Source organism: Aulostomus chinensis, chromosome 4 (assembly GCF_037954235.1).
Source record: "Aulostomus chinensis isolate RoL2024-O1b breed Wild chromosome 4, RoL_Achi_v1.0, whole genome shotgun sequence".
NCBI classification, from domain to species: Eukaryota; Metazoa; Chordata; class Actinopteri; order Syngnathiformes; family Aulostomidae; genus Aulostomus; species Aulostomus chinensis.
This window is the reverse complement of record NC_141323.1, coordinates 30,476,840-30,544,651: the sequence shown is the minus strand read 5'-3', so window position 1 is coordinate 30,544,651 and position 67,812 is coordinate 30,476,840. Positions and strand designations below refer to the sequence as shown.

At 43.4% G+C, this 67,812-nt stretch overlaps 33 non-coding genes and 5 pseudogenes across 33 annotated transcripts; 37 read left to right on the top strand and 1 right to left on the bottom strand.

Moving 5' to 3' along the window:
- The first annotated feature begins 11,159 nt into the window (after positions 1–11,159).
- Positions 11,160–11,241, top strand: trnas-gcu (transfer RNA serine (anticodon GCU)). The gene has a single exon. It is a non-coding gene; the product is annotated as a tRNA-Ser (tRNA).
- An 11,035-nt stretch (positions 11,242–22,276) lies between these two features.
- LOC147266419 (5S ribosomal RNA) lies at positions 22,277–22,385 on the top strand (annotated as a pseudogene).
- A 310-nt stretch (positions 22,386–22,695) lies between these two features.
- On the top strand, positions 22,696–22,814 carry LOC147266418 (5S ribosomal RNA). Its single transcript, XR_015115372.1, has one exon. It is a non-coding gene; the product is annotated as a 5S ribosomal RNA (ribosomal RNA).
- A 310-nt stretch (positions 22,815–23,124) lies between these two features.
- On the top strand, positions 23,125–23,243 carry LOC147266417 (5S ribosomal RNA). Its single transcript, XR_015114272.1, has one exon. It is a non-coding gene; the product is annotated as a 5S ribosomal RNA (ribosomal RNA).
- A 310-nt stretch (positions 23,244–23,553) lies between these two features.
- Positions 23,554–23,672, top strand: LOC147266416 (5S ribosomal RNA). Its single transcript, XR_015114054.1, has one exon. It is a non-coding gene; the product is annotated as a 5S ribosomal RNA (ribosomal RNA).
- A 309-nt stretch (positions 23,673–23,981) lies between these two features.
- LOC147266415 (5S ribosomal RNA) lies at positions 23,982–24,100 on the top strand (annotated as a pseudogene).
- Positions 24,101–24,828: 728 nt separating this feature from the next.
- Positions 24,829–24,947, top strand: LOC147266414 (5S ribosomal RNA). Its single transcript, XR_015113050.1, has one exon. It is a non-coding gene; the product is annotated as a 5S ribosomal RNA (ribosomal RNA).
- Positions 24,948–25,256: 309 nt separating this feature from the next.
- Positions 25,257–25,375, top strand: LOC147266413 (5S ribosomal RNA). Its single transcript, XR_015115394.1, has one exon. It is a non-coding gene; the product is annotated as a 5S ribosomal RNA (ribosomal RNA).
- A 309-nt stretch (positions 25,376–25,684) lies between these two features.
- On the top strand, positions 25,685–25,803 carry LOC147266412 (5S ribosomal RNA). The gene has a single exon (XR_015114271.1). It is a non-coding gene; the product is annotated as a 5S ribosomal RNA (ribosomal RNA).
- Positions 25,804–26,113: 310 nt separating this feature from the next.
- Positions 26,114–26,232, top strand: LOC147266411 (5S ribosomal RNA). The gene has a single exon (XR_015114053.1). It is a non-coding gene; the product is annotated as a 5S ribosomal RNA (ribosomal RNA).
- A 309-nt stretch (positions 26,233–26,541) lies between these two features.
- LOC147266410 (5S ribosomal RNA) lies at positions 26,542–26,660 on the top strand (annotated as a pseudogene).
- Positions 26,661–27,388: 728 nt separating this feature from the next.
- On the top strand, positions 27,389–27,507 carry LOC147266409 (5S ribosomal RNA). The gene has a single exon (XR_015113049.1). It is a non-coding gene; the product is annotated as a 5S ribosomal RNA (ribosomal RNA).
- Positions 27,508–27,816: 309 nt separating this feature from the next.
- On the top strand, positions 27,817–27,935 carry LOC147266408 (5S ribosomal RNA). Its single transcript, XR_015114806.1, has one exon. It is a non-coding gene; the product is annotated as a 5S ribosomal RNA (ribosomal RNA).
- A 309-nt stretch (positions 27,936–28,244) lies between these two features.
- LOC147266407 (5S ribosomal RNA) lies at positions 28,245–28,363 on the top strand. Its single transcript, XR_015115421.1, has one exon. It is a non-coding gene; the product is annotated as a 5S ribosomal RNA (ribosomal RNA).
- Positions 28,364–28,673: 310 nt separating this feature from the next.
- On the top strand, positions 28,674–28,792 carry LOC147266406 (5S ribosomal RNA). Its single transcript, XR_015114052.1, has one exon. It is a non-coding gene; the product is annotated as a 5S ribosomal RNA (ribosomal RNA).
- Positions 28,793–29,101: 309 nt separating this feature from the next.
- Positions 29,102–29,220, top strand: LOC147266405 (5S ribosomal RNA). The gene has a single exon (XR_015114870.1). It is a non-coding gene; the product is annotated as a 5S ribosomal RNA (ribosomal RNA).
- A 728-nt stretch (positions 29,221–29,948) lies between these two features.
- LOC147266404 (5S ribosomal RNA) lies at positions 29,949–30,067 on the top strand. Its single transcript, XR_015113047.1, has one exon. It is a non-coding gene; the product is annotated as a 5S ribosomal RNA (ribosomal RNA).
- Positions 30,068–30,376: 309 nt separating this feature from the next.
- LOC147266403 (5S ribosomal RNA) lies at positions 30,377–30,495 on the top strand. Its single transcript, XR_015113492.1, has one exon. It is a non-coding gene; the product is annotated as a 5S ribosomal RNA (ribosomal RNA).
- Positions 30,496–30,804: 309 nt separating this feature from the next.
- On the top strand, positions 30,805–30,923 carry LOC147266402 (5S ribosomal RNA). The gene has a single exon (XR_015115420.1). It is a non-coding gene; the product is annotated as a 5S ribosomal RNA (ribosomal RNA).
- Positions 30,924–31,233: 310 nt separating this feature from the next.
- On the top strand, positions 31,234–31,352 carry LOC147266401 (5S ribosomal RNA). The gene has a single exon (XR_015114051.1). It is a non-coding gene; the product is annotated as a 5S ribosomal RNA (ribosomal RNA).
- Positions 31,353–31,661: 309 nt separating this feature from the next.
- On the top strand, positions 31,662–31,780 carry LOC147266400 (5S ribosomal RNA). The gene has a single exon (XR_015114286.1). It is a non-coding gene; the product is annotated as a 5S ribosomal RNA (ribosomal RNA).
- Positions 31,781–32,508: 728 nt separating this feature from the next.
- Positions 32,509–32,627, top strand: LOC147266399 (5S ribosomal RNA). The gene has a single exon (XR_015113046.1). It is a non-coding gene; the product is annotated as a 5S ribosomal RNA (ribosomal RNA).
- A 309-nt stretch (positions 32,628–32,936) lies between these two features.
- On the top strand, positions 32,937–33,055 carry LOC147266398 (5S ribosomal RNA; annotated as a pseudogene).
- Positions 33,056–33,364: 309 nt separating this feature from the next.
- LOC147266397 (5S ribosomal RNA) lies at positions 33,365–33,483 on the top strand. The gene has a single exon (XR_015113231.1). It is a non-coding gene; the product is annotated as a 5S ribosomal RNA (ribosomal RNA).
- Positions 33,484–34,212: 729 nt separating this feature from the next.
- On the top strand, positions 34,213–34,331 carry LOC147266396 (5S ribosomal RNA; annotated as a pseudogene).
- Positions 34,332–34,641: 310 nt separating this feature from the next.
- On the top strand, positions 34,642–34,760 carry LOC147266395 (5S ribosomal RNA). The gene has a single exon (XR_015113479.1). It is a non-coding gene; the product is annotated as a 5S ribosomal RNA (ribosomal RNA).
- Positions 34,761–35,070: 310 nt separating this feature from the next.
- On the top strand, positions 35,071–35,189 carry LOC147266394 (5S ribosomal RNA). Its single transcript, XR_015114652.1, has one exon. It is a non-coding gene; the product is annotated as a 5S ribosomal RNA (ribosomal RNA).
- A 309-nt stretch (positions 35,190–35,498) lies between these two features.
- On the top strand, positions 35,499–35,617 carry LOC147266393 (5S ribosomal RNA). The gene has a single exon (XR_015114210.1). It is a non-coding gene; the product is annotated as a 5S ribosomal RNA (ribosomal RNA).
- Positions 35,618–36,344: 727 nt separating this feature from the next.
- Positions 36,345–36,463, top strand: LOC147266392 (5S ribosomal RNA). Its single transcript, XR_015115150.1, has one exon. It is a non-coding gene; the product is annotated as a 5S ribosomal RNA (ribosomal RNA).
- Positions 36,464–36,772: 309 nt separating this feature from the next.
- Positions 36,773–36,891, top strand: LOC147266391 (5S ribosomal RNA). Its single transcript, XR_015115080.1, has one exon. It is a non-coding gene; the product is annotated as a 5S ribosomal RNA (ribosomal RNA).
- Positions 36,892–37,201: 310 nt separating this feature from the next.
- On the top strand, positions 37,202–37,320 carry LOC147266390 (5S ribosomal RNA). Its single transcript, XR_015114310.1, has one exon. It is a non-coding gene; the product is annotated as a 5S ribosomal RNA (ribosomal RNA).
- A 310-nt stretch (positions 37,321–37,630) lies between these two features.
- On the top strand, positions 37,631–37,749 carry LOC147266389 (5S ribosomal RNA). Its single transcript, XR_015114050.1, has one exon. It is a non-coding gene; the product is annotated as a 5S ribosomal RNA (ribosomal RNA).
- Positions 37,750–38,058: 309 nt separating this feature from the next.
- LOC147266388 (5S ribosomal RNA) lies at positions 38,059–38,177 on the top strand. Its single transcript, XR_015114285.1, has one exon. It is a non-coding gene; the product is annotated as a 5S ribosomal RNA (ribosomal RNA).
- A 6,971-nt stretch (positions 38,178–45,148) lies between these two features.
- LOC147266387 (5S ribosomal RNA) lies at positions 45,149–45,267 on the top strand. Its single transcript, XR_015114755.1, has one exon. It is a non-coding gene; the product is annotated as a 5S ribosomal RNA (ribosomal RNA).
- A 309-nt stretch (positions 45,268–45,576) lies between these two features.
- Positions 45,577–45,695, top strand: LOC147266386 (5S ribosomal RNA). The gene has a single exon (XR_015114918.1). It is a non-coding gene; the product is annotated as a 5S ribosomal RNA (ribosomal RNA).
- Positions 45,696–46,962: 1,267 nt separating this feature from the next.
- Positions 46,963–47,035, bottom strand: trnaf-gaa (transfer RNA phenylalanine (anticodon GAA)). Its single transcript has one exon. It is a non-coding gene; the product is annotated as a tRNA-Phe (tRNA).
- Positions 47,036–60,008: 12,973 nt separating this feature from the next.
- Positions 60,009–60,090, top strand: trnas-uga (transfer RNA serine (anticodon UGA)). Its single transcript has one exon. It is a non-coding gene; the product is annotated as a tRNA-Ser (tRNA).
- Positions 60,091–67,111: 7,021 nt separating this feature from the next.
- On the top strand, positions 67,112–67,193 carry trnas-aga (transfer RNA serine (anticodon AGA)). The gene has a single exon. It is a non-coding gene; the product is annotated as a tRNA-Ser (tRNA).
- The last annotated feature ends 619 nt before the right edge of the window (positions 67,194–67,812 follow it).

Genomic DNA, 67,812 nt, shown 5'->3' with positions numbered 1-67,812 from the left:
ATGAGGTTCAACACGTTGGTGAAATCGAACCAAGAATGTTGTAATTACATGTTCTGTGTGTCCATGAGGGAGCTGAGACCAGCAGAGACCAGCAGACCATGAGTTAGCTTAGCATAATGAATGGTAGTGAGTGGGAAGTGTTAGCATCAACTGTCTCAGGATCATGATGTTGGTTTGTCCTGCAGTCCTCCTCCTCCTCCTCCTCCTCTCTTCCAATGTCGGCCATGATCAGTAGCAGCAGTCGCTCTCCTGCTCCAACAAACATTTGGTTTTGGTGGCCAAATCACTGCTCCCAGTCAGGAAAGTAGTCCCAGCTATGTGTCTGATTCTAAAATTAGAATGTCTGTTAAAAGTGATCCACAAGCCCAGATATATGAATGCAGGTGTAGCGGCTCCAGACTGAGGGGTATCTGGACGCTACATGTGATACCCAGGATGAAGACTGAGGATCAATGAAGAGAGAAACGATGGATGAACGTCTTCTCAAGTCCGTTTGATTTCTGAGGCTTCGTTGGGCCTGTGGGAAAAATCTCTCAGCCTAACCCACGTAAGCGTCAGAGCTCCACCTACTGGTCAGGTGGAATAAATTCAAAAAATAGGGGGTGTCTGTTTTATGTGAAAACACATGAAATAACAACATTTTCTGTCTGTTTATATTAAAACTTCTATTTTCTTTTTTTTCAGTTCCTTCCACAGGCAACGACTGTTTGGGACTTTTATGCTAACACTTCCCACCTCCTACCATTCATTGTGCTAAGCTAACTAGCATGAGTCTCAGCTCCTAGAGAAGGGTCTCCATCTTCTAGTCTGGCTCTGGGGATGATGGACAATCAGAGACTTCTCCTAAAAGTTAGCGTGTTCCTTTAACATGCAGCCTTCCATCAAGAACCTTCAACCATCAACATGTCTGTGGTGGTCAGTGGTGATGTCATTGATCAAATGTGATGATTCTAAATGTTTTTCAGTGCCTTTAAGTGATTTCATCATCAGAGCGTTCATCCACCATCTGATCCTGGGGTCATGTGCTGTCTTCTTCTACCGCTACTTCAAGGTAACACGACGTAGCTTCGTAGTCCTTGGCTATGAGCAGTTGTTTCAGCAGCAACTGGAGGTCTGAGCTGTCATGTCTTCCAGGCCAAAATGGAGCGGCAGGCAGGACACCAGGAGAACATTGAACTCAACGCTGGTGATGCTACAGAGGAAGGCTTGGTTGATGAAGAGGCTGGAGTTCACCACCAAGACACCACGGACGTGTGACTGCAGCGCCGCCACAACTGAGCTCCAGGCTTCTTCTGCTTTCACCGTGATGATGTTTCAAGCAACAGGACGTCTCCTCATTGCAGTCTTGTAGTTTTCCTCATGTTTTCATGATCGTCCATCTCTGTTCTCAAGGTCAAGTCTCAGTTCTGGCCTGTTTTATCAGATAGATCAAAGGTTATTGAAGGTCCCTGAAATGAAAACTCCATGTTCTCAGTTCTGATCCTGCATCTCTGTGGTCATGGCTCATTTATCTCTCCACACATGACAAACCAAAAACTTTTCCAGTGTTTTTACATCAGACTCCCGGTTTTTCTTTTTTTCTCTTCCTGTTAAAACAATCCAAACATTTGAGGACTCATCCTTCCCTCAGTGGTGTCAACTCATTTTCCATCCAATGGAAACGTCTCCTCAGATTTGGATGCTCCTCCCCCATCCCCCACGTGATGCACTGTGGCCCCAAAATACTTTTTTCCCATAAACATCCAAGAAGAAGTGGCTGCAAAACATTGGATTGATTGTTTTAGTCTCTACAGCCCAAACTGACGCGTTCCACTGACAGAATAAAACTGATGGAAAGTCTGAAGGGACCATGATTCCATTTTTGTACCCACTTTTGTTAGCAGCAAGCTAACCACAAGTAGCCAGAGCAGGTCAAGTGAACATGTTCTGCTGTGCGGGGGTGCGTTCACTGCTTCTGGCTCATGTAGAGGTCACATCCTGTCACATGACCCATGAGGACAGAGGTTCTGTTCATCATCAGAACTGTTGAGGAGCCGTCTGAGCACATTTTGATGAAAAATAATCACAAAATCAACTTTAAACAAGTTCCCATCTACCAGCATAGCAGAGATCAGCTCATGGTCCAATACTGGGCCTCCTCCTGATTAGTAGGCTGGATTTTTACAGTGAACATTTGAAGTCACCAAATGAGAGATGGAAACAAAATGAAGTCCAGTTTGATGCTGGAAAACCACTTCTTTGACAAAACTGTGTTTTTCTCAGCTTTCGTTAAAAAAATGACAGTTTTTCATGAAACCATCCTTCATTCAGGTGTTGATGAAAAATATAATAGACTCACTGACAACAAATCTTTTGAAATGAAAACAGACACCTTGGTCTTTGTTCTGATGAGCTCTGATGTTGTTCAACTGTTGGTCTCTGAGCCTCAGCACCCCTGCCTGTTTGAAGGCGTATTCTGTCCAAGTAGAGCTCATGATGTGTTCATCTGACCAAAATAAAAATGGATGAAAATGTCAAGAACCTCCCTCCCAAATGTGATGTCTTCCACTGAAACACCTCTGGAACATTGAGAGGTTTCCTCCTCCAACAGTCTTGTCTTCTTACCAGCTTTGCTCTCTCACTACTGTTTAGTGTTGGAGAGATTTTGTTCTGTGACACCTGTGAGGAAGAGACTTCTATTCTTCTTTATGATGTCATGACCTGATTTCTGGAGTGAAAGTAGTTAGTGTGATGTCATAATGAGCTCCATGATTTTCTGTTATTTTTGGTAAGAGTTTAATTGTTTCACCTGTACATGCGTAGTTAAGCCAGAAGGGGGCAGTTTAGCTCATAGAGTGCTTGGTGACGTGAAAAATCTGTAAAAAAAAAGTGTTCTTTTTCTGCGGTGGTTCTGCTGATGCTTCCAGTTCTTGCCAATGCTGAAGTAATAAAAGAAGGTGTTGTCCAGCAATGCTGTCTGTCTTCATGGTGTCTCATTGATTCCTTCATCTACATATCAGGCCACAGCAACAGTGCTGTCCCTCACTACACAACATAGACACTGAGATTCCCACTAATGATGAGTCAGCACATCCTGACTGTTATGATGACCTCAGCCTGAATGCTCCTCCTTCTTGAGATGCCAGACCTCAAAGGACTCCAGTTTGACTCAGAGTCACTTCTTCTTCTCTTGGACAAATAAATGGATGAACAAACACTAAAATATCAATCATGATTTAAACCCACTGGCAAAACCAATGTTTCCACTTTGTTGATTTGTATAATTTCCTTCAATAAATACAAGTGGGTGGAGCCCAGATGGTCCAAACCTGTTTCCTGTCTCCTGTCATTGTGGAGAGTCTCTGTTCTGTCCTGCTGCTGTCCAGTTGTCTCTACTGAGCCAACTCAGGCTCACACCCTCTTCATCAAAACATGACGTTTGGTCGAGTCCTGTCACATCAACAGGTGACGTGGAGGAAGTCATCAGGAGACACGGCGATGTACAGCTATGTGACATCAGCAGAACTGTGGAAGTTTATACTGAGTCTCCTGATGACAAGTGGCAGTATACAGATATTAAAGAGGGTCTGAGCTAAAACTGAACCTTGGGAACTTCAACCTTTGATCTCAGAGTTTTGTGTTTGATCTTAGAATTCTTTCTTTGATCTCACTTTGATTCCTCAATGATTTCTTTGTGGACACAAATTGTCTTTGATCTCTCAATGAGACAAAGACATAGAAGCTCAAACCTCAGCCTCCAGGAGGCCGTGATCCTATAGTGGTCAGTACTCTGTGTTGTGGCTGCAGCAACCCTGGTTTGAATCCGGGTCACGGCAGCAACATGAATACTGACTAGTATTTGTTGTTAAACTGGACAGTTTGTCTGTTGAAGCTCTCTCAGACACTCCTTTATTCATCCTACCTTCAGGCTCAGCAGCATCATAGTGAATGTGTCTGACTAGGATCAGAACCCTCAACCTGTAGGGCTGTGGTGCAATGAGAACACATCTGACAACGGATCAGAGGAGTGTCTGTTTGACTCCTGAAAACTCCATTTAAAGCTGAGAGGAACTTGTTCTTCATCACCAAATTCCCTCCCTGCACGTTGTCTCTCCAAAAGCATTCAAATCAAAGTTGAACCTTTGACAAAAAGCTCCCAGTAGGTGATGCAGGCTCCACCTCGCTCTTGGTTCTGGAACCTCACCAGTTGAAGCTTTCTCAGCACTTGGATCTCATGTTTCTGACATCTCTGAGCTTGTTTCCTATCCACCTGTCTCATATTGATGAGGTCATACAGCCTGATGATGTCCATGGTTCTCCTTTGAGTGGTTCCTTCTGGGAGAGTTCTCTCTCTGTAACTTGTGTGTGTGTTTGGTCGTATCCTGTTTCTCCTTGACAGCACTTTAGTGTTTTTACCACTGGTGTGACTGACTCTGGAGAAATTTCTTTGTGTGTATTGATGGACACGGGCCAAGCAGAAATTTCCCACAATGCCATAAGGCGGTGTTTGGTCATTGTTGAGCAGGCGTCAGTCTGACAACAATGTCATATTATTTTGTTATCACTTGACCAGACCCAAAAGTAGGCTCCAGGTATCAGTTTCTTCTCAATGCTAATGTCTGCTAGCTTAGTCTGCTGCTTTGATGGCTCTGACTACAAAAAGGTCCAGACCCCTGGATATGGTGGTTCCTACCTAAACGTAGATTCTGTCAGCTCATGTTTTGAAATCAACTCACCATGAACACAAGTAGATTTCAATGGACTGCAAATGTGTCTCATTTAATGGTAAACATGTCAAATATAAATTCCATCACCTGAGGAGGTCTGCTGCTGGAATTAAGCTCCAGATATTCACAAGATATTCTAGATCTTAAAATAAAGCATTTTTACATTTGATTTATTTTTCATTAGCCTGCTTCATGTGGTGTGATTTTATGCATCTTATATTAAATAGAGCTTCTTCAATGATAGTCCCTGAGGATGTTGGATGATATAAAAAGATGATATAAAAAGAGTGTCGTGACTTGATAAACTGGTGATGACGGCGTATCTTTAGAATGTTTTATCCAGTTGTTACTCTGGGCTCCACTCGTTGTATTTTTGTCTCATCCAACGAGAAACGATCAGTCTCAGGTTTAAGCTCATCAATGAGTTCTTGTGGATCAGTGGCTTGCATGCATGAATGAGTTGGAACACTTCTTGGAAATTAAAGAGGATTTAATACAATTAAGAAAACACTTAAGACAGAGTGATAATTCCAGCAGAGTAATGAAGGCACTTATTGAGTAGCAGGGATGAATTAGCCTCCATTTATCTGAGCTTCAAGTAGACGGCAAAGAGGCAGGTGGAAAGGTGTGTAGGATGAACGATAGTGACCTCCAAACAAATGAAGAGGACTGAGTGGAGGCTGACCAGCTCTACGGAGTCAGGCAGAGTTTGGCAGTGAGACAGGAGTCCAGGCCTGAATAGGTGAAAACCAACGTAACCGGCTGACGTTCTCAGCTGGATTCTCCCATCGATGTACGATGCCTCTCCAATGAACTGGAGGGAGGACGGCTTCCAAAGCCTCCACCTCGTCGACCGTGGCTCCCGCTGACATTCGCTCGATGAAGAAGGGAAGCACGTTGATTCGCTACCCTCTGGTCTCAGGCTGCTGGCTGCCTCGACTAAGCTGCTCTTCTCCAACACAAAGGTGGCTTCTCTCTGCTGGTCAGGATGGAGATTCAAGGCTCACAGGAGGTCAAGAGTGTAGCAACCGTGAGCTGAGATCGATGATGAATTACAAAAATAGAAAATTTAAAAAAAAAATTAGTGGAATAGAAAAGAAAAGGGGGAGAGCCGGACCAGCTGCTCTAGGAGCTCAAGCACAAAGGGCAGAAACAAGAAGCACTGAAGAGAGCGCCAGCAGTGGATGGTGTCACCACTGATATAGTAAACTGGTCTGCCTCAGAGCAGTGACCTTTGACCTGTGTGGGGTTGTTGGCCAATCAGCACACTTTGCTGTCTTCAGTCCTTCTCAGATATCAACAAATGAAGCTGGTTGAACAGACAGCAATCATCATCACTCAGAGACATCACCTGGAGAGGAAGACTGCTCAGAGTTCTGACAATGACAGTGAAGAGGCAAGGAAAGATGGACAACCACAGACAGTGAAACATTCGGAACATCATGTTTATACACGTGTGTGTGTGTGTGTGTGTGTGTGTGTGTGTGTGTGTGTGTGTGTGTAAGAATCAGAATCTTTTCTTTTTGCTATACGGGGGGGGGGGGGGGGTACAGTGAAAATAGTTAGATAGAGCGCTCTTCCAGAGCAACCGTGCACCACAGAATGCAGATACAAAGAAAAGATCCAAAAGATAAAAGATAAAAGCAAGATAAAAGACACTGTTAGAACAGAAAGATCCATAAACCCACCAACCAGAGGTGTGTCTGGTACAGATGTGGAATTATTGGCTCACACAATGTTGAGGCAACTGGGAAGAAGACAAACAAAAAAGGCTTGTGTGATTCAGACATTCATCAAAAATGGTCCTGTAGAACTGTTCAATGTGTCATGACTTCTATCCATTTTCTTCTGCTTATCCTGTTCAGGGTCATGGAGGGGGTGGAGCCTATCCAAGCAGCTTTTGGGCGACAGGCCGTGTTCACCCTGGACAGGTCACCAGTCCATGACAGGGTTAACACATCCACAGACAAAAATTCAAAGCCACACTCAGGAGGATCTCTCCACCCTACAGACTGTAAAGGAATCATCAAAGATGGCAGTTGGAGTTCTGTGGATCTGTGCTGGATTCCTCGTCCTCACGGACCAGAAGTCTGTCTGAAATACTACACTGATTGATGATCTTTACATGAATCTGTAAATGCTTCTAAAATTAAGAGAAAAAAAATCCTATCTTCTTCATGTCTCAAGCCAAATCACATCAAGAGTTCTTTTATGATAATTTTTTTAACCGGACGTCTGCTTTGACTGGTTGGTTGTTGAAACAGAGCAGGACAGGACAGACAGCAGAAGACAAATATAGAGAAGAAAAGACAAAAGACAGAGAGAAAGGAGGGAGAGAATGACAAAAAGATGGGAACAAGATGAGGGAGAAAGACAAGCAGAGAGAAAGACAGAGGGACAGGGGGATGGAAGACAGACACACAACCAACAACAGCAACAGCAGCAGCAATAATAGTAAACTAGCTGCCAATGATAACATCTCCTGGTCACTGAAGCAATCAACTTCAGCATAATAGGAGGCTTGAAGAGCCAGGAAATAAAATATAAGCACAATACTGATGTGAATGTCAGTGCAATACTGAGAACACTGATATGTAGACGACTAGTAGGGGCAGTGCAGTGGTTGGCACTTTCACCTGGCCCTGTGATGGACTGGCGACCTGTCCAGGGTGAACCCCTCCTCTTGTACTGAGGCTGCTGGGACAGGCTGCAGTTCCCTCTGAGACCCTGAACAGGAAAAGCTGTAGAAAATGGATTGATGGATGGAGTTTGCTGTGTTTAGAGGGATTTTCCTGTTTCTCTTGATCACTTCTTCAATCTGAAAATACTTTCCAATTGAACAGTTAGAAAAATTTAACTTTTTGCAAAATGGGGGTTGCCGGTTCTTCACATTTGACCTGCAGGAACAGTCTCAAGACAAGAACACTTCTACTTTTGGTGATGACAGTTTGTTCAACACTAAACTTCATCCAGTACCATGTTGTCAAACACTGGAACAACCACAGCACTTAAACAGGGACTTGAACCCTGGACCCTCAGATTAAAAGGCTGATGCTCTACCGTCTGAGCTACTCAGGCTCTTTCTACAGCATTTAGACAGGAAAAGAAACACCTGTGAAGGTCAAACTGCTGCTTTCTTGACTTGTTCAATCCTCCATGTTAAAGTCCACCATGCTTTTGATTGGCTCTGATTCTCTGTGGCAAAATCCAACAAGAGGCTCCAAAAATGTCTTGAATGTCATAAGAATGCACAGGACAAGATGTTAGTCTCCTTCATGTCTGCAGTTCCTCCACTGGAAAGTAAAGTCAATGCTGTTCCTCTGCTGAAACCTGGGATGGGACCAGGGACCTTTAGATCTTCAGTCTAACGCTCTCCCAACTGAGGTATTTCAGCTCTGAGGGAGGGCCCTGCTTCTCTCATTTTATAATCTCTTCCACTCTCACTAGAACTTAGAGAGGATTTGAGCTTCTGAAGTCATGACACATTGAACAGTTCTACAGGACCATTTTTGATGAATGTCTGAATCACACAAGCCTTTTTTGTTTGTCTTCTTCCCAGTTGCCTCAACATTGTGTGAGCCAATAATTCCACATCTGTACCAGACACACCTCTGGTTGGTGGGTTTTCTGGATCTTTCTGTTCTAACAGTGTCTTTTATCTTAAATATGCCACTTTCACATGAAAACATCAATAACAGGACAATATCAATACTATTATTGCTGTTGTTGCTTTTGTTGGTTGTGTGTCTGTCTTCCATCCCTCTGTCTTTCTCTCTGCTTGTCTTTCACCCTCATCTTGTTCCCATCTTTTTGTCATTCTCTCCCTCCTTTCTCTCTGTCTTTTGTCTTTCTTCTCTATATTTGTCTTCTGCTGCCCCAGGATCAGCTTCTATCACTCAGTGGTCCAGAACCATTATGAAGCCTGATCATGAATGTGAGCAAAGCTCTTAGAACAGGCCTGCTGCCACCCCAACTAAGATCCTGCAGGTCACTAGAAACTCCAATGTCCAGCTTACAAGTGGACTTTCCTCTGATCTGTGGTGGTGCTGAGTTTAGCAAACATCTCCAACAAGAAGATGAAGGAGGCCATCAACTCCTCCAAGCTCAACATCTATACTGGCTTTACTGGGAGATCAGGAGGTCAAAGCAGATCTTCACCCTCCACCTCAGATGGTTTCTACTCACAGAGATGAGGGACCAGTTCAAACCAGCTACCTGGAGCTCCCTTAAGCCATTGTCCCCCCCCCCCCCCCCCCCCCCCCACACACACACACACACAGCCTGTCTTTGGTATAAAATGGTCTGTCAAGTTCACGTTGGAAGATTTCTCTGACTCCATTGTCAATAAAGAGATTCTTCATCTGACACCTGAGTCTTGATCCACTGATTCCTCTGATCCACCTCTTTCTGCTCCAACAAGGCTGACATGGATCAGGTGGGTCCATGTCATCCAATCAGTAGGTTTCTCCTCTCAATTAATTTTCTTCATCCCAGTTTAGATTGATTCTTCTCAGCCTCATGAAGGAGCATCTGATCAGGTGTTGGACTGCTTGTTGGTTGTAATTCCATAGATTTTAATCTCAGATGTTATAGAATTAATAAGAACATCTTAAAGACCTTTGTCCAACACTTGAAAACTCACCTGTCTGTCGAGGCCCAACTGGCCTTTGGTAGTGAGGTGGTGGATGCATGTGTATGAAATGAGGCTCGTGTTGCTGTGAGGAGCCACTAGAGGGAGACACCTGTCGTTCCTCCCAGCTGACAATGAGGCTTCACAGCTGCATTTGAAGCTGTCCTTTATGAGTCACAACTGTCTCAAGCTCAGGAGCCAAACTCACCAAAAACATATGCAAGTGGCTTTGGACAAAAGCGTCTGCTCAATGAAATTGTAGGATTGTAGAATTCTATAAATGTAGAATATAATTGTAGAAATGCTCTCTCTCACCATCCCCAACGTCTGTGCCAGGGTCTCTGGCCAGTGGTCAATGGCTCATATCACCTGCCCAGGATGGATCCAGCTTGCTTGTCTTTGTAATTCTGCACTTATTAGAGACCTGGAAACAAAGGGAATGCTGAAAAAGAGAAATAGGACCTCACACAAATGGGCTTGTGACATAATTTTAAAGAATTGTGTAAATGTGAATCTTTTACAAATGTGTGTGAATGTGGTTGTTGTGGCCGAGTGGTGAAGGCGATGGACTAGAAATCCATTGGGGTCTCCCTGCTCAGGTTGGAGTCCTGCCAACAACGTTAAAGTGTTGATGTTCTGGAGGAGACAACATCTGATCTTTGTTAGATCCACGAGTCAAAGGTTTTCTTTAAAGTGCTGCAGCAGCTGAGGATGAGGGAGAGACAGAATTTCAAACCATCTTCGTGAGGACATTTGAAAAATGATGACATTTTGCCACAGTTATTATTGACTTGGAACACTGCAAAAATATCCCCTCTCCAAAAACCCTCCTCTTCAACTTTGTACCCAAGTTGTCTCCTCATCAGCACCACAGTGTCCAGATGTTCAGTCAAAAAGTCATTAATGATTTTAAAAATGTCCATCAAACACAAAATAAGGCTTCAAATAGGTAAAATCACCATCTGTAGACTGGACCAATATGCTGATGTGATCCTTTGATTAGTTTAGGATCAGTCAGAGATCAAAGACTGAAGCAGGAGATCAATGCTCAGAACCCAGAGATCAAAGACAGAATTCAGACATCAGAGACAGAATTCAGACATCAAACACATACCTAGGCTCCACCCCCCCCAAACAGTTTCCATGTAAGTCGTAAGTTTTATTTTTAAAGCACCAAATCACAACAAATGTTATCTTCTTTTTATTCTGTTTATTAAAGATTGAAGCTCCATACAAGACAGAGTTTGTAGACAAGAACATCACAGCCTGGGAAGCTTTCACTTCTTTTTATGGGCAGCTTTGATTTCAGGTTCTACCTCTGTAAAATTGAAAGTAAAGTAAATGAAGCACCTGTGAAGGTAAAACTGATGATGTCATGACTTGTTCAGTCCTCCAACATTAAAGTCCAACAAGCTTTTGATTGTCTCTGATTCTCTGTGGCAAAATCCAACAAGAGGAAAAGAAAATCTTGAGGTTGTCTCACTTTCTTTTAAAGAAACTCTGCATAGGACAGTGATAGGATGCTTGTTTCCTTGGATGAAAAAGTCTGGTACTCTCATCTTCTTAAACATTTACTTGTTCAATCAGGACAAGAGAATCTGAGCTTGGATGTCATTTTGTAGTAAAAGGTGAATTAAACTTGTAAACATCAGCTGGTGTTCACTCTGATGATGTATCGATGGTCTGTATTCTGCCTTCTGTAGCACGAAGGGGAAGAAGCCTGATTATGTCAGAGTTGTGTTCAGTGGCTCCTGCTGGGTCCATTTCTGACAAATAGGCTCCAAAGAGTTCAGGTGTTTAAAAGCTCAGGGTTGCTGTCAGCAGACGAGGTGGCCGAGTGGTTAAGGCGATGGACTGCTAATCCATTGTGCTCTGCACGCATGGGTTCGAATCCCATCCTCGTCGCGAGCGACTCTGGTTTCTACTCCTACATTATGGAATTACTGTGAGGCTTTTAACTGACACAGATACCAGTTGAGTCAACTTCCCTTTCACAACTCTGACACCCAGAGCTCACATATGTCAATCACCTCTGTAGAAGGTCCCGCCCCCACAGAGCTATAAATCCTCCCATCAGTGAAGAAAACTGAAGACGCCTCTTGGATGAGAGCTGAAGCATCTTCAAGAAACCTGAAACAGTCCACTTGGTACATTTAAATAATTCTACAATTTCTTTAAGCTTTTGTCCAAAGCCACGTGCATGTATCACATGTATATAATATATATGTGATACTCTTTCATCTACTCATGAACCAAAAATGCAGTCTAATACCAGTAAATTTGTGCAGAAAAATGTCATTTGTGCTCCTTCTTTTATTTGTTTATGTAGCATTTTTTAATGTATTTTCTTTCAATTCACATTTTGTCCATTAACTTCATAATCACTCTTCTCAGTCGCCATCTCATCACATGACTAAAGTTTGGGTTCTGTATTGGTGGTAAAATATCCTTCCATGCCCCTCACTAGTTTGCACACAGAAAAGCATATTTTACTGGTTTCAAATCTCATTTATCACTTCTCGGCTGGACTACTGCAACTCTCTCCTGTCAGGATGTCCTAAATACTCTCTAAAGAGTCTCCAGCTGGTCCAGAACGCTGCAGCGAGGGTTTTGATGGGAGTTAAGAAGAGAGAACACATCTCTCCCACTTTAGCTTCTCTCCACTGGCTTCCTGTAGGATCTAGAATCGACTTCAAAGTCCTTCTGCTGACTTATAAGGCTCTTAATGATAAAGCTCCATCCTATTTGAAAGAGCTCATTAGTCCCTACTGTCCGACCAGAGCGCACCGCTCCCAGAATGCAGGTCTTTTAGTGATTCCCAGTATCAATAAAAACAGACTGGGAGGTAGAGCCTTTAGTTACCGGGCTCCTCTACTGTGGAACCAGCTCTCTCCATGGGTCAGAGAGGCAGACACTTTAACTACGTTTAAGTCCAGGCTGAAGACCTTCCTCTATGACAGAGCCTTCAGCTAGGACTGGTTCAGGTAGCTCTGAACCATTGATAGCTATGCTGCTACAGGCTTAGACTGCTGGGGGACACATCAGGTTACATGAAGCCCTTCCCTCCTCTTCTCTCCTCTCCCCCTCTCTCCTCCCTGCACATTTTTGGAACTGTCACTACCACTACTTGTTGCACTTTGTAGTTTGGCCTTGGTGTCTCGCAGTCTCTCTGTGTTTCCACAGATCCACCAGAGCCCCAACCGCCGATTGCATCGCCCCCCCCCCCCCCTATTCCCTACTGTTACACCGGCCTGCGCTCCCCTTCCATGAACAGTCTGCCATCCAGTCCCCCATCAAGCTGGCTTGCTCTCCCTGCCTCCCCTACCAGAAGCTTCCTTCTTCAGCTGTTATTAACATTTCCGTGTTTCCCACATTTTGTATTGTAAACTGTTTTCTTGTCTGTAGCAACATCTACTGCACGTCTGTCCGTCCTGGGTGAGGGATCCCTCCTCTCTTGCTCACCCTGAGGTTTCTCAGATTTTTCCCTGTTAAAAGGGTTTTCTATGGAGTTTTTCCTCAGTCGATGTGAGGGTCTAAGGGCAGAGGATGTTGTTATGATGCCATGTGAAGCCCTTTGAGACAAACTGTTTGTGAAAACGGGCTGTACAAATAAAATTGCCTTGCCTTGCCTAGCGTGTTCTCTCACTTAAACCAGCTATGGCAGCTTTCATCATGTAATTGATTTTAAAATATAAATATGGAACAGAACCATTGGAATAAGATGTCAGGACATTTGAAGGAATGTCAATCTCCTGTTGAAATGTTGCAGTGTGCAGCTGAGGCTCTCTGGCAGTGGCACAAGGAGCCACAATGGCAGAACCTGGACCCTCCTGGAGGAGAACCACAGGTGAGGGCCTTCTTGGCTCCAGATTGATGGAAATCAAGTGTCTGAGGCTGTGAGCAGCCATGAAGTTTATCTGGTTGGGCACTGGTATTTTTTCTTTCTGCAGCTCAGGAGTGATTCAGGAGAAGAGTTTCAGAACAGCCAAGGTTGGGACTGGAATTTTCAAATTTCCCCTGGAACCAGACAACCTTGGGAGGTAAAACCTCCAATCAGCCACTCAGATGCAGCAGCAGAAAGAAGCTGTCATCCACCCTGACAGTCAGGGCATCAAGTCAAGAAAACATCAACCATCTTGTAGTTCCAAACCTTCACCTGTCAGATTCAGCTACTTTTTGATTGTGGGACTTTAAATTTGAACACAATGGAATTTGGAGAAGGAGTTTTCCTTCAAGTCCAAACATCATCGTCCAGCCTCCAACCAGAGGTCCATCAGTTATCATGGGAGCCACATGTGGAGTCTGGGTTCTTTTCTAGAATGTGACGGCAATGACAGTCCTGCCAAGTGACATCACTGACATGAATGGATGACTTCAGTCACATGACTGGATGACTTCAGTCACATGACTGGATGACTTCAGTCACGTGACTGAAGTGCTATGGTTCTTCTGATGAAGGGCGGCATGATGTTTGCTGTCTCAGGCTCCACCAAATGTCCTCTTCAGGACGCCACAATGTGTCCTCTTCAGTGCTCCATCTTCCCTGCATCAGAGACACAAGGGTTTCTCCTGGTGCCGACCCTATCATCCTTCTACCGAATGGTGAGGCGATGGATCCTCAGAGGACGCTGGGATCCTTCTTCTCATCAGTGCCACAGTTTTTCATGGAGGGAACAGCAGGAGCTTTTTAGTCATGTTTTGCTTGGTATTTCCTGCTCAGAGCATCAGGATCTGTGACGCCATCTTGTGGTAGTGGGTCATCATCTTGTTGTGTGATAGTGGATTCATTTATCTGCTATTTCAACACATTCAAGTTCATTATCCCTACATGTCAAAATACATTTGGTGTGGAGTTTCACTTTCTGGCCTCAATCATAATGTGTGCATTTATTCTTCATGAACATTTCTCAGCTTTGTAAGTTTATGATATTTTGTCTTCCTCTGTTTTCTATTCCATTGTTGTTGATGATTCTATTGCAGGTTTGAGTTCCCTGTTGACTGAAGCAGAAACAGGAACAAAAAGCTGGAGGTGGTCAGAGCTCCAAGTTGGGACGCTGATATTAAAGTAGGAGATGAACACATCCAGGTTAGCCATCACTCTCAGAACCTGCTACTTTACCTCTTCAGAATGTAGCAGCATAGCATAGCTTCATCTCACCAGTTAGTGGCCCACTTTGATGTCTGGGATATGAGGTTAAAGGTTCTTTACAGCTCTGAATGAAGGGTTTATAAAGTGTTTACAATGCCATAAATAACACAAGCATTCAGTAATCCTTGATAAAAGGAGACTCACCATCAAGTTGGACAAGTTGAAGAACAAAAGGACTTCTCCACTATCACATTTATCCTCACTGGTCCGTACTTGGGGACCTCTGTACTCAATGGAGAGTTGAGGAAATGGGCTTGTTGTGGCCCTGCGGTCCACAGACCTCCTGTACAGTCACCAAGCGCTGGCAGACACAATCGTAATGGAACCAATTATTTTACAATGACAGTAACAAGTAAGAAATAAGGCATTACAGCTTTGAAGGAACTTGTCCAGCACTGGTTTGTGAGTGGGTGTTGTCCTGTATTGGCAGGAAAAACTCCTTGAAATGCTTTTTCTTCAAAAGAAATGTGTCCTTCTCATGTTGAGCTGTGGACATCAGCTGACTGCTTTTCTTGCCACTGCCTTGCTGGCAGGAAAAGCCTGAGCAGAAATGAAGAGTGAGTTCAAGGCAGTAGATTTCACTCCATAGTTTAGGCCTTCATCCAGCAAGGAACCATAAATGATGATGTCAGCACTCCTCCAGCACTGCGATGCAGCTTAGAGAGGTCGGAGAATCACATGACTTCTCTCACTGGTTATTGATGTTTATCTGTGTCTATATATAATTTATGTCATGTATATATTTGTATATTAATATGTTATTCATGTTACATAAAACATGTTAAACACGGAACGGCGTGGACACAACAAATGAACTGGTTCAGAGACACGAGGCAAAAAAAGCTGGATGAACTCTTCTTCATTCCAAAAATGACTTCACCCTTGAACACTGACGTCAGGTCATTTTATAGGGTCCTCCATTTTTTATTTATGTGACGTTGCATATTGGGAAATAATTATAAAAAATATATATATTTTGATGAAAACTATATTTGATCAGGAAAACTACATCGGGTCAAATAAATCCATCGTTCGTGACGGTGTTACTAATTTTAACTTTAGTGCTCTGGTGCTGATTGCCTCATTAAGATCTTCATGAAGAAATAAACTGAGATTTGTAAAAATGTTTTGTTTTTACAGAGTTGGCAGTTTGAGCATTGAATCTTTCTTTGTGTTGAGAACAAACCCTCAAAGCCTTCATGTTTCAGTTTGCTTCACAGCTAACAGACAAACACCTCTTAGCCTGGTTCTGGTAGTCCAGGTTTAAACACCAACACAAGGATTTTATGCTGATTTCTTCACATGCAGCTGAAATCTAGACTTCAAGTGTTCATGTGAGGTTACAGCTTCACGCCTATTTAGTTTTCAACAAATATTACGTCACTTTTATGCATTGAGCTCACTAACGAACTTTAGTCTCAGTAGCTGAATCTGTTAGGGGGAAGGCAGTGTGGACCGGCAGGAGCCTCCTACAAAATGCAATGGAGAGAAGAAGAAATCCTGAGGAGTCGCTATGAGATTGAAGTGTTAAAGACGTGGCTCCTTTGGTGGTGATAGGATTTGAGCTATTGACTCTATTTTTAGTTTATTTCAATGTTATTGCAAACATCAGCTGCTCACTTATCAGCTAGCAAGTAAACAACAGTATTGTTCAGTGTGCTAGCTGAAGTAGACCGAGCGGTCAGTTGAGTCTTTATTTCCATGTGTGCTCATGGTAGCAGGGGTTTAGATTTCTAAATGTAACCCTTTTACCACCGGCTCCAATATTAAAACCCACCTTAGGCTTACAGGGAACACTAACTCATTTCAAATATCTTGTATGGTAAAAGTCCCATCTGGAATAATTAATATCAATCTAGGGCAATGTATGATTCTCACTCTTAAATATTCAAATGAGGCTATGGGGAGTACACTTGACCTTTAAACTCTGCTGTAAAGCTTCAGTAACAACACACAAATTCAATGAAACCAACACAAGATTTCAGTTTAGAAAATGTATTAAAAGCTTGCAGAAAAACACATTCAAACCTTGAATAAACAAGACTATAGAAAATAAAAAGAACCCCGGGGTATATTGTTTGTCTTTTTTTCAACTGTCTAATTTTATTTCGAGTGCACTCATGTTTACTTTCGTTGGCCCGCTTTAATTGGAGCTCATGATGGAAACCTTTACCAGATCCCCCCGTGTGTCGGTGAAGTCAACAATACCGGACCGCAGCCGATGAATCCCTCGCTCGTTGTGGCAGCAACCGTCCCGCTCGCAGCAGCCCGCAGCAACAGACCTCCGTGATTCGGCAGCAGCGGCACATCCTCCGACTCCTTCGGCAGCAGTGACGCGTCCTCCATTAACGACTCTCTCCCGAGGCGACTATCCGAAGCTCCTGTCCCGTCCGTGCTGCGGCGTCTCCCTTCAGCGTGGACAGCGTTAGCCTAGCTCCCGCTAGCTTCTGTAACTGGACTTGCCTGGTGCTCAAAACACAATCGGTGGCGGAGAATCCGACTCACGCACTCCGATCACGTCGGTCAATTACAGTTCACAGTCCGTTACCGATAAAAACTCCTCTCCGACAACACAGTCTCCAAACTCCGATAACGTTACGCCATTCACACGATGCTCCTTCCTCGCGCTCGTTTCTCCCGGAAGTGTAAACACTAAAGGTCATGAACTCACGCACGTAACCTAACGTAATAGAATTACTTTAACATTTTTAAAAGACATTCACACCCCATGAAATGATGTTTTTTTTAAAGTTAAATTTTAAACAAATATTTTAATATCTTCTTCATAATACTAATGTAAATTTTAGCTTAACCATGAACTGGCATTTTATTCTTAACTTATTCCTATGAAAATCATGAAATAAATACCACTGATTTCTCAGAGTATTACATCAACCTCGGATTAAATTAAAGCTGCAGTCAGTGTTGTTTGGGCCTGAGCCTCCTCCCGCCCACCGCAGCCGAGTAGCAGGGGTCGTCCTGAATCCAGTGATGAATTCTATGAAAGCGGTGGGACTTGTACATTTACAGCAATTGCTTGCAGTGTACTACAAGATTTCAACAGTATCACCCTGTTTATAAAAATACAGTACTTTGCTGTTAATTCTAATAGGAATCTGTTAAATTACACCCCATGACTGTTTAACAGAACTATGCTGTAATGCTAAAATACAGTACTTCACTGTAAATAAAACAGTATCATGCAGTATCTTTGCCTGATGGACGCAAGGAGAATCTCCTGAGCTGCACGTGAGGCCAGAGCCTTGGTTATCATCCATCTCAATCACAGTCATTTGGTGAGTAGCGATTGCATTTATTGTAGACACTGGCGCAAAGTCTGTAGGCCAGTGGAGGCTAAGTGAAGTTTCCAGTTTGTGTGGCGACACACGAGTGGGGGGTGCACTTATTAAAATATAATAGTGACCAAAGCCGGACAACACCACCTTGGGAATTTCGCCCAAGGAAATAGTTAACGTACCGACCAAAACGCACTCACAGGTTCATTTACTAATTGGCAGGAGACGTGGTTCCATGACAAAAATATTTTATTGTAAACAGGCCAGCAGATTAAAAAGAACAAGAATGAATCTAAACAAGTCTGGAGCTTACCAGTGGGGGTGAGGGATCCCAAGGCAGAAGACACCCTGATCAATTGGGACATCACATTTAAAAACACATGATTAAAGCAAAACAGGGGTGCACAGCACACAAGAGGAAAAGCGACGCCAGGACCGTGAGCTCCCAGTACCTGAAACGAAATGACAAGAATTATAATTTAACACCAAAACTAAAAAAAAAAAAAAACCACAAACCAGAACCAAACTCAAACCACAATTTAAAAATTAATTCGAGAAACAAGATTTAATTATTAAAAACAAATTAGCAAGGAAAAATAATACAACCCAAAATAACCAGAAACGAGTTCATTTCTCCATTGCTAGACCAGGGAGCTAACGGATAGCCATCCAGCAGCTTGCTACACCCTGAAGCCCAAGCGGAGAAATGGGAAACAATGCAGATCCAAACCTTCAGAGCACCATGAAGTACAGTTCAGTGGCGCCACACGGTGGACATCAGGATCTGGCAGACCCTGGTTAAACAAGGTGAATTACTGCAACAACCTCCAGTTCAACACACAGCGGATTCCAATTCATTAACACAGAAGCAGAGCACTCCAGTGAACACAGTAAACAGTGAACAAACAAACAAGCAAAACATGTGTAGATGGCCAGTAGGTCGCAGAACAGGCTAGTAGCAGAGCAGGCTAATAGAGCAGGAGCCTGTAACAAAGCTGGGTAGTCTGTAGCCAAACAGCCAGAGCAAAGCAGGGTAGTCTGTAGCCAAACAGCAGCCAGAGCAAAGCAGGAGCATCTGGCAAAGCAGGATAGTCCGGCAAGACAGCGCCCGGTAGCAAAGCAGCAGCTAGTTCTTCCTCAGTGTCACGGCTCACCAGCTGTGCCAATCAGGTGTAGATCGCACGCATGCAGAGCAAAGGGTTTCACAGCTAGTATGCTGTGGCAAACAGCCTCTGCACGTCAGATCGGCGGGGGGGGGGGGGTGTTTCCCCACTAGCGGCGATTAAGGGACCGTGTCCCAAAAGCCGGACGCCTACAATTAAACACGTGAATATGAAAAACGTGCATGATCAGCATGCAACACGAGCTACAGGGAGCTACTGCTACATACCAGCACAGACGGTGGCGAGAAGGCAGACGTGAGGCGATCAGAGGCGGAAGCGAGGTGACCAGGAAGTGGGAGGACCGCGGACCCCAAGAGCAAGAGATTGACCAGGTAGATGCTGCCCCTATTTATAGAGCAGCGCCTCACACTGGTTGGCTAATGATGGTACAAGCCAAGTCAGGCATCACCAACCAGTCTCACTGCTAGGATGGGACCTCTCATCCTGCCACATTTGCATTGATAATTACACTCGGTGCACATCATGCTAGCCAGATTTAGCAGCTAGCCAAAATGTTGAAAATGCTTGCAAATTAGTCCAAAAAACACAGAGAGTTGACTTTACTTTTTACATCTCGAGCCTCCACAAATTAATGTGTGCGACATCTGTATTTTGCCTGTGAATTCATGAAGCTTTCTGATAGACTGAACCATTTTACAGTACACACAATTTACGTGTCACACAACAGTATTTGTTGGCTGCGGTGGACTGCGATGGACCACTGACCTGTCCAAGGTAATGTCCCCTCTGGGATAGGCTCCAGCCCCACCCTGTGACACTTAACAGGATAAGCGGAAAAATGGATGGATGGATGGATGGATGGATGGATGGATGGATGGATAGATGGGTGGGTGATCACTCACAGGACTGTGAGTCTCTCACTCTGACCGCTTCATGCTATGGGACTTACACTGACGTAACCTGATTAGCTCAGTCAGTCGAGCATGAGACTCTTAGTCTCAGGGTTGTTGGTTCAAGCCCCATGTTGGGTGTTGATCTTAAACACCACTGCTTGTCCTCTCAGTTTTGAAAGCTTTGTTTGTAAATTGTCAGAAAAATCAGTGAATAAACAATACAAACTTAGGCTTTGTCAGAAATTCCATGCTTCCAAACTAACCAATATGAAAAAAACAAAAGGTGAGACTTTTTCATGCATTCGAAAAATTTGTATGCGCTTCATTGTATCCGCTTTCTATACTTCCATGCATCCCAGCTTATTTCTGTTAAGGGTTGCAGGGGGAGGCTGGAGCCTTTCCCAGTGGCTTTCAGGTGAGAGGCAGGTTTCACCTTGGACAGGTAGCCAGTCCATTGCAGACAGAATACCCACGCAGGCACGGAGAGAACATGCACACACCACACAGAAAGAACCTGTGCTCGAGCCAGGACTTGAACTTGCTTTGAGGCGACACTGTTAACAACGGTACCACCGTGCCACCCATTGACTGTAACACATTGTAAACAATATACACTCTTGTTATCATACAACACGTAGCCCTGTACAAAAATCAAATAAATTACATCGCATAAAAAGCAGAAAGAGATGTGTTAAAAAGTTCAAAAATAAATAGAGTTCATGATCTTTAAAATTGGTTATAATGTGAGCAGGTTAAAAGCATAAATATAATATGTAACATTTAAAAAGTAAAACTATTTACAGTTAAAAAATAAATTCATATAAAGGTCTTTAAGTTCTCTGAGTCTGTAAAAGATCAGTGATCTGAGAATAAGGAGAGGGGAAGAAGCCGTGTTTATATGTAACCTCAATTGTTACCTGTCAATCATTTCATTCCTGTCTTATCTTTGGGTGTATTAAGACCGCAAAAGCCAATGAGAGGAAAGTTACTGTGTAAGGGGTGGGACTAGTGGCGCAGGTTTGTGAGGTGAGTAGTTAGCGCGCATGGGGAGAGAAACACAGGCAATGATCAGAGGGTTAAGAGGGGAGGCATCGTTTGTGTGGAGAGCATTTAAGTTTATTTTGGAGGTCGACGACTGGTGGTCCTGATATAAACTTCTGTGTGACCTTCGAGAGGTGAATATTTATGCCTGTATTTGCGCTTTATCTAACTGTTATAGTGAAAAGAGACTGGATGTGTACATGGTTAGCGACGTGCTAGCTAGGGATAGCATTCCGTGCTAATGTGCCAGCAGATCGTAGCTTTAGCGTTGTAATATGTTTGGAGCGAAAGTAAAGGTAATGCGAATTCGACACGAGATAATGTTTGATAATTGTGGCTAAATTAAGATAATATGCTTGAAGGAGACGGACATTGGAGAGAGAGAGACGGGTTTCCATCCGATGGCTCTGCTGTTCTGCTGTGCCTTGTCCTGCTGTGTTTTCTTCTTCGTGACTTTCGCTGTCCCGCCATTGCGTGTGAGTGTTTGGATTGTGACTTCCACCGCCATTGCCATTACCATTCAGACTCTCATCCTCCATTCCCGTTCTCCCCCTTCTAATAAAACCCTGGATTTTTGAGGACTAACATACACATGCACTTGCTTTTATTGTGTGCTCAGCTGCGAGTGAAGCGGCCATTACAGTTGTGAAGCCCCGACCGCACACGAGCTTCAATAAACAGGCCTGAAACAGGTAAAAATTAAATTTAAGGTGTTTCATATGAATGTGTGTGTGCCCACAGGTAAAATATTGAGTTTTAGTTGTTGTAAATTAAAGAATACCGGTTTAGAAGGTAACTTAAGGATTCTGAAAGGGATTAAATATGATGTATATTTTAAAAAAACAAAAGGGTTATCTTTTGTAGAGGAAACTTTTTTTCCTTACAATTGAGGTGTAAAGGATGACTTGAGGGTATTTTATGTGAAACTATCCAACTAAAAAAGATTTTTATTTTCAGTGAAGCGAAAGTTCAGAACCAAGAAAGACACTGTTTGTTTTGTTTTGAAAATCCTCTTACTCATTGTTAATAATTTAGTTCATTGTATTTTTATAATACTAGAATATATTCAATTTTTATTTCATCCATCTCTGTGAACAAGTACCTGTGAAGGATTAATTTGCAATTCTTTTAACTTCAGCTTGAGGAAAGGGCAGCTTTGAGTCTTTGGGGACCAGCATGAGCGAGCTTCCCTCACGCACTTCTTCTTGAAGCGCCTTTCCGCAGCTTTGAAATTGAATGTCATGCAGCGTGTAATTTGAAGAAGACAGATGGCAGATGCAGTACTTTTCTCTAGATGACATCAACATTCTTTTCTTTATATTGACAGGACACCTATTTGGCGTGTGAAAAGTCCCTGAGGCTGTTGCGCATCACGTTTTTTCTGAGGTTGTAAAGTGAGTGAAATGGATATAGAGCCCATGTATGTCAGAGTCAAGGGCTTATGGCCTTACCACTCTGAACACGCCGGATCTCGGAAGCTAAGCAGGGTCGGGCCTGGTTAGTACTTGGATGGGAGACCGCCTGGGAATACCAGGTGCTGTAAGCTTTTTTGTTTCATTGTGAGGAAAGGGCAGCTTTGAGTCTTTGGGGACCAGCATGAGCGAGCTTCCCTCACACACCTTTTCTTGAAGCGCCTTTCGCAGCTTTGAAATTGAATGTCATGCAGCGTGTAATTTGAAGTAGACAGATGGCAGATGCAGTAGTTTTCTCTCGATGACATTAACATTCTTTTCGTTGTATTGACAGGACACCTATTTGGCGTGTGAAAAAACCCTGAGGCTGTTGCGCATCACTTTTTTTCTGAGGTTGTAAAGTGTGTGAAATGGATATAGAGCCCATATGTGTCACAGTCAAGGGCTTACGGCCATACCACTCTGAACACGCCCGATCTCGTCTGATCTCGGAAGCTGAGCAGGGTTGGGCCTGTTTAGTACTTGGATGGAAGACCGCCTGGGAATACGAGGTGCTGTAAGCTTTTTTGTTTCTTTGTGAGGAAAGGGCAGCTTTGAGTCTTTGGGGACCAGCATGAGCGAGCTTCCCTCACACACCTTTTCTTGAAGCGTTTTTCCGCAGGTTTGAAATTGAATGTCATGCAGCGTGTAATTTGAAGTAGACAGATTGCAGATGCAGTACTTTTCTCTAGATGACATCAACATTCTTTTCTTTGTATTGACAGGACAACTATTTGGTGTGTAAAAAGACCGTGAGGCTGTTGCACATCACATTTTTTTGAGGTTGTAAAGTGAGTGAAATGGATATAGAGCCCATGTGTGTGAGAGTCAAGGGCTTACGGCCATACCACTCTGAACACGCCCGATCTCGTCTGATCTCGGAAGCTTAGCAGGGTCGGGCCTGTTTAGTACTTGGATGGGAGACCGCCTGGGAATACCAGGTGCTGTAAGCTTTTTTGTTTCATTTTGAGGACAGGGCCGCTTTGAGTCTTTGGGGACCAGCATGAGCGAGCTTCCCTCACACACCTTTTCTTGAAGCGCCCTCCGCAGCTTTGGAATGGAATGTCATGCAGTGGTTAATTTGAAGAAGACAGATGGCAGATGCAGTACTTTTCTCTAGATGACATCAACATTCTTTTCTTTGTATTGACAGGACAACTATTTGGTGTGTAAAAAGACCGTGAGGCTGTTGCACATCACATTTTTTTTGAGGTTGTAAAGTGAGTGAAATGGATATAGAGCCCATGTGTGTGAGAGTCAAGGGCTTACGGCCATACCACTCTGAACACGCCCGATCTCGTCTGATCTCGGAAGCTTAGCAGGGTCGGGCCTGGTTAGTACTTGGATGGAAGACCGCCTGGGAATACCAGGTGCTGTAAGCTTTTTTGTTTCATTGTGAGGAAAGGGCCGCTTTGAGTCTTTGGGGACCAGCATGAGCGAGCTTCCCTCACACACCTTTTCTTGAAGCGCCCTCTGCAGCTTTGGAATGGAATTTCATGCAGTGGTTAATTTGAAGAAGACAGATGGCAGATGCAGTACTTTTGTCTCGATGACATCAACATTCTTTTCTTTTATTGACAGGACACCGATTTGGCGTGTGTAAAGACCCTGAGGCTTTTGCGCATCACTTTTTTTCTGAGGTTGTAAAGTGTGTGAAATGGATATAGAGCCCATGTGTGTGAGAGTCAAGGGCTTACGGCCATACCACTCTGAACACGCCCGATCTCTTCTCATCTTGGAAGCTAAGCAGGGTCGGGACTGGTTAGTACTTGGATGGAAGACCGCCTGGGAATACCAGATGCTGTAAGCTTTTTTGTTTCTTTGTGAGGAAAGGGCCGCTTTGAGTCTTTGGGGACCAGCATGAGCGAGCTTCCCTCACACACCTTTTCTTGAAGCGCCCTCCGCAGCTTTGGAATGGAATGTCATGCTTTGGTTAATTTGAAGAAGACAGATGGCAGATGCAGTACTTTTCTCTCGATGACATCAACATTCTTTTCTTTGTATTGACAGGACACCTATTTGACGTGTGAAAAGACCCTGAGGCTGTTGCGCATCACTTTTTTTCTGAGGTTGTAAAGTGAGTGAAATGGATATAGAGCCCATGTGTGTCAGAGTCAGGGGCTTACGGCCATACCATTCTGAACTCGTCTGATCGCGGAAACTAAGCAGGGTCGGGCCTGGATAGTACTTGGATGGGAGACCGCCTGGAAATACCAGTTGCTGTAAGCTTTTTGGTTTCATTGTGAGGAAAGGGCAGCTTTGAGTGTTTGGGGACCAGCATGAGCGAGCTTCCCTCACACACCTTTTCTTGTAGCGCCCTCCACAGCTTTGGAATGGAATGTCATGCAGTGGTTAATTTAAAGTAGACAGATGGCAGATGCAGTACTTTTCTCTTGATGACATCAACATTCTTTTCTTTTATTGACAGTACACCTATTTGGCGTGTGAAAAGACCCTGAGGCTGTTGCGCTTCACTTTTTTTCTGAGGTTGTAAAGTGAGTGAAATGGATATAGAGCCCATGTGTGTAAGAGTCAAGGGCTTACGGCCATACCACTCTGAACACGCCCGATCTCGTCTGATCTCGGAAGCTAAGCAGTGTCGGGCCTGGTTAGTACTTGAATGGGAGGCCGCCTGGGAATACCAGGTGCTGTAAGCTTTTTTGTTTCATTGTGAGGAAAGGGCAGCTTTGAGTGTTTGGGGACCAGCATGAGCGAGCTTCCCTCACACACCTTTTCTTGAAGCGCCCTCCACAGCTTTGGAATGGATTTTCATGCAGTGTGTAATTTGAAGAAGACAGATGGCAGATGCAGTACTTTTCTCTAGATGACATCAACATTCTTTTCTTTTATTGACAGGACACCGATTTGGCGTGTGAAAAGACCCTGAGGCTTTTGCGCATCACTTTTTTTCTGAGGTTGTAAAGTGTGTGAAATGGATATAGAGCCCATGTGTGTGAGAGTCAAGGGCTTACGGCCATACCACTCTGAACACGCCCGATCTCGTATGATCTCGGAAGCTTAGCAGGGTCGGTCCTGGTTAGTACTTGGATGGAAGACCGCCTGGGAATACCAGGTGCTGTAAGCTTTTTTGTTTCATTGTGAGGAAAGGGCCGCTTTGAGTCTTTGGGGACCAGCATGAGCGAGCTTCCCTCACACACCTTTTCTTGAAGCGCCCTCCACAGCTTTCGAATGGAATGTCATGCAGTGTGTAATTTGAAGTAGACAGATTGCAGATGCAGTACTTTTCTCTAGATGACATCAACATTCTTTTCTTTGTATTGACAGGACAACTATTTGGTGTGTAAAAAGACCGTGAGGCTGTTGCACATCACATTTTTTTGAGGTTGTAAAGTGAGTGAAATGGATATAGAGCCCATGTGTGTGAGAGTCAAGGGCTTACGGCCATACCACTCTGAACACGCCCGATCTCGTCTGATCTCGGAAGCTTAGCAGGGTCGGGCCTGTTTAGTACTTGGATGGGAGACCGCCTGGGAATACCAGGTGCTGTAAGCTTTTTTGTTTCATTTTGAGGACAGGGCCGCTTTGAGTCTTTGGGGACCAGCATGAGCGAGCTTCCCTCACACACCTTTTCTTGAAGCGCCCTCCGCAGCTTTGGAATGGAATGTCATGCAGTGGTTAATTTGAAGAAGACAGATGGCAGATGCAGTACTTTTCTCTAGATGACATCAACATTCTTTTCTTTGTATTGACAGGACAACTATTTGGTGTGTTAAAAGACCGTGAGGCTGTTGCACATCACATTTTTTTTGAGGTTGTAAAGTGAGTGAAATGGATATAGAGCCCATGTGTGTGAGAGTCAAGGGCTTACGGCCATACCACTCTGAACACGCCCGATCTCGTCTGATCTCGGAAGCTTAGCAGGGTCGGGCCTGGTTAGTACTTGGATGGAAGACCGCCTGGGAATACCAGGTGCTGTAAGCTTTTTTGTTTCATTGTGAGGAAAGGGCCGCTTTGAGTCTTTGGGGACCAGCATGAGCGAGCTTCCCTCACACACCTTTTCTTGAAGCGCCCTCTGCAGCTTTGGAATGGAATGTCATGCAGTGGTTAATTTGAAGAAGACAGATGGCAGATGCAGTACTTTTGTCTCGATGACATCAACATTCTTTTCTTTTATTGACAGGACACCGATTTGGCGTGTGTAAAGACCCTGAGGCTTTTGCGCATCACTTTTTTTCTGAGGTTGTAAAGTGTGTGAAATGGATATAGAGCCCATGTGTGTGAGAGTCAAGGGCTTACGGCCATACCACTCTGAACACGCCCGATCTCTTCTCATCTTGGAAGCTAAGCAGGGTCGGGACTGGTTAGTACTTGGATGGAAGACCGCCTGGGAATACCAGATGCTGTAAGCTTTTTTGTTTCTTTGTGAGGAAAGGGCCGCTTTGAGTCTTTGGGGACCAGCATGAGCGAGCTTCCCTCACACACCTTTTCTTGAAGCGCCCTCCGCAGCTTTGGAATGGAATGTCATGCTTTGGTTAATTTGAAGAAGACAGATGGCAGATGCAGTACTTTTCTCTCGATGACATCAACATTCTTTTCTTTGTATTGACAGGACACCTATTTGACGTGTGAAAAGACCCTGAGGCTGTTGCGCATCACTTTTTTTCTGAGGTTGTAAAGTGAGTGAAATGGATATAGAGCCCATGTGTGTCAGAGTCAGGGGCTTACGGCCATACCATTCTGAACTCGTCTGATCGCGGAAACTAAGCAGGGTCGGGCCTGGATAGTACTTGGATGGGAGACCGCCTGGAAATACCAGTTGCTGTAAGCTTTTTGGTTTCATTGTGAGGAAAGGGCAGCTTTGAGTGTTTGGGGACCAGCATGAGCGAGCTTCCCTCACACACCTTTTCTTGTAGCGCCCTCCACAGCTTTGGAATGGAATGTCATGCAGTGGTTAATTTAAAGTAGACAGATGGCAGATGCAGTACTTTTCTCTTGATGACATCAACATTCTTTTCTTTTATTGACAGTACACCTATTTGGCGTGTGAAAAGACCCTGAGGCTGTTGCGCTTCACTTTTTTTCTGAGGTTGTAAAGTGAGTGAAATGGATATAGAGCCCATGTGTGTAAGAGTCAAGGGCTTACGGCCATACCACTCTGAACACGCCCGATCTCGTCTGATCTCGGAAGCTAAGCAGTGTCGGGCCTGGTTAGTACTTGAATGGGAGGCCGCCTGGGAATACCAGGTGCTGTAAGCTTTTTTGTTTCATTGTGAGGAAAGGGCAGCTTTGAGTGTTTGGGGACCAGCATGAGCGAGCTTCCCTCACACACCTTTTCTTGAAGCGCCCTCCACAGCTTTGGAATGGATTTTCATGCAGTGTGTAATTTGAAGAAGACAGATGGCAGATGCAGTACTTTTCTCTAGATGACATCAACATTCTTTTCTTTTATTGACAGGACACCGATTTGGCGTGTGAAAAGACCCTGAGGCTTTTGCGCATCACTTTTATTCTGAGGTTGTAAAGTGTGTGAAATGGATATAGAGCCCATGTGTGTGAGAGTCAAGGGCTTACGGCCATACCACTCTGAACACGCCCGATCTTTTCTGATCTCGGAAGCTAAGCAGTTTCGGGCCTGGTTAGTACTTGGATGGGAGACCGCCTGGGAATACCAGGTGCTGTAAGCTTTTTTGTTTCATTGTGAGGAAAGGGCAGCTTTGAGTGTTTGGGGACCAGCATGAGCGAGCTTCCCTCACACACCTTTTCTTGAAGCGCCCTCCACAGCTTTGGAATGGAATGTCATGCAGTGGTTAATTTAAAGTAGACAGATGGCAGATGCAGTACTTTTCTCTAGATGACATCAACATTCTTTTGTTTTATTGACAGTACACCTATTTGGCGTGTGAAAAGACCCTGAGGCTGTTGCGCTTCACTTTTTTTCTGAGGTTGTAAAGTGAGTGAAATGGATATAGAGCCCATGTGTGTAAGAGTCAAGGGCTTACGGCCATACCACTCTGAACACGCCCGATCTCGTCTGATCTCGGAAGCTAAGCAGTGTCGGGCCTGGTTAGTACTTGGATGGGAGACCGCCTGGGAATACCAGGTGCTGTAAGCTTTTTTGTTTCATTGTGAGGAAAGGGCAGCTTTGAGTGTTTGGGGACAAGCATGAGCGAGCTTCCCTCACACACCTTTTCTTGAAGCGCCCTCCACAGCTTTCGAATGGAATGTCATGCAGTGTGTAATTTGAAGTAGACAGATTGCAGATGCAGTACTTTTCTCGAGATGACATCAACATTCTTTTCTTTGTATTGACAGGACAACTATTTGGTGTGTTAAAAGACCGTGAGGCTGTTGCACATCACATTTTTTTTGAGGTTGTAAAGTGAGTGAAATGGATATAGAGCCCATGTGTGTGAGAGTCAAGGGCTTACGGCCATACCACTCTGAACACGCCCGATCTCGTCTGATCTCGGAAGCTTAGCAGGGTCGGGCCTGGTTAGTACTTGGATGGAAGACCGCCTGGGAATACCAGGTGCTGTAAGCTTTTTTGTTTCATTGTGAGGAAAGGGCCGCTTTGAGTCTTTGGGGACCAGCATGAGCGAGCTTCCCTCACACACCTTTTCTTGAAGCGCCCTCTGCAGCTTTGGAATGGAATGTCATGCAGTGGTTAATTTGAAGAAGACAGATGGCAGATGCAGTACTTTCGTCTCGATGACATCAACATTCTTTTCTTTTATTGACAGGACACCGATTTGGCGTGTGAAAAGACCCTGAGGCTTTTGCGCATCACTTTTTTTCTGAGGTTGTAAAGTGTGTGAAATGGATATAGAGCCCATGTGTGTGAGAGTCAAGGGCTTACGGCCATACCACTCTGAACACGCCCGATCTCGTCTGATCTCGGAAGCTAAGCAGGGTCGGGACTGGTTAGTATTTGGATGGAAGACCGCCTGGGAATACCAGATGCTGTAAGCTTTTTTTTTTCTTTGTGAGGAAAGGGCCGCTTTGAGTCTTTGGGGACCAGCATGAGCGAGCTTCCCTCACACACCTTTTCTTGAAGCGCCCTCCGCAGCTTTGGAATGGAATGTCATGCTTTGGTTAATTTGAAGAAGACAGATGGCAGATGCAGTACTTTTCTCTCGATGACATCAACATTCTTTTCTTTGTATTGACAGGACACCTATTTGACGTGTGAAAAGACCCTGAGGCTGTTGCGCATCACTTTTTTTCTGAGGTTGTAAAGTGAGTGAAATGGATATAGAGCCCATGTGTGTCAGAGTCAGGGGCTTACGGCCATACCATTCTGAACTCGTCTGATCGCGGAAACTAAGCAGGGTCGGGCCTGGATAGTACTTGGATGGGAGACCGCCTGGAAATACCAGTTGCTGTAAGCTTTTTGGTTTCATTGTGAGGAAAGGGCAGCTTTGAGTGTTTGGGGACCAGCATGAGCGAGCTTCCCTCACACACCTTTTCTTGTAGCGCCCTCCACAGCTTTGGAATGGAATGTCATGCAGTGGTTAATTTAAAGTAGACAGATGGCAGATGCAGTACTTTTCTCTTGATGACATCAACATTCTTTTCTTTTATTGACAGTACACCTATTTGGCGTGTGAAAAGACCCTGAGGCTGTTGCGCTTCACTTTTTTTCTGAGGTTGTAAAGTGAGTGAAATGGATATAGAGCCCATGTGTGTAAGAGTCAAGGGCTTACGGCCATACCACTCTGAACACGCCCGATCTCGTCTGATCTCGGAAGCTAAGCAGTGTCGGGCCTGGTTAGTACTTGAATGGGAGGCCGCCTGGGAATACCAGGTGCTGTAAGCTTTTTTGTTTCATTGTGAGGAAAGGGCAGCTTTGAGTGTTTGGGGACCAGCATGAGCGAGCTTCCCTCACACACCTTTTCTTGAAGCGCCCTCCACAGCTTTGGAATGGATTTTCATGCAGTGTGTAATTTGAAGAAGACAGATGGCAGATGCAGTACTTTTCTCTAGATGACATCAACATTCTTTTCTTTTATTGACAGGACACCGATTTGGCGTGTGAAAAGACCCTGAGGCTTTTGCGCATCACTTTTTTTCTGAGGTTGTAAAGTGTGTGAAATGGATATAGAGCCCATGTGTGTGAGAGTCAAGGGCTTACGGCCATACCACTCTGAACACGCCCGATCTCTTCTGATCTCGGAAGCTAAGCAGTTTCGGGCCTGGTTAGTACTTGGATGGGAGACCGCCTGGGAATACCAGGTGCTGTAAGCTTTTTTGTTTCATTGTGAGGAAAGGGCAGCTTTGAGTGTTTGGGGACCAGCATGAGCGAGCTTCCCTCACACACCTTTTCTTGAAGCGCCCTCCACAGCTTTGGAATGGAATGTCATGCAGTGGTTAATTTAAAGTAGACAGATGGCAGATGCAGTACTTTTCTCTAGATGACATCAACATTCTTTTGTTTTATTGACAGTACACCTATTTGGCGTGTGAAAAGACCCTGAGGCTGTTGCGCTTCACTTTTTTTCTGAGGTTGTAAAGTGAGTGAAATGGATATAGAGCCCATGTGTGTAAGAGTCAAGGGCTTACGGCCATACCACTCTGAACACGCCCGATCTCGTCTGATCTCGGAAGCTAAGCAGTGTCGGGCCTGGTTAGTACTTGGATGGGAGACCGCCTGGGAATACCAGGTGCTGTAAGCTTTTTTGTTTCATTGTGAGGAAAGGGCAGCTTTGAGTGTTTGGGGACCAGCATGAGCGAGCTTCCCTCACACACCTTTTCTTGAAGCGCCCTCCACAGCTTTCGAATGGAATGTCATGCAGTGTGTAATTTGAAGTAGACAGATTGCAGATGCAGTACTTTTCTCGAGATGACATCAACATTCTTTTCTTTGTATTGACAGGACAACTATTTGGTGTGTTAAAAGACCGTGAGGCTGTTGCACATCACATTTTTTTTGAGGTTGTAAAGTGAGTGAAATGGATATAGAGCCCATGTGTGTGAGAGTCAAGGGCTTACGGCCATACCACTCTGAACACGCCCGATCTCGTCTGATCTCGGAAGCTTAGCAGGGTCGGGCCTGGTTAGTACTTGGATGGAAGACCGCCTGGGAATACCAGGTGCTGTAAGCTTTTTTGTTTCATTGTGAGGAAAGGGCCGCTTTGAGTCTTTGGGGACCAGCATGAGCGAGCTTCCCTCACACACCTTTTCTTGAAGCGCCCTCTGCAGCTTTGGAATGGAATGTCATGCAGTGGTTAATTTGAAGAAGACAGATGGCAGATGCAGTACTTTCGTCTCGATGACATCAACATTCTTTTCTTTTATTGACAGGACACCGATTTGGCGTGTGAAAAGACCCTGAGGCTTTTGCGCATCACTTTTTTTCTGAGGTTGTAAAGTGTGTGAAATGGATATAGAGCCCATGTGTGTGAGAGTCAAGGGCTTACGGCCATACCACTCTGAACACGCCCGATCTCGTCTGATCTCGGAAGCTAAGCAGGGTCGGGACTGGTTAGTACTTGGATGGAAGACCGCCTGGGAATACCAGATGCTGTAAGCTTTTTTGTTTCTTTGTGAGGAAAGGGCCGCTTTGAGTCTTTGGGGACCAGCATGAGCGAGCTTCCCTCACACACCTTTTCTTGAAGCGCCCTCCGCAGCTTTGGAATGGAATGTCATGCTTTGGTTAATTTGAAGAAGACAGATGGCAGATGCAGTACTTTTCTCTCGATGACATCAACATTCTTTTCTTTGTATTGACAGGACACCTATTTGACGTGTGAAAAGACCCTGAGGCTGTTGCGCATCACTTTTTTTCTGAGGTTGTAAAGTGAGTGAAATGGATATAGAGCCCATGTGTGTCAGAGTCAGGGGCTTACGGCCATACCATTCTGAACTCGTCTGATCGCGGAAACTAAGCAGGGTCGGGCCTGGATAGTACTTGGATGGGAGACCGCCTGGAAATACCAGTTGCTGTAAGCTTTTTGGTTTCATTGTGAGGAAAGGGCAGCTTTGAGTGTTTGGGGACCAGCATGAGCGAGCTTCCCTCACACACCTTTTCTTGTAGCGCCCTCCACAGCTTTGGAATGGAATGTCATGCAGTGGTTAATTTAAAGTAGACAGATGGCAGATGCAGTACTTTTCTCTTGATGACATCAACATTCTTTTCTTTTATTGACAGTACACCTATTTGGCGTGTGAAAAGACCCTGAGGCTGTTGCGCTTCACTTTTTTTCTGAGGTTGTAAAGTGAGTGAAATGGATATAGAGCCCATGTGTGTAAGAGTCAAGGGCTTACGGCCATACCACTCTGAACACGCCCGATCTCGTCTGATCTCGGAAGCTAAGCAGTGTCGGGCCTGGTTAGTACTTGAATGGGAGGCCGCCTGGGAATACCAGGTGCTGTAAGCTTTTTTGTTTCATTGTGAGGAAAGGGCAGCTTTGAGTGTTTGGGGACCAGCATGAGCGAGCTTCCCTCACACACCTTTTCTTGAAGCGCCCTCCACAGCTTTGGAATGGATTTTCATGCAGTGTGTAATTTGAAGAAGACAGATGGCAGATGCAGTACTTTTCTCTAGATGACATCAACATTCTTTTCTTTTATTGACAGGACACCGATTTGGCGTGTGAAAAGACCCTGAGGCTTTTGCGCATCACTTTTTTTCTGAGGTTGTAAAGTGTGTGAAATGGATATAGAGCCCATGTGTGTGAGAGTCAAGGGCTTACGGCCATACCACTCTGAACACGCCCGATCTTGTCTGATCTCGGAAGCTAAGCCGGGTCGGGACTGGTTAGTACTTGGATGGAAGACCGCCTGGGAATACCAGATGCTGTAAGCTTTTTTGTTTCTTTGTGAGGAAAGGGCCGCTTTGAGTCTTTGGGGACCAGCATGAGCGAGCTTCCCTCACACACCTTTTCTTGAAGCGCCCTCCGCAGCTTTGGAATGGAATATCATGCAGTGGTTAATTTGAAGAAGACAGATGGCAGGTGCAGTACTTTTCTCTCGATGACATCAACATTCTTTTCTTTTATTGACATGACACCGATTTGGCGTGTGAAAAGACCCTGAGGCTGTTGCGCATCACTTTTTTTCTGAGGTTGTAAATTGTGTGAAATGGATATAGAGCCCATGTGTGTCAGAGTCAAGGGCTTACGGCCATACCACTCTGAACACACCCGATCTCGTCTGATCTCGGAATCTAAGCAGGGTCGGGCCTGGTTAGTACTTGGATGGAAGACCGCCTGGGAATACCAGGTGCTGTAAGCTTTTTTATTTCTTTGTGAGGAAAGGGCAGCTTTGAGTCTTTGGGGACCAGCATGAGCGAGCTTCCCTCACACACCTTTTCTTGAAGCGCCCTCCACAGCTTTCGAATGGAATGTCATGCAGTGTGTAATTTGAAGTAGACAGATTGCAGATGCAGTACTTTTCTCTAGATGACATCAACATTCTTTTCTTTGTATTGACAGGAAAACTATTTGGTGTGTAAAAAAGACCGTGAGGCTGTTGCACATCACATTTTTTTGAGGTTGTAAAGTGAGTGAAATGGATATAGAGCCCATGTGTGTGAGAGTCAAGGGCTTACGGCCATACCATTCTGAACTCGTCTGGTCGCGGAAGCTAAGCAGGGTCGGGCCTGGATAGTACTTGGATGGGAGACAGCCTGGAAATACCAGTTGCTGTAAGCTTTTTGGTTTCATTGTGAGGAAAGGGCAGCTTTGAGTGTTTGGGGACCAGCATGAGCGAGCTTCCTTCACACACCTTTTCTTGAAGCGCCTTTCTGCAGCTTTGAAATGGAATGTCATGCAGCGTGTAATTTGAAGTAGACAGATGGCAGATGCAGTACTTTTCTCTAGATGACATCAACATTCTTTTCTTTTATCGACAGGACACCTATTTGGCGTGTGAAAAGACCGTGAGGCTGTTGCACGTCACTTTTTTTTTAAGGTTGTAAAGTGAGTGAAATGGATATAGAGCCCAGGTGTGTAAGAGTCAAGGGCTTACGGCCATACCCCTCTGAACACGCCCGATCTCGTCTGATCTCGGAAGCTAAGCAGGGTCGGACCTGGTTAGTACTTGGATGGGAGACTGCCAGGCAGTCCCAGATGCTTTAAGCTTTTTTGTTTCATTGTGAGGAAAGGGCAGCTTTGAGTCTTTGGGGACCAGCATGAGCGAGCTTCCCTCACACACCTTTTCTTGAAGCGCCTTTCTGCAGCTTTGAAATTGAATGTCATGCAGCGTGTAATTTGAAGTAGACAGATGGCAGATGCAGTACTTTTCTCTAGATGACATCAACATTCTTTTCTTTTACTGACAGGACACCGATTTGGTGTGTTAAAAGACCGTGAGGCTGTTGCACATCACATTTTTTTTGAGGTTGTAAAGTGAGTGAAATGGATATAGAGCCCATGTGTGTGACAGTCAAGGGCTTACGGCCATACCACTCTGAACACGCCCGATCTCATCTGATCTCGGAAGCTTAGCAGGGTCGGGCCTGGTTAGTACTTGGATGGAAGACCGCCTGGGAATACCAGGTGCTGTAAGCTTTTTTGTTTCATTGTGAGGAAAGGGCCGCTTTGAGTCTTTGGGGACCAGCATGAGCGAGCTTCCCTCACACACCTTTTCTTGAAGCGCCCTCTGCAGCTTTGGAATGGAATTTCATGCAGTGGTTAATTTGAAGAAGACAGATTGCAGATGCAGTACTTTTCTCTAGATGACATCAACATTCTTTTCTTTGCATTGACAGGACAACTATTTGGTGTGTAAAAAGACCGTGAGGCTGTTGCACATCACATTTTTTTTGAGGTTGTAAAGTGAGTGAAATGGATATAGAGCCCATGTGTCTGAGAGTCAAGGGCTTACGGCCATACCACTCTGAACACGCCCGATCTCGTCTGATCTCGGAAGCTTAGCAGGGTCGGGCCTGGTTAGTACTTGGATGGAAGGCCGCCTGGGAATACCAGGTGCTGTAAGCTTTTTTGTTTCATTGTGAGGAAAGGGCCGCTTTGAGTCTTTGGGGACCAGTATGAGCGAGCTTCCCTCACACACCTTTTCTTGAAGCGCCCTCTGCAGCTTTGGAAAGGAATTTCATGCAGTGGTTAATTTGAAGAAGACAGATGGCAGATGCAGTACTTTTCTCTCGATGACATCAACATTCTTTTCTTTTATTGACAGGACACCGATTTGGCGTGTGAAAAGACCCTGAGGCTGTTGCGCATCACTTTTTTTCTGAGGTTGTAAAGTGTGTGAAATGGATATAGAGCCCATGTGTGTTAGAGTCAAGGGCTTACGGCCATACCACTCTGAACACGCCCGATCTCGTCTGATCTCGGAAGCTAAGCCGGTTCGGGCCTGGTTAGTACTTGGATGGGAGACCGCCTGGGAATACCAGGTGCTGTAAGCTTTTTTGTTTCATTGTGAGGAAAGGGCCGCTTTGAGACTTTGGGGACCAGCATGAGCGAGCTTCCCTCACACACCTTTTCTTGAAGCGCCCTCTGCAGCTTTGGAATGGAATTTCATGCATTGGTTAATTTGAAGAAGACAGATGGCAGATGCAGTTCTTTTCTCTCGATGACATCAACATTCTTTTGTTTTATTGACAGGACACCGATTTGGCGTGTGAAAAGACCCTGAGGCTTTTGCGCATCACTTTTTTTCTGAGGTTGTAAAGTGTGTGAAATGGATATAGAGCCCATGTGTGTCAGAGTCAGGGGCTTACGGCCATACCATTCTGAACTCGTCTGATCGCGGAAACTAAGCAGGGTCGGGCCTGGATAGTACTTGGATGGGAGACCGCCTGGAAATACCAGTTGCTGTAAGCTTTTTGGTTTCATTGTGAGGAAAGGGCCGCTTTGAGTGTTTGGGGACCAGCATGAGCGAGCTTCCCTCACACACCTTTTCTTGAAGCGCCCTCCACAGCTTTGGAATGGAATGTCATGCAGTGGTTAATTTGAAGTAGACAGATGGCAGATGCAGTACTTTTCTCTCGATGACATCAACATTCTTTTCTTTTATTGACAGGACACCGATTTGGCGTGTGAAAAGACCCTGAGGCTGTTGCGCATCACTTTTTTTCTGAGGTTGTAAATTGTGTGAAATGGATATAGAGCCCATGTGTGTCAGAGTCAAGGGCTTACGGCCATACCACTCTGAACACGCCCGATCTCGTCTGATCTCGGAAGCTAAGCAGGATCGGGCCTGGTTAGTACTTGGATGTAAGACCGCCTGGGAATACCAGGTGCTGTAAGCTTTTTTATTTCTTTGTGAGGAAAGGGCAGCTTTGAGTCTTTGGGGACCAGCATGAGCGAGCTTCCCTCACACACCTTTTCTTGAAGCGCCCTCCGCAGCTTTGGAATGGAATGTCATGCAGTGGTTAATTTGAAGAAGACAGATGGCAGATGCAGTACTTTTCTCTCGATGACATCAACATTCTTTTCTTTTATTGACAGGACACCGATTTGGCGTGTGAAAAGACCCTGAGGCTGTTGCGCATCACTTTTTTTCTGAGGTTGTAAAGTGTGTGAAATGGATATAGAGCCCATGTGTGTCAGAGTCAAGGGCTTACGGCCATACCACTCTGAACACGCCCGATCTCTTCTGATCTCGGAAGCTAAGCAGTGTCGGGCCTGGTTAGTACTTGGATGGGAGATGGCCTGGGAATACCAGGTGCTGTAAGCTTTTTTGTTTCATTGTGAGGAAAGGGCAGCTTTGAGTGTTTGGGGACCAGCATGAGCGAGCTTCCCTCACACAACTTTTCTTGAAGCGCCCTCCACAGCTTTCGAATGGAATGTCATGCAGTGTGTAATTTGAAGTAGACAGATTGCAGATGCAGTACTTTTTTCTAGATGACATCAACATTCTTTTCTTTGTATTGACAGGACAACTATTTGGTGTGTAAAAAGACCGTGAGGCTGTTGCACATCACATTTTTTTTGAGGTTGTAAAGTGAGTGAAATGGATATGGAGCCCATGTGTCTTAGAGTCAAGGGCTTACAGCCATACCACTCTGAACACGCCCGATCTCGTCTGATCTCGGAAGCTTAGCAGGGTCGGGCCTGGTTAGTACTTGGATGGAAGACCGCCTGGGAATACCAGGTGCTGTAAGCTTTTTTGTTTCATTGTGAGGAAAGGGCCGCTTTGAGTCTTTGGGGACCAGTATGAGCGAGCTTCCCTCACACACCTTTTCTTGAAGCGCCCTCTGCAGCTTTGGAATGGAATTTCATGCAGTGGTTAATTTGAAGAAGACAGATGGCAGATGCAGTACTTTTCTCTCGATGACATCAACATTCTTTTCTTTGTATTGACAGGACACCTATTTGACGTGTGAAAAGACCCTGAGGCTGTTGCGCATCACTTTTTTTCTGAGGTTGTAAAGTGAGTGAAATGGATATAGAGCCCATGTGTGTGAGAGTCAAGGGCTTACGGCCATACCACTCTGAACACGCCCGATCTCGTCTGATCTCGGAAGCTTAGCAGGGTCGGGCCTGGTTAGTACTTGGATGGAAGACCGCCTGGGAATACCAGGTGCTGTAAGCTTTTTTGTTTCATTGTGAGGAAAGGGCCGCTTTGAGTCTTTGGGGACCAGCATGAGCGAGCTTCCCTCACACACCTTTTCTTGAAGCGCCCTCTGCAGCTTTGGAATGGAATGTCATGCAGTGGTTAATTTGAAGAAGACAGATGGCAGATGCAGTACTTTCGTCTCGATGACATCAACATTCCTTTCTTTTATTGACAGGACACCGATTTGGCGTGTGAAAAGACCCTGAGGCTTTTGCGCATCACTTTTTTTCTGAGGTTGTAAAGTTTGTGAAATGGATATAGAGCCCATGTGTGTGAGAGTCAAGGGCTTACGGCCATACCACTCTGAACACGCCCGATCTCGTCTGATCTCGGAAGCTAAGCAGGGTCGGGACTGGTTAGTACTTGGATGGAAGACCGCCTGGGAATACCAGATGCTGTAAGCTATTTTGTTTCTTTGTGAGGAAAGGGCCGCTTTGAGTCTTTGGGGACCAGCATGAGCGAGCTTCCCTCACACACCTTTTCTTGAAGCGCCCTCCGCAGCTTTGGAATGGAATGTCATGCAGTGGTTAATTTGAAGAAGACAGATGGCAGATGCAGTACTTTTCTCTCGATGACATCAACATTCTTTTCTTTTATTGACAGGACACGTATTTGGCGTGTGAAAAGACCCTGAGGCTGTTGCGCATCACTTTTTTTCTGAGGTTGTAAAGTGTGTGAAATGGATATAGAGCCCATGTGTGTCAGAGTCAAGGGCTTACGGCCATACCACTCTGAACACGCATGCGCCAATCAGACGGTACGCTGACAGCACGACACACGGAGGTCGCGGACTCCGCTTTTCCCATTTCTTTCGTTTTTTTCAGCCTTTTTCATTGTTCTTCCTTATTTTCCGTGCATTTTTGGTTCGTTTTTAGAGTGAACATTTTTTCCCCCCGACAGTTTTTTATACTGATCGGGGGAGGTCAATTTGAGTTTTTTTTTTCCTAATGGAAAACTTTCGGACGGACCAAATGGATTTGAACTCTGCAAACGGATTTCAGATTACGAGCATGGAAAACGGACTTGACATAAACGCACAAACAGGTGAAGAAAATGAAAAATGGTTGCTTGTTAAAAGAAACAATCAGAAACGAAACATGAAGAAGTCGGAAGGAAAACTGCCGGAGGGAAATGCGAGAGCGGCTTCCGCAGCGACAGCGGGGGAAAGACGGCGAGCAGCGGCTGATTCAGAGGAGATGAGCGCTGGAGCCGGTCCACAGGCAACGAGAGCTGGTGGCCTGAAGAACAGAGCTGAAGACGTGGTTCCGAGAAGACCTGGGCAGCGAGGAGCTACTGGAGAGGCGACGGAGAGTGAGAGAGAATTGGCGGCGGAAAGAGATGCGGCGTCTGGTGGGGAAAGGCAGCTGCAGCAGCGACATGGAGCGGCGAAATCTGCGGGTGGCGACCACAAGTATGACAGAGAACTGACTGTCAGTGTCGAGGTAACTGGGCAGGATGAAGTCCCAGTTCTCGAATTAATGAGATGCATAAGAGCACTGTGTGGAGGTTTAATAGCCTGTAGGGCGACAGGGCCGCAGAAATATGAAATTACCATGTCACACATCAAAGGGAAAGAGAGAATCCTAGATGGTTTCAAAATTGGGGACAACACAGTGCATGTCAAAGATCTGTGTAATGATGAACTCATGGTTTCTTTTTTAAGCTTACCAGCTTACATCAGAGATGAGGAAATTTTACAAAAGCTAGAAGGGTGGGGAGTCTCAGCTGCATCAACTATAAGGAGGAGGATGTGGCCGGGTACGCAAATTGCTGATGGGACGCGGTTTCTCAAAGTAAAATTTACAGACAAGGTCCAATCTCTGCCTTATTCAGCACGGTTTGACACAGCAATAGGACCGGAATATTTCAGGGTCATACATGATAGGCAGGCTAGGGTGTGTAGGATGTGCCTCCAGCCGGGGCACATCCTAAGGGACTGTCCTGAGTTCTCCTGCCATAAGTGTGGTGTCCAGGGGCATTATGCAAGGGAGTGCAACAGGAAACCTAATAAGATACAGAAATGTGAGGTGTGTTGGAACAAAATTGATGAATGTAATTGTAATTATAGTGATGAGGATATTGTGGTGGAATCTGGATCTGAGGAGCTGTACAGTGAGATGGAAGGTTTAAGTGAGGGAGGAACGGAGGATGAGGAGGAAGATGACGAGGTGGGTAGTGGCGCCGCCAAGCAGGCTGCCGGTGAGGGTTACGCCCCTCAGAGAACCCAGAGCCCTCCTAAAGTGGTGCAGAGCCCAGGCACAAGGCTTGGTTCAAGTCTGAATGACATGAGCACTGACTCAGGCCCACAGCAGAGAGGAAAGGATGGAGGAGGAAACGGGTCCGAAAAGGAGCCGGAGCCTTCTCAACTCCTGGAATCAATGGAGGTGGGGGATACCCCAAGAGAATTGCAGCCGGCGGCAGCCACATCCACCAGGGTACCTACCTTAAATGTGCCCTCCACCTTCCCTCCTCAGAGTAGATCAAACAGTGACTCGGAAATGGACTTTGCCACAATAAAAAATATTCGGAAAAAGCACACCTCAATAAAAGATGCTGCGATGAAGAAAAAACAGAAGAAAGAAGGAGGGAGAGGTAAAAAATCTTGAGGGAAAATTGGCTGTTTAAAGGTTTTTTTGGTCTGACCATGTTTCTGCTGCACTCCCTTAATGTCAATGGACTCCGCACTTATGGCAGGATGACCGCCATTTTACTTAAAAGCAAGTGTGACATTCTCTGCTTACAGGAGACAAGGTGGGAAGGGGATAGCGTGGCGGCAGCAAGCAAAATGTGGGAAGGAGATGTCTTTTTTAGCAACGGCACAAGTAAATCTTGTGGCGTAGCTATTTTAGTAAAAAAGACTATAAGTACCAATAGCAAGTTAATATATCATGACAAGAAAGGTAGAATACTTATTATAGATGTTTGCATAAACAATAGAACATACAGAATTGTTAACATATATGCCAGTAACTGTGAAAAGGAAAGGAAAATGTTTCTAAATAGTATAAGCAGATGGATAGATCATAGAACCATAATAATAGGAGATTTCAATATCGCATTAACTAAGGATGATATATCAATTAACAATGTATACAAGAATGACACAAGCAGAACTGAGCTATATAATTTAATGAATATTCACAATTTGACAGATGTATGGAGAATTCACAACCCATTCAAGAAAGAGTACTCCAGAAGACAGGTTGTGCAGGGAAAAATGAAACAAGCCAGAATAGATTTATGTCTAGCGGCCCCTGAAGCAACAAAACAGATCAATAAAATACAATATAATTATAACGCATGGAGTGATCACGCAACAATTGAGTGTTACTTGGGTGCTGCAGGAGGTTTCAGGGGGGGAGGTACCTGGTGCCTCAACTCCAGCCTCCTGGCAGATTCAACTTACGTTAAAAAAATCACAAAACTGCTTGATTATGCAAAAATAGAAATGAAAATAGAAAATAATTTTATAGAAAAGTGGGAAATTCTAAAGCAAAGAATTAAAAGAAGTAGTATAAATTATAGTAAAGAGAAAAAGTGGAGAGAGGAGCTGGAGGAAAATCGACTAAGAAAATTAATCAATCATGAAATAGCATTATTTGATAAAGAACCTAACAGAAACACAGAAAACTGAATTATATAAAGCAAAACTAGGAAACATAGAAAAAATAAAATGCAGAGGTGCAATGATAAGAAGCAGAGTTAAAAATTTAGTAGAAGGAGAAAAATGCACCGCATATTTTTTGGGGCTCGAAAAGCAAAAACAAAACAAAACTATAATAGAAAAAATCAACGATATAACTGGAAAAGAATATGACGATCAAGAAAATATACTAAGAGTAACTACAGAGTTTTATAAAGAATTATTTGATAATGGATATAGCAATAGCGAAGAGGTAGACAAGTTGTTATCAAATATCCAAACTAGTATTTCAGTGGAGGATAAGGAATGGTCTGATGCACAAATTACTATTAATGAGATAAAGACGGCAATAGATAGCTTAAATAAAAACAAAAGTCCAGGGGTAGATGGTTTAACAGCAGAATTTTATATTTGTTTCAAAGAGCAGATAGCTCCCCTGTTGCTGTCATTGTACCACTCAATGGAACGGGAACAGAGAACATCCAATACATTCACTGCAGGAATAATTTCACTTATCTACAAAAATAAAGGTTCAAAACAGGATATAACAAACTATAGACCAATAAGTTTACTCAATACAGATTACAAGATACTGACCAAAACACTGGCAAACAGGCTTAAACTTACAATAGGAACCATTATTGGTAATACACAGGCATACGGCATACCAGATAGAGACATCATAGATACGATCCTTACAATAAAGGATACCGTCAGGACAATGGCAGCACAGGGGGGGTATCTGCTTGGAATTGATTTGGAGAAAGCATTCGACAGAGTAGAACATCTTTTCTTATATAAAACTTTAAAAAGATTTGGATACGGTGAAGGCTTTATTAGATGGATTAAATTATTATACGATAACGTATACAGTCAAATAAAGATAAATGGACAACTAACAGAAAAGATCAAATTAAAAAGATCGGTAAGGCAAGGATGCCCGCTTTCAGCTCTTTTATACAGTATTGTTGCTGAGCCACTAGCTTTAAGTATAATGAATGATAAGAATATTATAGGTATAAAAACATATAGAGACAAAGTCGTTAAAATAGCACAATTTGCGGATGATATCAATATAATGTTTAAAAATGAAGAAAATTTAAATTATATTATAAAACATCTAGAAAGATATGAAAAAGCATCAGGAGCTAAGGTTAACAGAAATAAGTCAGAAATGATGGAATTCGGTAAAAATAGTTTAAAAAATAATTGGGGTTTTAGCACTAAAGAATACAGGAAAATACTGGGTGTATACATTGGTAAAAATGAAGGGGAAGCCAGGGACTTAGGGTGGAGAGAACTTGTAAAAAAGGTAGAAAATACACTTAATTTATGGAGAAGTAGGGGTTTAAGCCTGAGAGGAAAGGTAATTGTCATCAATGCCTTAATACTGTCAAAAATTAATCATGTTTTGGGGGCCTGTGAGCTACCGCAGTGGGCACTAAATTCGCTAAATGAAGCGATCTCCTCCTTCCTTTGGAGGGGAAAGGGAAATTCGATCGCTCATCGGGTGATAATTGCTAATAAAAGGGAGGGGGGATTAGGACTAATTGACATCAGTGCAAAAAAAGATGCACTCAGGGCCAAATTAGTTAGAAATTTTCTCGATTCGAACAGGCAGTACCCCTGGGAGGACACAATGGCGGGCTACCTGGCTGAGTACGGGGAGGGGGAGAAACTCCCTCTTTATCACCTCCTTCCTGGGAAAAGCCATGGCTCGCTACCGATGTTCTACCAGGAGGTGCTAGAGGCATGGGGCAAATTCCTGCCCCACCTCAGGCCTAAGTGCAGTCAGAAAAGTCATGTGCTGCAGTTACCTTTTCTCGAAAGCACCTTTTTCACACACAATGGTAGGACACTTAAATGCAGGGCACTTCAGCAACATAATATAACAAGGGTCGGTCAAGTGGTGGGGGAAAGGGGTCTGTTCAGTCTCAGGAAAGTCACAACCCAACTCAAAAAAACAGGGACACCGTGCAGAAAGGATTACCTAAATGGACTAGGTAACAAAATCAACAGAAACATAACCTCACTGTGGAGAAACTTAATCATCACGGACAAATCGAGAGCAGACCCCGAACTCCCACCGCTTGAGCTTGTCACACAGTACACAGGGAAAGAGCTGTCACAGGTGAAAACAAAGGACTGGTACACCATAGGGATTAACTCAATTAAACGCACTCCAAAAGCAGAAAAACACTGGGCACAATTATTCAAGGGAATACCGATAGGAAAAATCTGGCAAAACCTTAACATACCTTACATGGACAGCAATACTTTCAAGCTAGAATTCAATATCAGACACAGGAGAATTTTCACAGGAATCAAATTACACCAGATTAATAAGGAAAACTACAGTAGGACATGCCAAATCTGCAATAAAGAACCGGAAGACCAGGAGCATCTATTCATCAACTGCAAGGAATCGGATAAATTCAGGAATTTCATAAGGATGCTACTGCAAGAGCACTGCAATTTCAGTTTGACAGATGAAACACTATGGACATGGACTCTTCTCTTTGGTACAACACTGAAACAAAAGGATCAGAACAGGACTCTCATAAATACCATACTCACTTTTGCAAAAAAATCAATATGGACAACTAGAAACTACGCTCTCCATGAAAAGAAGAAAATAAACATATTTGGGGTTTTTTACACAACACTCTTGACGCACCTACAAATCTTACATGACATGGACAAGGATATTTTTGAAAACACTTTCTGCAGGAAAAACACATTTTTCAACATAGCAAATGGCAAAATTGAAATAAACAAGATTGACAATGGTATGTTTTCTCTTCAAATTCCGAGCTAAGTAGTCTCTTTTTTTTTATAAAGCAAAGTATTTTTCAAATTTAATAAAGGGGTGAGCAAATTGGGTGGTTTATGTTTTTGGTGTGTTTAACATTTCATTTTGATAAAATTTCATTTATAAAAAAAAAAAAAAAAAAAAAAATTTGTGTGTGTGACACTTCACGACAGGAATTTGTTCTTTTTAGTCCCATGAGTTTTTTTTTGTCTCTCTTTAATTTTTATTTATTTTATTTTTTGGAATGACCTGCATTGCTCCAGTGGCTGTAGGCACATAGTGTTGGTTTATTTGTCTAAATTTAACTTAATTAAAAAAAAAAAAAAAAAAAAAACTCTGATGGTGTTGTCATCAAGTTCGAGGTGTATCAAGGGTGGGGGTTTTTTTTGGTAAGATTTCTTTCCTGAAGGAATTTATTTTTTATATAATTGTTAAATTTTGTCATGTAAATAAGAATGTACAGTTGGTAAAAATGTATGATGTATTTTTGATCATAAAAGACAAAAAAAAAAAAAACACGCCCGATCTCGTCTGATCTCGGAAGCTTAGCAGGGTCGGGCCTGGTTAGTACTTGGATGGAAGACCGCCTGGGAATACCAGGTGCTGAAAGCTTATTGTTTCATTGTGAGGAAAGGGCCGCTTTGAGACTTTGGGGACCAGCATGAGCGAGCTTCCCTCACACACCTTTTCTTGAAGGGCCCTCTGCAGCTTTGGAATGGAATTTCATGCAGTGGTTAATTTGAAGAAGACAGATGGCAGATGCAGTACTTTTCTCTCGATGACATCAACATTCTTTTGTTTTATTGACAGGACACCGATTTGGCGTGTAAAAAGACCCTGAGGCTGTTGCGCATCACTTTTTTTCTGAGGTTGTAAAGTGTGTGAAATGGATATAGAGCCCATGTGTGTGAGAGTCAAAAGCTTACGGCCATACCACTCTGAACACGCCCGATCTCGTCTGATCTCGGAAGCTAAGCAGGGTTTGGCCTGGTTAGTACTTGGATGGGAGATCGCCTGGGAATACCAGGTGTTGTAAGCTTTTTTGTTTCATTGTGAGGAAAGGGCAGCTTTGAGTGTTTGGGGACCAGCATGAGCGAGCTTCCCTCACACACCTTTTCTTGAAGCGCCCTCCACAGCTTTGGAATGGAATGTCATGCAGTGGTTAATTTGAAGTAGACAGATGGCAGATGCAGTACTTTTCTCTAGATGACATCAACATTCTTTTCTTTTATTGACAGGACACCGATTTGGCGTGTGAAAAGACCCTGAGGCTGTTGCGCATCACTTTTTTTCTGAGGTTGTAAATTGTGTGAAATGGATATAGAGCCCATGTGTGTCAGAGTCAAAGGCTTATGGCCATATTACTCTGAACACGCCCGATCTCGTCTGATCTCGGAAGCCAAGCAGGGTCGGGCCTGGTTAGTACTTGGATGGAAGACCGCCTGGGAATACCAGGTGCTGTAAGCTTTTTTATTTCTTTGTGAGGAAAGGGCAGCTTTGAGTCTTTGGGGACCAGCATGAGCGAGCTTCCCTCACACACCTTTTCTTGAAGTGCCCTCCACAGCTTTCGAATGGAATGTCATGCAGTGTGTAATTTGAAGTAGACAGATTGCAGATGCAGTACTTTTCTCTAGATGACATCAACTTTCTTTTCTTTTATTGACAGGACACCTATTTAATTTGAAGTAGAAAGATGGCAGATGCAGTGTACTGGGCTTCTCTCTACTCCTCTCTCTCCTCCTATATGTGTCATACATTAATTATACTCATAGGTATTACTAACTTGTCTCCTTTTCTGGAGCCTTTTTGGCTCCTCTCATTCCAGATCTGGGTGCTGCTGGAGGAGGCTGCAGAGCTGAAGAGGCTCAAGCTGCCACCCGTAGCTCCACCTACTCACATCACCGTCTTTCCATCAGTCTCTCTCTCTCTTTATCTCTGTCCCTCTCTTTCCTTCTACATATCCGTCTTCCTCCATTATCTGTTTTGTTCCTTTTCTCTTTCCCCCCAATCGGTCAAAGCAGAAGGCCGTCCCCATTGAGCCTGGATCTGCTCGATGTTCCTGCCTGTTAAAAGGAAGGTTTTTGTCGCCGCTTTTGCAGGATGTGCTTGCTGATGGAGAATTGTTGGGTGTAGATTCATTGAAGCAGTTTGGTACTGGACCTGCTCTACCTGTAAAGTGTCATGAGATAAGTTTTGTTGTGATTTGGTGCAATATAAATAAAATTAACTTGACCAGTGTCATTTGTGGTCTTTCGTTAATTGCATGCCACATGAAATTATTATTAGTCACTTTTATCTCACATTTGACCTGCAGCTACAGTCTCACAGTGGCAAGACGAGAACACTTCTACTTCTGATGATAACAGTTTGTTCAACAATGAACTTCATCCAGTACCATGTTGCTCAACACCAGCATAGCACCTGAACAGGGACTTTAACCCTGGACCCTCAGATTAAAAGTCTGATGCTCTACCGTCTGAGCTACTCAGGCTCTTCCTTCAGCATTTAGACAGGAAAAGAAACACCTGTGAAGGTCAAACTGCTGCTTTCTTGACTTGTTCAATCCTCCATGTTCAAGTCCACCATGCTTTTGATTGGTTCTGATTCTCTGTGGCAAAATCCAACAAGAGGCTCCAAAAATGTCTTGAATGTCATAAGAATGCACAGGACAAGATGTTCGTTTCCTTCATGTCTGCAGTTCCTCCACTGGAAAGTAAAGTCAATGCTGTTCCTCTGCTGAAACCTGGGATGGGACCAGGGACCTTTAGATCTTCAGTCTAACGCTCTCCCAACTGAGCTATTTCAGCTCTGAGGGAGGGCCCTGCTTCTCTCATTTTATAATCTCTTCCACTCTCACTAGAACTTAGAGAGGATTTGAGCTTCTGAAGTCATGACACATTGAACAGTTCGACAGGACCATTTTTGATGAATGTCTGAATCACACAAGCCTCTTTTGTTTGTCTTCTTCCCAGTTGCCTCAACATTGTGTGAGCCAATAATTCCACATCTGTACCAGACACACCTCTGGTTGGTGGGTTTTATGGATCTTTCTGTTCTAACAGTGTCTTTTATCTTAAATATGCCACTTTCACATGAAAACATCAATAACAGGACAATATCAAAACTATTATTGCTGCTGTTGCTGTTGTTGGTTGTGTGTCTGTCTTCCATCCCCCTGTCCCCCTGTCTTTCTCTCTGCTTGTCTTTCACCCTCATCTTGTTCCCATCTTTTTGTCATTCTCTCCCTCATTTCTCTCTGTCTTTTGTCTTTTCTTCTCTATATTTGTCTTCTGCTGCTCCAGGATCAGCTCCTATCACACAGTGGTCCAGAACCATTATGAAGCCTGATCATGAATGTGAGCAAAGCTCTTAGAACAGGCCTGCTGCCACCACAACTAAGATCCTGCAGGTCACTAGAAACTCCAGTGTCCAGCTGACAAGTGGACTTTCCTCTGATCTGTGGTGGTGCTGAGTTTAGCAAACATCTCCAACAAGAAGATGAAGGAGGCCATCAACTCCTCCAAGCTCAACATCTATACTGGCTTTACTGGGAGATCAGGAGGTCAAAGCAGATCTTCACCCTCCACCTCAGATGGTTTCTACTCACAGAGATGAGGGACCAGTTCAAACCAGCTACCTGGAGCTCCCTTAAGCCATTGTCCCCATCAGCTAACATCTGGATCTGGACCTGCACCGGTGCTGATTTGTGTCTTGAGTCCCCAGAGTTTGTTGAACCAGAGAAGCTTCAACTGGTGACGGTCGTACAACCAAGTGTGAAGGTGAGCCTGCATTGTCTGATCTGGAGCTAACAGGGGAATTAGCAAGTGCTCTGACTGTTCTAGAGTTGCTGCTTAGTTGAATTTGAATTTATTTGTTGAAATGTTCCAGTTTCTATGAGGTCAGGGAAGATTGGTGTGGATCTAAAGGTCCCTGGTTGGATCCCAGGACATTGTTTTGGCTCATTTGAACATTTTCAAACCCTCGTTGCTCAGATTTTACATGAATTTGATCATGACTTTTGGACAAATGTCTTGTTTATTAATTAAATAATCACTTCAGTTATGAATTTAGTGAGTCACCCAGACTTGGTCAATAACAAAAATAAGTCTGGTTATTATTCAGTTTCCAGTCAGTAGGGACACACGCACACACACACACACACACACACACACACACAGCCTGTCTTTGGTATAAAATGGTCTGTCACGTTCACGTTGGAAGATTTCTCTGACTCAATTGTGAATAAAGAGATTCTTCATCTGACACCTGAGTCTTGATCCACTGATTCCTCTGATCCACCTCTTTCTGCTCCAACAAGGCTGACATGGATCAGGTGGGTCCATGTCATCCAATCAGTAGGTTTCTCTTCTCAATTAATTTTCTTCATCCCAGTTTAGATTGATTCTTCTCAGCCTCATGAAGGAGCATCTGATCAGGTGTTTGACTGCTTGTTGGTTGTAATTCCATAGATTTTAATCTCAGATGTTATAGAATTAATAAGAACATCTTAAAGACCTTTGTCCAACACTTGAAACTCACCTGTCTGTTGAGGCCCAACTGGCCTTTGGTCGTGAGGTGGTGGATGCATGTGAATGAAATGAGGCTCGTGTTGCTGTGAGGAGCCACTAGAGGGAGACACCTGTCATTCCTCCCAGCTGACAATGAGGCTTCACAGCTGCATTTGAAGCTGTCCTTTATGAGTCACAACTGTCTTGAGCTCAGGAGCCAAACTCACCGAAAAAATATGCAAGTGGCTTTGGACAAAAGCGTCTGCTCAATGAAATTGTAGGATTGTAGAATTCTATAAATGTAGAATATAATTGTAGAAATGCTCTCTCTCACCACTCCCCAAAGTCTGTGCCAGGGTCTCTGGCCAGTGGTCAATGGCTCCTATCACCTGCCCAGGATGGATCCAGCTTGCTTGTCTTTGTAATTCTGCACTTATTAGAGACCTGGAAACAAAGGAATGCGGAAAAAGAGAAAATAGGACCTCACACAAATGGGCTTGTGACACAATTTTAAAGAGTTGTGTCAATGTGAATCTTTTACAAATGTGTGTGTGAATGTGGTTGTTGTGGCCGAGTGGTGAAGGCGATGGACTAGAAATCCATTGGGGTCTCCCTGCTCAGGTTGGAGTCCTGCCAACAACGTTAAAGTGTTGATGTTCTGGAGGAGACAACATCTGATCTTTGTTAGATCCACGAGTCAAAGGTTTTCTTTAAAGTGCTGCAGCAGCTGAGGATGAGGGAGAGACAGAATTTCAAACCATCTTCGTGAGGACATTTTGAAAAATGATGATATTTGCCACAGTTATTATTGACTTGGAACACTGCAAAAATATCCCCTCTCCAAAAACCCTCCTCTTCAACTTTGTACCCAAGTTGTCTCCTCATCAGGCACCACAGTGTCCAGGATGTTCAGTCAAAAAGTCATTAATGATTTTAAAAATGTCCATCAAACACAAAATAAGGCTTCAAATAGGTAAAATCACCATCTGTAGACTGGACCAATATGCTGATGTGATCCTTTGATTAGTTTAGGATCAGTCAGAGATCAAAGACTGAAGCAGGAGATCAATGCTCAGAACCCAGAGATCAAAGACAGAATTCAGACATCAGAGAAAGAATTCAGACATCAAACACATACCTGATGGAGGCTCCACCCCCCCCCCCCAGACAGTTTCCATGTAAGTCGTAAGTTTTATTTTTAAAGCGCCAAATCACAACAAGTGTTATCTTCTTTTTATTCTTTTTATTAAAGATTGAAGCTCCATACAAGACAGTTTGTAGACAAGAACATCACAGCCTGGGAAGCTTTCACTTCTTTTGATGGACAGCTTTGATTTCAGGTTCTACCTCTGTAAAATTGAAAGTAAAGTAAATGAAGCACCTGTGAAGGTAAAACTGATGATGTCATGACTTGTTCAGTCCTCCAACGTTAAAGTCCAACAAGCTTTTGATTGTCTCTGATTCTCTGTGGCAAAATCCAACAAGAGGAAACAGAAAATCTTGAGGTTGTCTCACTTTTTTTTTTTAAAGAAACTCTGCATAGGACAGTGATAGGATGCTTGTTTCCTTGGATGAAAAAGTCTGGTACTCTCATCTTCTTAAACATTTACTTGTTCAATCAGGACAAGAGAATCTGAGCTTGGATGTCATTTTGTAGTAAAAGGTGAATTAAACTTGTAAACAACAGCTGGTGTTCACTCTGATGATGTGTCGATGGTCTGTATTCTGCCTTCTGTAGCACGATGCTGCTGGGAAGAAGCCTGATTATGTCAGAGTTGTGTTCAGTGGCTCCTGCTGGGTCCATTTCTGACAAATAGGCTCCAAAGAGTTCAGGTGTTTAAAAGCTCAGGGTTGCTGTCAGCAGACAAGGTGGCCGAGTGGTTAAGGCGATGGACTGCTAATCCATTGTGCTCTGCACGCGTGGGTTTGAATCCCATCCTCATTGTGAGCGACTCTGGTTTCTACTCCAACATTATGGAATTACTGTGAGGCTTTTAACTGACACAGATACCAGTTGAGTCAACTTCCCTTTCACAACCTGACCAAAACAACTCAGACACCCAGAGCTCACATGTGTCAATCACCTCTGTAGAAGGTCCCGCCCCCACAGAGCTATAAATCCTCCCATCAGTGAAGAAAACTGAAGACGCCTCTTGGATGAGAGCTGAAGCATCTTCAAGAAACCTGAAACAGTCCACTTGGTACATTTAAATAATTCTACAATTTCTTTCAGCTTTCGTCCAAAGCCACGTGCATGTATCACATGTATATAATATATATGTGATACTCTTTCATCTACTCATGAACCAAAAATGCAGTCTAATACCAGTAAATTTGTGCAGAAAAATGTCATTTGTGCTCCTTCTTTTATTTATTTGTTTATTTAGTATTTTTTAATGTATTTTCTTTCAATTCACATTTTGTCCATTAACTTCATAATCACTCTTCACAGTCGCCATCTCATCACATGACTAAAGTTTGGGTTCTGTATTGGTGGTAAAATATCCTTCCATGCCCCTCACTAGTTTGCACACAGAAAAGCATATTTTACTGGTTTCAAATCTCTTAGTGTGTTCTCTCTCTTAAACCAGCTGTGGCAGCTTTCATTGTGTGATTGATTTTAAAATATAAATATGGAACAGAACCATTGGAAGAAGATGTCAGGACATTTGAAGGAATGTAAATCTCCTCTTGAAATGTTGCAGTGTGCAGCTGAGACTCTCTGGCAGTGGCACAAGGAGCCACAATGGCAGAACCTGGACCCTCCTGGAGGAGAACCACAGGTGAGGGCCTTCTTGGCTCCAGATTGATGGAAATCAAGTGTCTGAGGCTGTTAGCAGCCATGAAGTTGATCTGGTTGGGCACTGGTATTTTTTCTTGCTGCAGCTCAGGAGTGATTCAGGAGAAGAGTTTCAGAACAGCCAAGGTTGGGGACTGGAATTTTCAAATTTCCCCTGGAACCAGACAAACTTGGGAGGTAAAACCTCCAATCATAGCCACTCAGATGCAGCAGCAGAAAGAAGCTGTCATCTACCCTGACAGTCAGAGCATCAAGTCAAGAAAACATCAACCATCTTGTAGTTCCAAACCTTCACCTGTCAGATTCAGCTACTTCTTATTGTGGGACTTTAAATTTGAACACAATGGAATTTGGACAAGGAGTTTTCCTTCAAGTCAGAACATCATCGTCCAGCCTCCAACCAGAGGTCCATCAGTTATCATGGGAGCCACATGTGGAGTCTGGATTCTTTTCTAGAATGTGACGGCAATGACAGTCCTGCCAAGTGACATCAATGACATGAATGGATGACTTCAGTCACATGAATGGATGACTTCAGTCACATGAATGGATGGCTTCAGTCACGTGACTGGATGGCTTTAGTCACGTGACTGGATGACTTCAGTCACATGACTGGATGATTTGAAAATTTTGTTGTGGGCCTCTGGACCTTTTTTAAATCAGTAGTTGACCACAGGTAGCTTAGCCAACTGTTAACTAATTAACTTTTAGTCCAGACAAAGAATGTGGGTTGACAGTTATTCATACACAGTCTTTGGTTTCAGATGCAGCCTCAACTGAGACTCCTGGTTCAGAGGATGGGTTTGTTTGCTGTCAGGTTGCCACCTTTTAGAAATGAAAATCAGGGACGCCCACCACGGCTCCTGGGGGCCATGACCACCAGGGGCCTGACTCCCATGAGGTGGGTGCCCACAGCAGTGGTGTGTTTTATTTTGTAGGTGTTTTTAGTCAAGGGGTGATCAAGAAAGCAATTCCTCCTACTTAAAGCTTGAAATGCTTTATCACCAATAAACACATTCTTTATTGTTCAACACTGAACTGCACATTTAAGTTTTAAAATACAAACTCAATAAATGGAGAACTTTATGTGACTTAAGTTCATAACACATCAGCAGGTTTCCCTCCCTTCTTTTTCCAAGTCTCCTTCTTGTTCCTCCTTGCAGCTCTGGGGAACTCTTGGTCTCTCAAAGCCCTGTTGGAAAACTCTGAACAGGACTGCTCAAAGTTGAGAGTGATCACTCCTTTGAGCTCCATGGAGCTCCTGTTCCTGCAGTCACTCCATTTCTGCTTTTCATTTTGTGTTTGTATTAAAGTTCTATTGCTGAAAAAAAAGAGAATTTTTTGCCTTTTTGTTGAAGTAAATATATGAGGGTCGAAACTGACCCATAACACCATGGATGTTACAATAGTTAATAATATTAAAATGAATAATAAATCAAACCAATCCATGTCAGAGATGTGTTCTAACACCCCTCAGTAATGGTCAGGAAACACAACAACATTTTGTTTATTTCTATGATTTTCTGGAGGTTCATTTGATCATTTTTTTTAACTGAAATCGAGGGTTTACTGACTAAAAAAAGGTCCAGAGGCCCACAACAAAATATTCCAATCAATATTTCCATGGATAAGGAAGCCTAACAAGGTAACCGGGAGATGGGAAACAACTTGGATGATAGAAAATTGTTTTTAGTTTATTTTACAGCTGATTGAAGACGAGGGTCAAAACTGACCTGTTAACATCAGAGATGGGAACAGAAAGCTAACACAAGAGGAAGGTTGAAGCTATGAAAAAGGAGTTTGATAAAAATCTTGAACTGACAGTAGAAATATCCTTTTGTGTGTTTACCTTTGTTGACAGAAGTCACTTTAGCTTGGCAGTGAAAAGAATCTCTGCTAGCTTGACAAATAAGTGCACAAACTAGGTTCAAGCCGGACTTTGGACACTGGTATCTGCAACAACTCCCATCAACTCCTAATCTAGCATCTCTGCTGTGCTCAAACTATTTTACAGAACATTTGACAGACCTGTGGAGCAGTGAGGACAGACATGAGTTGATGCACATGATCCACTGAAGCGCCATTTTACCCTGCCACTGAGGTCACCAACATGAGCTGGAGTTGGGACTCTTGAACTGAACCTGGGATCACAGCGACACCTACTGCTGCAAAATGGAACAGCAACATTGAACCCAAGTACAGGATTGGAGGGAGACTGATGGTCGCTGTTTGGGTTTTTGAAGAACAAGGAGGGCGTTGGTTCAAGCTGGATTCTCAGAGACTGTTTCCCCAACCTCTACATTGGCATCTACACTGTCATCCAGTCATGTGACTGAAGTCATCCAGTCATGTGACTGAAGTCATCCAGTCATGTGACTGAAGTCATCCATTCATGTCAGTGATGTCACTTGGCAGGACTGTCATTGCCTTCACATTCTAGAAAAGAACCCAGACTCCACATTTCCTCCTATCTATTATTGTGTCCCACCCTCCTGGTCCTTACTCTGAATTCTCAGAGTTTATATCCAGTTCAGTCCTCAAAACAGATGAAGTCATGAGTGTTGATAAATTTCCTTTTCTCCACTGATTATATGTCAAGGTTTGTGTGTGGGGGTGGAGCCTATCCAAGCAGCCTTCGGACAAGAGGCGGGGTTCATCCTGGACATGTCACCAGTCCATCACAGGGCCAACACATACAGGCAGACAACCATTCACACTCACAGCCACACCTACGGTCAATTTAGAGTATCAATCAGCCTCGTCCCCTCTTGATGTCTTTGGACTGTGGGAGGAAGCTGGAGTACCAGAGAGAACCCACACAGACACAGGGAGAACATGCAGACTCCACACAGCTGGGGCTCGAATCTGGAACCTTCTTGCTGTGAGGCCACAGTGCTGACCACTGCACCATTGTGTCCCCTGAAAATGCCACCAGATCGTTTGGATTGTCTATAAAATCAAGTACACATGAACATGAAGAGGTTTTCACAGGGCTGGTGGTGCAATGGATAGCATGACTGACTACTGTCAGAAGATTCTAGGTTCAACTCCTGGCTCGCTCACTTAAAATTTTATACTGAGAAGCTTTCACACCTGAAGTGTGAACCACTGCTAAAAGTCCCTGAAATCCTCCAAGGTTTCCTCCTTGTCTGCTGTAAACATGAACACATGCATGGATCCTGCTACCTCTCACATGTTAAGCTGGCACTTGACAGTGACAGCAGGAGAACAAAAAATCCCAGTGTGTCATCAACATTTCCTGGAAACTAAATGACAGAAGCCAGTGGTGGCAGGTGAAAAAAATTCTTGGTGGGGCTGGTGTGCCAAAAACATTTCCGTGCCTAGTCTAGTATAATCATTCAAAAAGAGCAGCCGGATAATTATTAAATGTTTTAAAATAGTATTTACTTTCCTTCTTAAAATCGACAGTTTCAAAGACAAAAAAAACAACAACAATTTACAACTACAGTCAATTTTATGAGATCAAATATTATACAATGATGTTAACTTTACAGAAGGTGATTTGAGCTTAATCTATACGATACAAATCAACAATGTGTGTGTCTCTCTCTCTCTGTCTCTCTCTTTGTTCATCTGTGTCTGTCTCTGTCTCCTTCTCTGTGTCTCCGTCTTTGTGTCCTTTTCTCTGTGTCTCTATCTCTGTTTGTTTGTCTCTTAGTGTGTCTGTCTCTCTCTGTCTCTCTCTCTTTGTGTCCATCTCTCTTTCTCTCTTCGTCTACCTGTCTCTCTCCCTCTGTCTCTCTGTCTATTTGTTTCAGTCTTTCTGGGTGTGTGTTCGAATTCAGCAGTCATTTGTACAGGAACTTTGCTCGTCTCTCTTTCTGGGAGGCAAATTTCTCAATGACCCTGGTGTTGAAACCAGGAATGTTTCGTGTCAGTTTTTTCTCAATGGAGAGCATAGCCAGAGCGTTGAGCCGATCTTGTGCCATGGTATTTGTAAGAAAAGTTTTTATCCTCTTCAAAGTGGAGAAGCACCTCTCAGATTCTGACGTTGTCATTGGTGTGGTGATGAGGATGTTGAGCAGACTTACAGTTTCAGTGAACGTGTCTTGAAGGTTATTTTCCATCAAAACCTGATAGAGAGCCAGTGCACCACTGCAACTCTGAAACTCTTCGTTCCCGTAGATCAGAGACAGCTCTGTTTAAAGTCTGGCCTTGTCCAATGAGGGATAGGCTTCCACTGTGGTTTTCAGTGCTGAATCTGGGAACTTTCGGCTGTGCTGTGGGAACAGGTCTCCTTGCAGGAGTGTGGCGCTGACAAGATGCTTGGTGAAACTAAATCTCTCCTTGGCATGGCTCACAATGGTGTCACATACCTATGCAATGATATAATTATACAAAATAGGAATTATTGCATCTTCACTTGTCTTAATACATTGACCTGATGAGCTAGCCTACATTATGTAATAAACATACTGTAATGATTCACATCATCATAAAACAATATACATTTAAGTCTGGACCACTGTATCATTTGGCCAACATCTTATTTTGATTTTATTTAATAATGTGATTCAAATCACACTAAAAAGCAAGTTCTTACCTCCAGTGCCAAATGGTGCAGTGTGTCTTCTCCCAAGGTTCTGCGTCTCTTTGCGGGTGGCTCCTGAGCAGGTCCCCTGAACTCCTCATCCTCAGCCAGAGTAGGCACATCCTCCCTGACCCAACACATAAGTTTCATGAGTAAGTTCTAAAAACTGGTTAGGGATACATTAACAAAACCAAAGGTGGATGTCATTACTGTCAGTTATATTATACAGATAAATCAATTCTTTAAATAAGATGATATATAAGCATTTAAGTCTACATATACAGAGAAATTTAGGTTAGGCTACAAATTAATTAATTTAGCATACCTGATAGCCTGCATGTGGTCAATGAATGTCTGGGTGACTCCTGCCATGTAGACAGCATCAATGTTTCTCTTCTGCAGCTGGTTGTAAAGGATGTCCACATGTGGCATGATTTTGTGGAACAGGGCCAGTAAAAAGCAAAAAGTTTCATCTTCCAGCATTCTCACATAGCCACCAGCTTCTCTCTTTGTCTGGCTATCAAACCCTTCACTGTTCCGGATAGCCTGAAAGCAATTCACCAGATCCTTCTTGTGCTCATAAACTGTGTTAACACGACTGTTGAAGTTCCAACGTGTTGATGATGCACTTGGAAGTCGGTGCGCAACCATCTCATCAAGCACTGCAGTTCTCTTGCTTGACTTAGAGGAAAGAGAAGCAAATCCCCCCATGTCAGAAAAAAAGTGACTGATCTGAGGGATGTGGGAGGTTGCTTGCTGCAGTATCAGGTTTAACTGATGGGCATAGCAGTGAACATAGTGAGCGTTTGGATAGATGTCTTGTACCTTTCGCTGCACTCCTCCTTTGGCACCCCTCATCACAGCTGCCCCATCACAGGCCTGGGCAATCAGCTTCTTTTCTTGTCCCTCAGAAAGGATGCTGTGCAGCCTCTCCAATAAGGCACTGGCTATTGCATCCGCACAGGTGTTGGGCAGTTTCAGAAATTCAAAGAACCGCTCTTGAATATTGTGGCGGTCGTCAATGTATCTCAGAACTAAGACTAACTGACACTGTGTTGAAACGTCAGTAGTTTCATCAGCCTGGATCGCTAAAAAGTCTGCCGATTTAACTTCATCCAGGATCTGTTCTCTCAAAACTGCCAGCATACAGTCCAGGAGCTCGTTCTGTACTGTCTTCGAGGTGCCTTTAAAAACGGTTGCATTTTCAAGGTGCTCCCTCAAGTACCGATCAATGGATGCCATCAAGTCAACTGGACCTCTGAATATTCCAGCGTTGTCAGAGGAATCACTTTCGTCATGTCCCCGCAGAGCCAGTTCAAAAGCACCACGGAATTTAACAGTTAATTATCTTAGATAAGATGTTACGGTTCTTATCTACGTCATCATTGTGCTTCCTTACAGCGATGCGGTGACTGTCATCGAGCTGCGTTGCTATGCTAATCTTCCCAAGAACCGCTAGCTTCACGCAGTTTTCCATGTGAATTTTCGCTCTTTCGTGTTTCTTAATCCGCTCGGAGAGGTGCTTCAGGTCAGTGATTCCTGTCTGTGTCCATGCTGAATCACACCGGTCACTCCTGAAAGGGATGTAGGGGAAGCAAAAAAGTGCGTTGGCTGCTCCACAACCCGTCAGCCACGGCTTGCGCTGAAACCAGCTCCGGCAAAAAGTCCTGTTGTAGGATTTAGCCTTTTCCTTGGACTGCTGCTGGATGTTGATTTCAGGCTTGTCCGGTCCCAGCTCCTTAACGCGGATTTTTTCCGCCATGGTCCTCCTCGCAAAAGGGAAATTTAAAAGGGATCTCACCGAAATCGGTGGAAACTGCTGCTCTTGAACTTCGATCGTTGTTGTCGCCATTTTCTCTCTCACTCACTTCTCGCGGTATTTTTTTCGTAGGGATTCGGAAATCTGGGAATCTCACTACGCAAAAAGAATATCGCGGGCTCCTCAGCTAGCTTTAGCAATCCAAACCTTCACGCATTTTACGTTGGCGTAGGGGCGACTTTTCCAGCGCCCCTACGCCGTTAAATTTGGCGATGTTGATTGGCCAATTATTCATTATTTTTCCCTAGCAACCATACAGGATTGGCTAATTAATTGCAGGTCTGGGGCGCTTTGACGAGCGCCCCTAAAGACAAATTATACAGTCTATCAGAGTAAATTCACTATTAATTGAATGAGTCAGTTGGCGTAAATGTTGTTTAAATGACCCATATTGCATGTAGACACACACAATTAAGTAAGGCTGACACTGACGATACAAATTGTAAACATATGCACATATATATGTATCAATACATGTAGGGATTTTCCTCTCCACAGCTGGTGGGGCGGCGCCCCAGCGCCCCCTATGAGCCAGCCGCTACTGATACTGGCTTTACTGGGAGATCAGGAGGACAAAGCAGATCTTCACCCTCCACCTCAGATGGTTTCTCCTCACAGAGATGAGGGACCAGTTCAAACCAGCTACCTGGAGCTCCCTTAAGCCATTGTCCCCATCAGCTAACATCTGGATCTGGACCTGCACCGGTGCTGACTTGTGTCTTGAGTCCCCAGAGTTTGTTAAACCAGAGAAGATTCAACTGGTGACGGTCGTACAACCAAGCGTGAAGGTGAGCCTGCATTGTCTGATCTGGAGCTAACAGGGGAATTAGCAAGTGCTCTGACTGTTCTAGAGTTGCTGCTTAGTTGAATTTGAATTTATTTGTTGAAATGTTCCAGTTTCTATGAGGTCAGGGAAGATTGGTGTGGATCTAAAGGTCCCTGGTTGGATCCCAGGACATTGTTTTGGCTCATTTGAACATTTTCAAACCCTCGTTGCTCAGATTTTACATGAATTTGATCATGACTTTTGGACAAATGTTCTGTTTATTAATTAAATAATCACTTCAGTTATGAATTAAGTGAGTCACCCAGACTTGGTCAATAATAAAAGTTAGTCTGGTTATTATCCAGTTTCCAGTCAGTTAGGACACACACACACACACACACACACACACACACACACACACACACACACACACACACACACAGCCTGTCTGTGGTATAAAATGGTCTGTCACGTTCTCTCACATTGGAAGATTTCTCTCACTCCATTGTCAATAAAGACATTCTGCATCTGACACCTGAGTCTTGATCCACTGATTCCTCTGATCCACCTCTTTCTGCTCCAACAAGGCTAACATGGATCAGGTGGGTCCATGTCATCCAATCAGTAGGTTCTCTTCTCAATTCATTTTCTTCATCCCAGTTTAGATTGATTCTTCTCAGCCTCATGAAGGAGCATCTGATCAGGTGTTTGACTGCTTGTTAGTTGTAATTCCATAGATTTTAATCTCAGATGTTATAGAATTAATAAGAACATCTTAAAGACCTTTGTCCAACACTTGAAACTCACCTGTCTGTGGAGGCCCAACTGGCCTTTGGTAGTGAGGTGGTGGATGCATGTGAATGAAATGAGGCTTGTGTTGCTGTGAGGAGCCACTAGAGGGAGACACCTGTCGTTCCTCCCAGCTGACAATGAGGCTTCACAGCTGCGTTTGAAGCTGTCCTTTATTAGTCACAACTGTCTTGAGCTCAGGAGCCAAACTCACCAAAAACATATGCAAGTGGCTTTGGACAAAAGCGTCTGCTCAATGAAATTGTAGGATTGTAGACTTCTATAAATGTAGAATATAATTGTAGAAATGCTCTCTATCACCACCCCCAACGTCTGTGCCAGGGTCTCTGGCCAGTGGTCAATGGCTCCTATCACCTGCCCAGGATGGATCAAGCTTGCTTGTCTTTGTAATTCTGCACTTATTAGAGACCTGGAAACAAAGGAATGCTGAAAAAGAGAAAATAGGACCTCACACAAATGGGCTTGTAACATAATTTTAAAGAATTGTGTCAATGTGAATCTTTTACAAATTTGTGTGTGAATGTGGTTGTTGTGGCCGAGTGGTGAAGGCGATGGACTTGAAATCCATTGGGGTCTCCCTGCTCAGGTTGGAGTCCTGCCAACAACGTTAAAGTGTTGATGTTCTGGAGGAGACAACATCTGATCTTTGTTAGATCCACGAGTCAAAGGTTTTCTTTAAAGGGCTGTAGAAGCTGAGGATGAGGGAGAGACAGAATTTCAAACCATCTTCGTGAGGACATTTTGAAAAATGATGACATTTTGCCACAGTTATTATTGACTTGGAACACTGCAAAAATATCCCTTCTCCAAAAACCCTCCTGTTCAACTTTGTACCCAAGTTGTCTCCTCATCAGGCACCACAGTGTCCAGGATGTTCAGTCAAAAAATCATTAGTGATTTTAAAAATGTCCATCAAACACAAAATAAGGCTTCAAATAGGTAAAATCACCATCTGTAGACTGGACCAATATGCTGATGTGATCCTTTGATTAGTTTAGGATCAGTCAGAGATCAAAGACTGAAGCAGGAGACCAATGCTCAGAACCCAGAGATCAAAGACAGAATTCAGACATCAGAGACAGAATTCAGACATCAAACACATACCTGATGGAGGCTCCACCCCCCCCCCCAGTTTCCATGTAAGTCGTAAGTTTTATTTTTAAAGCGCCAAATCACAACAAATGTTATCCTCTTTTTATTCTTTTTATTAAAGATTGAAGCTCCATACAAGACAGTTTGTAGACAAGAACATCACAGCCTGGGAAGCTTTCACTTCTTTTGACAGACAGCTTTGATTTCAGGTTCTACCTCTGTAAAATTGAAAGTAAAGTAAATGAAGCACCTGTGAAGGTAAAACTGATGATGTCATGACTTGTTCAGTCCTCCAACGTTAAAGTCCAACAAGCTTTTGATTGGCTCTGATTCTCTGTGGCAAAATCCAACAACAGGAAAAAGAAAATCTTGGGGTTGTCTCACTTTTTTTCATAGAAACTCTGCATAGGACAGTGATAGGATGCTTGTTTCCTTGGATGAAAAAGTCTGGTACTCTCATCTTCTTAAACATTTACTTGTTCAATCAGGACAAGAGAATCTGAGCTTGGATGTCATTTTGTAGTAAAAGGTGAATTAAACTTGTGAACATCAGCTGGTGTTCACTCTGATGATGTGTCGATGGTCTGTATTCTGCCTTCTGTAGCACGATGCTGCTGGGAAGAAGCCTGATTATGTCAGAGTTGTGTTCAGTGGCTCCTGCTGGGTCCATTTCTGACAAATAGGCTCCAAAGAGTTCAGGTGTTTAAAAGCTCAGGGTTGCTGTCAGCAGACGAGGTGGCCGAGTGGTTAAGGCGATGGACTGCTAATCCATTGTGCTCTGCACGCATGGGTTTGAATCCCATCTTTGTCCCAAGTGACTCTGGTTTCTACTTCTAGATTATTGAATTACTGTGAGGCTTTTTTTTTTTTTGGAACTTATTTTTTATTTAACATACATACAGCACAGATAGAACATGACAGAGATGCGCAGACAAATATTCCAGACAAGTGTTCAGATACTTATTCCAAGACACACATGAAAAAAAAATAAATAAATAAAAAAATTTTAAAAAATGTTGATGTTTATAATTCCAATACTGTTTTCACTGGTGCCCATCTTTCAGCAAACTGTCCTGTTTTCAGCTGTAACCTTGCTGTGATTTTTTCCATGATGTATACATTTTTTACTCTATTCCTCCATTGTGATATGTTTGGAGGTTCTGGCTTTAGCAAGCAGGCTGTTATTGTCTTTTTAGCGATCAGAATCAAAATCCTCCACAAAGCAATCAGGTTTCTGTCTGTCAGATTCTCAGGTGGTATGCCAAGGATAAACATTGCTGCGTCCAAAGCAAAATTAATGTCCAAAATTTGCCCAATCTCCTTCCGACCATTCTCCCAGAAGTTCAACAGCTGTGGGCAATCCCAGAATATGTGCGTAAAATCTCCTATTAACTGACATCCTCTCCAACACAGTTCAGATGTGTTGCTATATTTTGAAGTCTTAGATGGAGTGTTGAAATATCTCATCTTCACCTTCCAGTCAAACTCCCTCCACATTGGGCTGCTTGTTAATTTGTGTCCTGCTCTGAATGTTTCCTCCCAATTTTCATCTGGTATAATCGTATTTGTTTCTAATTCCCATTTTTCCTTAACATCCAAATTGTTGTCCTTACATTCATGTTGTAGTACTCTATAGATTTTTGATATTAACCCCTTTTTAGTCTCCCCCTCCAAATACGACAACAGCAATTCCTCCAGCTTAGATGGTGTTCTACAAATATTTTCCCACTCTCTGTGCTTCTGAAGGTAGTGTCTTCATTGTAGAAATTTGTAGAAGTCATGGTTCGGTAAGTTAAACTCTTTTTTAAGTTGCTCAAACGACTTCATATACTGTCCATTGAAAACTTGTGCAATATAAATTAACCCCTTACTTCTCCATTTGTTGTACCCTGCATCCATAACAGATGGTAAAAAGTCTGGATTTCCTGCTTTTTTGGTGATTCTACTTATTGAGTTCGATATTTTCAGTTTTTTTTCGCACTATTGACCATACTTTTATTGTTACCCTAATCCAGTCATTACGCAGCCCCTCTTTTTTCTGCATCTTCTCTTTCAAAAACGGGAGTACCTCCAAAGGTGTTTTCTGACAGGAATTTTGTTCCATTCCCACCCACATTGTGTCTGTCTCCTTCGTGATCCACGTAATAATCGCTCTAAGTTGTGCTGCCCAATAATAATTTTTTAGACCAGGTAAATTTAACCCTCCCTTCTCTTTTGGGCAAAGAAGGATTTTGTATTTGATTCTAGCTTTTTTATTTTGCCAAACAAATTTAGATATGATTTTGTCTAACATCTTAAAAGTTGAACTAGAGACCATAATTGGCAGTGACTCGAACAGAAACAACAATCTGGGTACAATGTTCATTCTCACTGTTTCGATTCTTCCCACCATCGACAGGGGCAATATCTCCCATCTGGCCAAATCCTTCTTTATTTCTGTAATCAGTTTTCCATAATTTTCTTTAAATAGCTGTGATATAATGGGAGTAATAATGATGCCAAGATATCTAAACCCTGTGGTGGTCCATTTGAAATTGAACTTTCCCTCTAATTCAGTTGGATATTTGCCTGAAAGCATCATTGCTACTGACTTAGATTCATTAGTTAAATAACCTGATGATTCTCCATATTCATTCAGATTGTTCAATAAAGCTGGTATAGTTAAGGAGGGTTCACTTAGATATGTTCATATATCGTCAGCAAATAAAGATATTTTATGCTCCACTCCCCCTTCATCTCTTATTCCCTTAATATCCTTATTTTGTCTTATTGATTCGGCTAATGGTTCAGTACTTAATGCCAACAGCAATGGACTCAGACAATCCCCTTGTCTGACCCCTCTTTTGAGGGGAAAGAAATCTGAACAGCATCCGTTAACTCTAATCCGTGATTTGGGGTTTTTATAAACCAATTTTACCCAATCTATAAATGTTGAATGAAACCCAAAAACTTCTAATGTCCGATATAGGAAGCTCCATTTTACCTGGTCAAATGCCTTTTGTGCATCTAAACTGAGCATCAAAGCGGGTTGTCTGTTGTTTTTAGTACATGATATAAGATTTAATGTTCTCCTAATATTGTTAGCTCCTTGTCTACCAGGGATGAACCCTGTCTGATCTGGTTTGATTAATTTTGTTATATATATCTGTATCCTATGTGCTAAAATATGAGTCAATATCTTCAGATCACTACATAACAAGCTGACAGGCCTGTATCCTTCACATGTGGTTGGGTCCTTTCCTTCTTTATGTATGACTGAGATAATGGCTTCTGACCAAGATGTTGCTGGGTCACCTGATGTCAGGGCATAATTAAATCCTTTGAAAAGGGCTGGTGTAATCTCCTTCGCAAAACACTTATAAAATTCTCCCGAGAGCCCATCCGTGCCAGGGGATTTATTATTTTTAAGTACCTTAATTGTATTAGCTATTTCCTGTACTGAGATTGGCCTAACCATTTCAGATGCCTCCTCTGTTAATAATGACGGTAAGTGCAATCTTTTGAGGAATGCCAGTGTTTTATTTTCTAGTGATTGCGAGTCAGGGTCATCATATAGATTTTTATAATATTCTGCAAAGGCTGCTGCTATCTCCGTTGGCTTTATCATATATTTTTTAGAGTTAGGATGTCTTATTTTATTTATCGTCCTATTTGCCTGGGCTTTTCTAAGTTGAAATGCTAATAATCTGCTGGCTCTATTCCCCATCTCATAATATCTCTGATTCGTAAACCTTAAAGCCCCCTCTGCTTTGTAAGTTAATAGTTCATCGAGCCGTTGTTTGATTTTTTTCAGTTCGATAAGTGTTGAGTTACTTGATGTTCTTTTGTGTTCCAATTCCAACTCTCTAATTTTATTCTCTAACATATTTTGTTGCTTTAATCGGGCCTTTCTCATTCTGGAAGATATCTCTATTATTTTCCCTCTAATAACTGCCTTCCCCCCGTCCCATAAAATTGAAGGTGAAACTTCCCCATTGTCATTAGTTTGAAAGTATTCCTTTAAATTTTGTTTTAGTTCCTTGACCACACTCTCATCTGATAACAGAGATACATTAAGTCTCCAGTATTTGAAAAAAGATTCATTACCCATATCTACCGTTAGCGTAATAGGAGCATGATCACTTATAGTTATGGTGTCTCTGCCACAGTCCAGCACTTTATGCATATGTTGTTGTGAAACGCAGAAAAAATCTATCCTTGAATAACTCCCGTGTGGGTTTGAGTAAAAAGTCAAATCCTTCCCTCTAGGGTTAATTCTTCTCCATGGATCAGTAAGACCTCGCTCTCTTATGACATTATTTAGTACCTTCGATTTTTTTTGACACTTGGTCCCTGTTCTGGAGGCAATCTATCCAGCTTACCATTCTGCACTGTGTTAAAATCACCCCCAATCACTATCATCCCTTTCCCATTGTTGGCAATTACGTTGGCTATATTTTTAAAGAATGCCGCATTTTCCTCATTTGGGGCATAAACATTTAGTATGGATATTGTCATATCGCTTATGGAACCAACCATCATTATATATCTTCCCAGATGATCTTTTATCACTTTCTCTGTATGAAATTGCAGGGATTTATTTATTAATATGGCTACTCCCCTTCTTTTTCCAAAAGAAGCATGAAATACTTGGTTTACCCATTCCCTTTTCAGTTTGTTACATTCGTTGTCATCCAGATGTGTTTCTTGTATCAAAGCTATTGAACATTGCATTTTTTTCAATTGACTCAGTATTTTCTTTCTCTTTATGGGGTGATTCAACCCATGGACATTATATGACACAAGGTTTAGCCTACTCATATTTGTTTAAGTGGAAACCCAGTAACTTTACATCTCTTATTAACTAATATAACTGTGCAAAAAGTAGCACAGCGAAAAAGACAAGTCTGCATCTCCTCAAGAACTAATACACAATAACAAGAAAAACAAGACTCCCAACTGTCCCCTGACCAGAGAGTTGTGACGAAGGCCCTCTGGTGGTTCGCACTATGTGCACTTGCAACTTCTCGGATGTTGTGTAAAGGTGCCATTTGCTCCACAAAAGCAGTGATTTTGCTCCAAAATAGAACCAAAACAATATTTTGTCTGTTGTTTTTTTTTTTTTTTTATAAGTAGTAAATTACCTCTTAACCAGCTCCATTTGTCTTCGTGTATGTCCTTTTTAACAGACACTTTTATTGATCATGTATATTTCAGGGCATCCTCTTCGTATGAAATACTTCACTTGATAAGGGCCCGTAGATCCGTCTCTGTGATGTTTGGCTTCTGTCTTCTCCCCCTCTGTCCCGTCATTATGGTCCAGCTGCCTTGCGCCATCACTCTCTGTAGTCTCTCGGTCTCGTCCTCCTCCTCCACCTGAATCCCCATATTCCTCAGCATGGGTGCAGCATCCATTAATGTGGCAAACGTCTTTGTCCCGTCTTCCAGAAAGACTTTCAGCTGTGCAGGATATGGAGATTGTGCCTTCACGTTCTTCTCCTTCAGTTTCTTTATAACTTCCCTTACTTGTTTCCTCTTTTTTTGTACTTCATTTGTGTAATCCTGTTTAAAGTAGACGTTACGTCCCTCATACGTGAGCTTTTTCTTCCATGCTTCTTGAATCAGCCGTTCTTTCACCCTGTAGTTGAGGAAGCGAACAATTATTGCTCGCGGGGGGGCCGTGTTTTCTCTCGGCTTCGTAGTCAGTGATCGGTGCGCTCTCTCGAAATGAACCGCCATTTTATCAGGGAAGTTCATTGAGGACTGAATAAAATGAGTCACAAATCCTATGGTGTCGTTTTTCTCAGCACCCTCTGGGATTCCGTGTATTCTTATGTTGTTTCTTCTTGATCTTGATTCCAAGTCCTCGCATTTCGCGGACAGCCTTGCCTCGTGTTGAAGTAGAAAAGTGACCATTCTTTCCAGCCTCGCCGTCCGGCCTTCCGTGTCGTTAATCCTCTCTTCCATCTCATCTGACCGCTGCTCCAACTGAGCCATTTTCTCCCCCATTTCAGCTATTTTAGCTTCTAGTCTTGCTAAGGCTCCTTTGTTTTCCGTCACCGCGTCTGCATGTTCTTGGCGTAGTTTACGGAGCTCCGCTAATATCATCGATACCTCGTCTCCGGACATCGCCATCCCCGGTGCGGCGCTCCGCGCTCCACCGGCGCCTGTATCATTCGCATTTTCTTTCTTAGCTGACTTCCCTTTTTTGTCCATTTTATTTCTCTTATCTTTAGTCTCTGATTATCCGCGTCCTCGACCCCTTTCTGCTGCTAATATCACGTTAAAGAGCTATTTTTACATAAGTTTTCTCTCGGAGCAATTCTCCCTCGTGTCTTCTACATCATGGCGTCACCGGAAGTCCCTTCACATAATTTTCATTCAGAAACAATAGAATTGTCAAAAACCACAACAGTTTTCAGCTTGCTGGTAAACAACACACACACACACACACACACAAATAGTTTGTGTTTGTGAGAAGATAAAAAAAATCTACTGTGCTTTGATGAAGATAAATTGTTGAATATCAGTCCTCTACTCATGTGTGTGGGAGTGTAGTTGTTGTGGCCGAGTGGTTAAGGCGATGGACTAGAAATCCATTGGGGTCTCCCCGCGCAGGTTCGAGTCCTGCCAACAACGTTAAACTGCTGTTCCAGGGGAGACAACATCTGCTCCTACTGTAGGTCCATGTGTCAAAGGTTTTCTTTCAAGGGCTGTAGCAGCTGATGATGAGGGAGAGAGAGAGGATTGGTAGCATGTTGTCTTGTCTCAACCATTCTGGTGTTGACCAAAATCTTTGTTGATACTCCAGTGGTGGTGAAGTTGATGGAAATGTTCCAAGTGGGACGGTTCCATGTTCAACCAGTTTCATCTGGAACTGAGGTGGAGCTTTGGGTTACGTAGGAATTGGTTTGGTTTAGTCCCTGGGAATGTCAGTTGGTGTGTGTGTGTGTGTGTGTGTGTGTGTGTGTGTGTGTGTGTGTTTACATGCAGACTTTCCCTTGTGACAGCTGATTTGGTTTGGAATCCATCTTAGGACATTTTGAGAAATTCTAGCATGTAGTTGTAGTTACTTTGATTTACAACACTGGAAAAAAAATCCCCTCCCCTCCAAAAACCCTCCTCTTCAACTTTGTACCCAAGTTCTACAATTCTACAATTCTACAATTTCATTTAGCAGACGCTTTTGTCCAAAGTGACGTACAACACAAGTAAGAATTTAGACTTAATTAAGGAAAAGTCCATAGGAAGCGCAAAA